General features: G+C 35.8%; 1 pseudogene; it reads right to left on the bottom strand.

Moving 5' to 3' along the window:
• Positions 1–27,835: 27,835 nt before the first annotated feature.
• LOC101286636 (vacuolar protein sorting-associated protein 29-like) lies at positions 27,836–33,708 on the bottom strand (annotated as a pseudogene).
• Between the last annotated feature and the right edge of the window lie 38,381 nt (positions 33,709–72,089).

The raw sequence follows: 72,089 nt of genomic DNA, 5'->3' as shown, positions 1-72,089 counted from the left end.
TGTCATTCTATGGCCAGGTACAGTGGTCAGAATCTTACACTCTAATCCTAAAGGAAAGCCCGAAAGTTGACAAAATCTGATGACATACATATAACATATCTCTTCTCGCTTCATTCTTTTTTTCTTTTTTTTAACATCTTTATTGGAGTTTAATTGCTTTACAATGATGTGTTAGTTTCTGCTTTATAACAAAGTGAATCAGTTATACATATGTCCCCATATCTCTTCCCTCTTGCGTCTCCCTCCCTCCCACCCTCCCTATCCCACCCTTCTAGGTGGTCACAAAGCACCGAGCTGATCTCCCTGTGCTAAGCGACTGCTTCCCACTAGCTATCTATTTTACATTTGGTAGTGTATATATGTCCATAGCCACTCTCTCATATTGTCCCAGCTTACCCTTCCCCCTCACCGTATGTTCAAGTCCATTCTCTAGTAGGTCTGCATCTTTATTCCCGTCTTGCCCCTAGGTTCCTCATGACCATTTTTTTTTCTTAGATTCCATATATATGGGTTAGCATAAGGTATTTGTTTTTCTGACTTAATTCACTCTGTATGACAGACTTTAGGTCCATCCACCTCACTACAAATAACTCAATTTCATTTCTTCTTATAGCTGAGTAATATTCCATTGTATATATGTACCACATCTTCTTTATCCATTCATCTGTTGATGGACACGTAGATTACTTCCATGTCCTGGCTATTGTAAATAGAGCTGCAATGAAAACTTTGGTGCATGACTCTTTTTGAATTATGGTTTTCTCAGGGTACATGCCCAGTAGTGGGATTGCTGGGTCATATGGTAGTTCTGTTTGTAGTTTTTTAAGGAGCCTCCATACTGTTCTCCATAGTGGCTGTATCAATTTACATTCCCACCAACAGTGCAAGAGTGTTCCCTTTTCTCCACACCCTCTCCAGCATTTATTGTTTGTAAATTTTTTGATGATAGCCATTCTGACTGGTGTGAGGTGATATCTCATTGTAGTTTTGATTTGCATTTCTCTAATGATTGATGATGTTGAGCATTTATTCATGTATCAGTAGGCAATCTGTATATCTTCTTTGGAGATATGTCTGTTTAGGTCTTCTGACCATTTTTGGATAGGGTTGTTTGATTTTTGATATTGAGCTGCATGAGCTGCTTGTAAATTTTGGAGATTAATGCTTTGTCAGTTGCCTCATTTGCAAATATTTTCTCCCATTCTGAGGACTGTCTTTACATCTTCTTTATGGTTTCCTTTGCTATGCAAAAGCTTTGAAGTTTCATTAGGTCCCATTTGTTTATTTTTGTTTTTATTTCCATTTCTCTAGGAGGTGGGTCAAAAAGGATCTTGCTGTGATTTATGTCATAGAGCGTTCTGCCTATGTTTTCCTCTAAGAGTTTGATAGTATCTGGCCTTACATTGAGGTCTCTAATCCATTTTGAGTTTATTTTTGTGGATGGTATTAGGGAGTGTTCTAATTTCATTCTTTTACATGTACCTGTCCAGTTTTCCCAGCACCACTTCCTAAAGAGGCTGTCTTTTCTCCACTGTATATTCTTGCCTCCTTTATCAAAGATAAGGTGACCATATGTGCGTGGGTTTATCTCTGGCCTTTCTATCCTGTTCCATTGATCTATATTTCCTCTTTCTGTGCCAGTACCATACTGTCTTGATTACTGTAGCTTTGTAGTATAGTCTGAAGTCAGGGACCCTGATTCCTCCAGCTCCATTTTTCTTTCTCAAGATTGTTTTGGCTATTCAACATCTTTTGTGTTTCCATACAAATTGTGAAATCTTTTGTTCTAGTTCTGTGAAAAATGCCAGTGGTAGTTTGATATGGGTTGCATTGAATCTTTAGATTGCTTTGGATAGTAGAGTCATTTTCACAATGTTGATTCTTCCAATCCAAAAACGTGGTATATCTCTCCATCTATTTGTATCATCTTTAATTTTTTCATCAGTGTCTTATAATTTTCTGCATACAGATCTTTTGTCTCCTTAGGTAGGTTTATTCCTAGATATTTTATTCTTTATGTTGCAATGGTAAATGGGAGTGTTTTCTTAATTTCACTTTCAGATTTTTCCTCATTAGTGTATAGGAATGCAAGAGATTTCTGTGCATTAATTTTGTATCCTGCTACTGCATCAAATTCATTGATTAGCTCTAGTAGTGTTCTGGTATCATCTTTAAGAATCTCTATGTATAGTATCATGTCATCCACAAACAGTGACAGCTTTACCTCTTCTTTTCCAATTTGGATTCCTTTTATTTCTTTTTCTTCTCTGATTGCTGTGGCTAAACTTTCCAAAACTATGTTGAATAATAGTGGTGAGAGTGGACAACCTTGTCTTGTTCCTGATCTCAGTGGAAATGGTTTCAATTTTTCACCATTAAGGACAATGTTGGCTGTGGGTTTGTCTTATATGGTCTTTATTATGTTGAAGACATTTCCCTCTATGCTTACTTTCTGGAGAGTATTTATCATAAAGCAGTGTTGAATTTTGTCAAAAGCTTTCTCTGCATCTATTGAGATGATCATATGGTTCTTATCCTTCAATTTGTTAATATGGTGTATCACGTTGATTGATTTGCGTATATTGAACATTCCTTGCATTGCTGGGATAAGCCCCATATCCCATAGTGTATGGGATAAAAAAGCCCCATAGCGTATGATCCTTTTAATGTGCTGTTGGATTCTGTTTGCTAGTATTTTGTTGAGGATTTTTGCATCTATGTTCAACAGAGATATTGGTCTTTAATTTTCTTTTTTCGTGACATCTTTGTTTGGTTTTGGTATCATGGTGATGGTGGCCTCGTAGAATGAGTTTGGGAGTGTTCCTACCTCTGCTATACTTTGGAAGAGTTTGAGCAGGATAGGTGTTAGCTCTTCTCTAAATGTTTGATAGAATTTGCCTGTGAAGCCATCTGGTCCTGGGCTTTTGATTGTTGGAAGATTTTTAATCACAGTTTCAATTTCAGTGCTTGTGATTGGTCTGTTCATATTTTCTATTTCTTCTTGGTTTAGTCTTGGAAGGTTGTGCATTTCTAAGAATTTGTCCATTTCTTCCAGGTTGTCCATTTTACTGGCACATAGTTGCTTGTAGTAATCTCTCATGATCCTTTGTATTTCTTCAGTGTCAGTTGTTACTTCTCCTTTTTCATTTCTAATTCTATTGATTTGAGTCTTCCCCCCTTTTTTTCTTGATGAGTCTGGCTAATGGTTTATCAATTTTGTTTATCTTGTCAAAGAACCAAAGTTTTATTGATCTTTGCTATCGTTTCCTTCATTTCTTTTTCATTTATTTCTGATCTGATCTTTATGATTTCTTTCCTTCTGCTAACTTTGTGGGTTTTTTGTTCTTCTTTCTCTAATTGCTTTAGGTGTAAGTTTAGGTTGTTTATTTGAGATGTTTCTTGTTTCTCAAGGTAGGATTGTATTGGTATAAACTTCCCTCTTAGAAGGGCTTTTGCTGCATCCCATAGGTTTTGGGTCGTCGTGTTTTCATTGTCATTTGTTTCTAGGCATTTTTTGATTTCCTCTTTGATTTCTTCAGTGATCTCTTGGTTATTAAGTAGAGTGTTGTTTAGCCTCCATGTGTTTGTATTTCTTAGAGATTTTTTCCTGTAATTGATGTCTAGTCTCATAGCGTTGTTGTCGGAAAAGGTACTTGATCCGATTTCAATTTTCTTAAATTTACCAAGGTTTGATTTATGACCCAAGATATGATCTGTCCTGGAGAATGTTCCATGAGCACTTGAGAAGAAAGTGTGTTCTCTTGTTTTTGGATGAAATGTCCTATAAATATCAATTATGTCCATCTTGTTTAATATATCATTTAAAGCTTGTGTTTCCTTATTTATTTTCATTTTGTATGATCTGTCCATTGTTGAAAGTGGGGTGTTAAAGTCCCCTATCATGATTGTGTTACTGTTGATTTCTCCTTTTATGGCTGCTCGCATTTGCCTTATGTATTGAGGTGCTCCTATGTTGGGTGCATAAATATTTACACTTGTTTTATCTTCTTCTTGGATTGATCCCTTGATCATTATGTAGTGTCCTTCTTTGTCTTTTGTAATAGTCTGTTTCAAAGTCTATTTTGTCTGATATGAGAATTTGTACTCCAGCTTTTTTTTGATTTCCATTTGTGTGGAATATCTTTTTCCATCCCCTCACTTTCAGTCTGTATTTGTCCCTGGGTCTGAAGTGGGTCTCCTGTAGACAGCATATATATGGGTCTTGTTTTTGTATCCATTCAGCCAGTCTATGTCTTTTGGTTGGAGCATTTAATCCATTTACATTTAAGGTAAATATCGATATGTATGTTCCTATTACCATTTTCTTAATTGTTTTGGGTTTATTATTGTAGGTCTTTTCCTTCTCTTGTTTTTCCTGACCAGAGAATTTCCTTTAGCATTTGTTGTAAAGCTGGTTTGGTGGTGCTGAATTCTCTGAGCTTTTGCTTGTCTGTAAAGGTTTTCATTTCTCCATCCAACCTGAATGAGATCCTTCCTGGGTAGAGTAATCTTGGTTGTAGGTTTTTCTCCTTCATCACTTTAAATATGTCCTGCCACTCCTTTCTGGCTTGCAGAGTTTCTGCTGAAAGATCAGCTGTTAACCTTATGGGGATTCCCTTATGTGTTACTTGTTGTTTTTCCCTTGCTGCTTTTAATACTTTTTTCTTTGTATTTAATTTTTAATAGTTTGATTAATATGTGTCTTGGCATGTTTCTCCTTGGATTTATCCTGTACGGGACGCTCAGACATAACCACACACAGAAGCATACACATACACACTCACAAAAAGTGAAGAGGGGGAAAAAATGTATATATCGTTGCTCCCAAAATCCACCTCCTCAATTTGGGATGATTCGTTGTCTATTCAGGTATTCCACAGATGCAGGGTACATCACGTTGATTGTGGAGATTTCATCTGCTGCTCCTGAGGCTGCTGGGAGAGATTTCCCTTTCTCTTCTTTGTTCGCACAGCTCCCGGGGTTCAGCTTTGTATTTGGACCCGCCTCTGCGTGTAGGTCACCTGAGGGCATCTGTTCTTCGCTCAGACAGGACGGGGTTAAAGGAGCCACTGATTCGGGGGCTCTGGCTTACTCAGGCCGGGGGGAGGGAGGGGTACAGAGTGCGGGGCGAGCCTGCGGCGGCAGAGGCGGGCATGACTTTGCAGCAGCCTGAGGTGCCGTGCTTTCTCCCGGGGAAGTTGTCCCTGTATCCTGGGACCCTGGCAGTGGCGGGCTGCACAGGCTGCCGGGAGGGGTGGCGTGGAGAGTGACCTGTGCTCGCACACAGGCTTCTTGGTGGCGTCAGCAGCAGCCTTAGCGTCTCATGCCCGTCTCTGGGGTCCGCGCTTATCGCCAGGGCTCGCGCCTGTCTCTGGAGCTCCTTTAAGTGGCGCTCTTACTCCCCTCTCCTGCGCACCAGGAAACAAAGAGGCAAGAAAAAGTCTCTTGTCTCTTCTGCAGCTCCAGGCTTTTTTCCGGACTCCCTCCCGGCTAGCCGTGGTGCACTAACCCCCTGCAGGCTGTGATCACGCAGCCAACCGCAGTCCTCTCCCTGCGCTCCGACCGAAGCCCGAACCTCAGCTCCCAGCCCCCACCCACCCCGGCGGGTGAGCAGACGAGCGTCTCAGGCTGGTGAGTGCCAGTCGGCACCGAACTTCTGTGCGAGAATCTCTCTGCTTTGCTCTCCGCGCCCCTGTCGCTGTGCTCTCATCCGCGGCTCTGAAGCTTCCCCCCTCCGCCACCTGCAGTCTCTGCGCGCGAAGGGGCTTCTAGTGTGTGGAAACCTTTCCCCCTTCACAGCTCCCTCCCACTGGTGCAGGTCCCGTCCCTATCCTTTTGTCTCTGTTTATTCTTTTTTCTTTTGCCCTACCCAGGTACGTGGGGGGTTTCTTGCCTTTTGGGAGGTCTGAGGTTTTCTGCCAGTGTTCGTAGGTGTTCTGTACGAGCTGTTCCACATGTAGATATATTTCTGATGTATTTGTGGGGAGGAAGGTGATCTCCGTGTCTTACTCGTCCGCCATCTTGAAACTCCTCCTTTCTTCATTCTTAAAAATAGATACAATCATAAGAATCACATGAATTTGAGAAATTCTGAATTCTAAAAGAAAATCTAAGGTGAACAAAGGAGAAATGGCTTTGAAGCAATCTGCAGAAGAGTACATATTTTTAAAAATCTAGTAGTATCCTTTGAGAGATTTTAAATAACTTCCACACATAAACCAGGATATGATATTAAAATAAAGCAACAATCATAGATTTTTAAAACTTCTCTATTTAAAAAATAAATAATACAAGTAATTAGAAGGAATGGTTTATCTCTTAAAATCTTCTAAAATACAGAATGCTCCACACAAAAACGTATTTTTTCAAAGAAGGAAAATGATGTAAAGGATTAATCCAAGAGATAGGACCTATATTTAACAGATTTCCAGAAACAAACATACACACAAAAAATACAGGGGATATTACATGTTAATATGAGAACATTTTGAGTTGAAGGAAAATGTGGAGGGTCAGGCTGAAAAAAACCTGCTAAGGTTTAGATGAAGTTAAGAAACTTACAGATAGGTAAAATCCAGGTCAAATTTCGGAAATTAAGATAAATAAAAGATCCTAAAATCTAGAAAGTAAAGAGTTTACCAGCATATCAACATGAATCAGACTTACATCATAATTAAATTTTGATGCTTGATGGGGGAAAACAATAAAGGAACATCTTCAAAGGTACAAAAGAATGTGACTTATGATTATTCAGAATATTAGTAATCAAACATGGAAAAGAAAAAAGACATTTTTTTCACTTGAAGGATTCTGAAAATTTACCCTCACAGTTTTTGTAGAAAAGTACTTGTGGCTACATGTAACAAAAATAAGAGAGCAAAAAAAACAAAAAAAAGAGAGAGCAAACAAAAGAGACAACATAGTAACCAGGAACAATAAAAATAACCCAGCAGGCAAGTCAAAGAAAAGCCCAGAATAATAACTCCACTGAAGTTCTTGAATATGAGGATATGTATATTTCAGTAAACAGGTTGCCAGAAATAAATGAAGTTCTTAATATAGAGTGTTCCTGAGAGTTTGGTTCACTAGAGGCTATAGAATACTCTGCATAAAATATAGGAACAATGAATTGGCTATAGAACATAGCAACATAAAAAGTATGGTCCAATTATGAAAAACTTGGTACAAATTAGGACATGTAATAGACCTCCTGTAAAGAGGTATAATAATATTGATGTTATTCAATGTGTGGAATGAATAGGAAGCTGAAAGACATTAGAACTATGACAACTAAGAAATGTTTCTTTCCCCAAGATTAAAATAAAAATCAGGAGAAAAAACCTGCATAAGATTATACAAACTGTGTTGTTCATTATGGCTGGCCACTAGCCACATGTGGATATTTAAATTTATATAATTAACCTAAATAAAATATGATTTAAACTTCAGCTCTTCAGTTTCACTAGCCACATTTAAAAATTCTTAATAGGCACATGTGGCTAGTGGCTACTGTACTGGAGAGTGCAAATATCATACATTTTCATTATCACAAACATTTCTATTGAAATGATATAGAACACTGATATAGAGTATTAAATCAAATAAAATGATAAGTGTGCAAATCAATACTCTACATTTAGATATATGTCTTAGCTCAGGCTGGTATGCTATAACAAAGTATCATAAACTGGGTGGCTTATAAAATAGACATTTAGGGCTTCCCTGGTGGTGCAGTGGTTGAGAGTCAGCCTGCCGATGCAGGGGACACGAGTTCGTGCCCTGGTCCGGGAGGATCCCACGTGCCGCGGAGCGGCTGGGCACGTGAGCCATGGCCGCTGAGCCTGTTTGTCCGGAGCCTGTGCTCCACAACGGAAGAGGCCACAGCAGTGAGAGGCCCGCGTACCGCAAAAAATAAATAAATAAAATAAAATAGACATTTATTTCTCACTTCTCGATGCTGGGAAGTTCAAGATCACGGCATCACAGATTCTGATGAGAACTTCTTGGTAATGGATACCTTTTTACTGTATTCTCACGTGACAGAGAGAGCTCTGGTTTCTTCGTCTTCTTATAAGGACACTAGTCTCATAATGGGGGTTCAATTTCCTGATCTCATCTAAACCAAATTACCTCTCAAAGGCCCTATGTGCAAGTCTATTGCACTGGCAATTAAGTCTTCTGCAGATAAATTTTGGGGGTACACATTTAATCCATAGCATTCTACCCCTAAAATTCTACCCCCGTTTATATTCTTCTTATGTGTAAAATACAATTCATTCCATCTCAATAGCCCCCAAAGTCTTAACTTGTTCTAACATCAACTCTAAAGTGTCAATTCCAATTCGAAACTCTCATCTGAATATCATCCAAATCAGGTATGAGTGATTCATTCTGAGGCTAGCCCAGCCTTCAAGTCTTTGTTTGGAATCCATCTGGCCTTTTAACAGAAGCAATGGCCCTGATGATCTCTAAATTACCTTGGGGCTATTCTTCCCTTTTTTACTGAAATGTAGTTGACATACAAACTTATGTTTGTTTCGGGTGTACTACATAGTGATTTGACATTTGCGTACACAATGAAATGATCATCTGTCCCCATAAGAAGTTATTAAAATATTATTGACCAGGTTCCTTATGCTGTATATTACATCGCTTACTGTTTTCAGCTTGGGTGATTTCTTTCTTTTTTTTTCTTTACATGTTTATTGGAGTATAATTGCTTTACAATGTTGTGTTCATTTCTGCTGCACAACAAAGTGAATCAGCTATATGCATACATATATCCCTTTATCCCCTCCCTCTTGAGCCTCCCTCCCACACTCTCTATCCCACCCCTCTAGGTCATCACAAAGCACTGAGCTGATCTCCCTGTGCTATGCAGCAGTTTCCCACTAGCTATCTGTTTTACATTTGGTAGTGTATATATGTCAATGCTACTCTCTCACTTCATCCCAGCTTCCCCTTACCCCACTGTGTCCTCAAGTCTGTTCTCTCCATCTGTGTCTTTATTCCTGCCCTGCCACTAGGCTCATCAGTACCATTTTTTTTGATTCCATATATATGCGTTAGCATATGGTATTTGTTTCTCTCTTTCTGACTTACTTCACTATGTATGACAGACTCTAGGTCCATCCACCTCACTACAAATAACTCAATTTCATTCCTTTTTATGGCTGAGTGATATTCCCTTGTATATATATGCCACATCTTTTTTATCCATTCATCTATCGATGGACATTTAGGTTGCTTAGCTTGGGTGATTTCTACTACTCTGTCTTCCAGTTCACTTATTTGTTCCTTTGTATCATCTAATCTACTGTTTGTTTCTTCTAGTTTATTTTTTAATTTCTCTTATTGTATTCTTCAGCTCTCTTTGGTTCTTTTTTATATTTTCTAACTCTCTGTTGAAATTCCCATTGTGCTAATTCATTCTTCTTCTCAGTTTGGTGAATATCTTTATAATCATTAATCAAACTCTTAGCCAGGTAGATCACTTAGCTCTACTTTGCTTGGTTCTTTTTCTGAGATTTTGTCTTACTTCTTCATTTGGAGCATATTACTCTGTCTCCTCATTTTTCCGCATTCTCTTTTGTATTTCATTGTGTTAGATTGGTTACTTTTCCCAATCTCAGAGAAGTGACCTTGTTTAGGAGACATACTATGGGACTTAGCAGTGTGCTCTCCTCTGGTCACCAGAGCAATATGTTCTAGGGGTACTCTGTATGTGGGAACCACATAGATTGCTTAGCTCTACTTTGCTTTATTCTTTTTCTGAGATTTTCTCCTATGTGGGCTTCATCAGCCCTTGTACTGTAGCATGGTCAACTACTGTGGTGTGGGGGTAAGTGGGCCTGGTCCGTGGCCTGGCTGGTTGCTAGGCTGTTCTTCATGTGGTGGCTGTGGACCACTGGAGGGCAGGACTGCATCCCTCGTGCTAACAGGCTAAAGGGAGCATCTCAGATGTGAGGTTCAGATCCCTAGCTCCTCGGGGAGAACTCCTATGATTATGATATTCCTCATTTGTGTGGACCCCAGGGTGTGGCTCCTGAGTATACCTTGTCTCTGCCTCTTTTACCTATCCTGTAGTTCCTTCTTCATGTCTTTAGCTGTGGAAAATCTTTTCTGCTTCAGGCTGTTCTCATAGAATTATAATTTTGGTGTGTCTCTGGGCGGAGGTGAGTTCAGGGTGTTCCTACTCCACCATCTTGGCCACTTCTCCATTTTTCCCTTTTCTTGAAGAATAGTGCAAGTTGCATCAGAATAGCTCATTGTTCTTTCCTGTAGAATCTAAGAAGTCCAACAGCCTTCTTTCATTCCATCACATATCTGCCTCCTTCAGTTTAAACTGGCTGTGTTCCTGTGGCTGATTAAATTCATGATTCACACCCATACTAATCTCCTTATCAAATGATTATTAGGCCACACCCTAAGTGTTCTTTGCAGAACACTTGCTCTAATTTTTTGCAATAGGATAGGCTGAGAATTTTCTAAATCTTTAAGTTCTGAATTCTTTTTACTTAGAAGTTTCTTCTTCAATTCATTTCTGTCTTTGGGTATTTTATTATAAGCAGTCAAAAGGAAGCAAGCCATTTCTTCAAAACTCTGCTTAGAAATCTCCTCAGCAAAATATTCAGTTTCATCGCTTGCAAGTTTTGTCTTCCACGAAGTACTAGAACACAATTAAGCCAAGATCTTTGTCAGTTTATGAAGAGGAATACCTTTCATCCATTGTCAAATAATAGGTTTTTATTTCCATCTGAAATCTCATCAGAATCACTTTGTAGTCCCTATTTCTATCAACATTCTGTGTATGATTATTTATGTATTCTCTGAGAAGACGGAAGCTATCGCTATATCTCTCTTCTGCCTGAGCTCTCACCAAAATCACCTTGAACAGCCCCTTCATGGCAATATCATTTTTTTCTAGCATGCACCTCAAAACTCTTTCAACTTCTACTCACTACCCAGTCCTAAAGCTGCTTTCACATTTTTAGGTATTTGTTACAACATTACCCCACTTCTCAGTATCAACTTCTGTATTTGTCAGTTCTGGCTGCTATTTCAGAGTACCATAGACTGGGTGGCCTAAACAACAAACATTCATTTCTTACAGTTCTGGAAGCTGGAATGTTTAGGTCAAAGTAGATTCCTGGTCTGTAGATGGCTGTCTCTTGTTATGTCCTCATATGGCCTTTCCTTGGGCAGTGCATGTGGAGAGAGAGAGAGCGCTCTGGTCTCTTCCTCTTCTTATAAGGACACTAATCTCATCTTAGGGGTCCCCAATCTCATTACCTCATCTCAGCCTAATTACCTCCCAAGGGGACCACTTCCAACTACCATCACATTGGGGGTTAGGGATTCAACATTTGATTTTAGAGGGACACAGACTTTCAGTCCAGAGCACTATATCTTTATTTAAATTTATAAATTAAAGTATAAAGACTTGCATGGGGATAATATTCACAAATTCAGTGTATTAAATTAGGACATATGCTCTCATATAAATCTTTTTATGTCTAGATCCACATCCATGGCAGTTGGTTCCCCTGAGCTTTTTAAATAGATGCTTCACTCTATCCTTGCTTTCTTTATTAGGGTAAAACAAAATCCAAAGTCTTCCTTTCTTAAAGAGTACTCAGTTCTGAATTTTTAATAATTATCTTGGAGCCGTCTTCCTTTTGGTGCTGATGCATAAGATTAAGTCATTTTTTCTAAGGCCTTAACTCTGATGCCCCATTACCTGTTAATTCCTTGTTGGGGACTTTCTTCTTCCTGTGTGGCTCTATCATCCCATTTATTTCATTCTCCTCTGACTCCCTGGACTCCTAGGTGGGATATTGCTGTGATTCCAGCAGTCTGGGATGAAAAATCATCAACATTTCCTGAGACAGACTTTAGAGACAAGTCCTGTTTTTCACCAAAACTAAAAGAGTTACCCTAAATCACTCTGAATTAGGCTATTAGTCTTCCATCTCTACCACATTCAGCAAACTTTCCACATTCCTCAGGTAAACTCTTCTATAAAAATGAACTGGTTTGGATTATTTCTATAGTAAAAAAAATTTTTAGATTCATAACTACCTGGTTAAAGTTCATAACCCCCCACCTCCACACACACACACACACACACACACACACACACACACACACACATTTTGGACTCTATTTCCAATTAAGCTGGCCAAGATCTTTGTTTTAGTTCATGATCCTTCTATCTGGTACTTTTTTCTTCTTCTATTTAATACTATTTATTTATCAATATTTGACTTCAACATTATTCCCTGAGACTTTACCCAGAATATAAAATTAATTTATCTTTCCCCAGGAAATCCTTATATATAGCTTATTGTGCTATAGAACTGATCATTATAACTTACTTGTTTTCCTGGCTAGAATGTACATTTCTGTAAGGAAAGGGGTTCATACCAAGTTTCTTTGCCCAGAACATCTAGTAAAGTGCCTAAAAAGTTCTTTGGATTTTCAGTAAATATTTACTAAGAGATTGAAGAAATTCTTATGACAACAGCAAGAAGGCAAAATAACATAATTTCTCCTTTGTCCTCATATTACTGTATGTTTATTGCATAAATTTTGTGGCATAATAGTGTGGCTTTCTCTCCTATAGACTCGCTGCTCATTGGATTAGGAACTGTTTTATCATTTGTATATGTAGTTGTGGTTGACATATAGAAAGTGAATAAGAAGACAGCAGACCAAAACAGTCCAAAAACAGGAAAAAACGTTTGGAAATAAGATACATATAGAAAATTCTCCTTATATAGTTATATACAGAAAACTTTCTGATGAATATCTCATGATGTTATTTATCAGACAATTCTTTTTTACATTTGTCTTTTAATATGATCCATGTATATGGAAGCATTTTTTTCATTAGTTATCAGAAGAATATTCTTAGCCTATTCTTGCCATTTGATGGCAATGGAATATTACTAAACTCTTGAATATTTGTTGAAATATTTACACAGTTAAATAGAAAATGATGGAACAAATAATCAGTGAATGAGTATCGTATGATCAACTTACAATTAAACTATATTAAGAACCAATAGGTACTGAGCCCTCACTATGGGTTAAACACTCTGTCTGCCCTTGTTACATGCACATCACAAGGTCAAGAAAAGATCCACTTGATTTCCCCTCATTAACTCTACCCTCTCCAAAGGTTTCTCTTCGCTGCATTTGACGAAACTCCACAGACCATCTTTAATGAGTAAGATCAAATACTTTCCTCTGCTCTATCATTCATCCTTCATGCTGATCTAACTCATAAAACAAGGAAATATTAACTGGTAAGGTAGATGTGTATGTTTGTGAGTGTGAGTGTGTGTGTGTGTGTGTGTGTGTGTTAGACACATCCTTCTTTCCATGTGTCAGAGTGTTTAAATAAAACTCATTCTTTAAATTTTTAAAGAAGATAAATAATATCCTGTTTAATATACTTCAGTTGCCACCTTAAACAAATCCTGAGATTACTTATTCAATTTGTCTACAATACTATCTTGGCATAAAAGTTGGGCCTTTACTCATTCATGTGAACAACTTTAGTCTGGATAAGGTAATAATAGTGGAGAAAATGGATAAAGAAGTAACCAATTTAGTCAATAAATTTATTAAATTTAATGATGAATACTATAAACTCATAGGAAGTGGGAAATAATTAGGAGGACACAATATTAGAATTTATCCAGAAATAAAAATAGAAACAGACATCCCCTTTCCTCTTTCTTTATCCTCTCAGTTTAGCATTCATGAGCCTGTGACACAAGGAGAAAGAGAGTACACATTACAAATTTGGAGGTTTGTAGCTGAGTGAACCATTTGTTTTGGTTTTAACCAGTGGGCATTTTCATGGTAGTGAAGGGTATATCTATTTGTGTTTTTATTTTTTTTACTTTTTTATGCCAGACTCCTAACTTCTCTTCTAGTCCTGAGTATGTGTTCAGAAATGAAAAAAATACATTAATCTTAGAGTCGCTTTTTGCCTCCAGAGAAAGAGAAGGGTCAAATGTTAGAAGATTGTTAAGAGATTCTCATGGCCTTTAACTCAAAGGTACAAAATAGGAATTTATGCTTCCTTCTAGGTTAACTATCCAAATTTCAGGGTTTAAATAAGTCAGCTTAGTTGTAATAAAGCTTCTTAAAACATATCTCCTTTTCATTATTGCAATACAATTCTGTATCTGATTTCAATTTTTATAGTGATTTGTACTTTTATTAAAACTGTATTTTACTGAAACTAGCTTTATATAAACACAAAATCTAACACAGGGGAGAACTAGAAGTTTAGTGTTTAATGATGCAATTTCAAGGCATATTAATGTGAAAAAGTTTGGCCACGTTAAACACGACATACTTAATCTCTGAATAGCTCATTAGCCTACATACTGGATCTCTGAATTGCAATGGAGAGATTATCATATACTGCTATGTAAAGTCTATCTTATCAATTATCTCAGTATGGCTTGTGCTTTAGTTTAGGACAGCAAATAAACTCAGAGCAGGCAGGACTTCTGGGGCAAATGATGATGATCAGAGCTAATTTTCCATAGTTATAGGAAATACTAGAATCCAGAAAGTTCACAGCCAAGAACACAGTTAATAGTTATTGACATATATCCCATTTAGCTTAAAGTGATTAATTAAAGTCTTAAGACTGTAGAAGTTAGTGCCATCTTGATTCAGCTATTGCACATTTATCTTTCTTTCTCCTTGTTAAACATTAAAACAAAACAAAACACCAAAAGAGGATAGTGTGGCTAGGAACACTGGCTTTGGAAATTTAGACCATAGGTTGAAGCCCTGTTCTACTATTTTCTAACCCTTAAGCAAGTTATCAAACTTTCCATAAATTCTATTTCCACAACTCTTCTATATCATCGTTGTCATCATCCCTAATAGGCTGTGTAGCACACAATCCTTGGGCCCTTTACCACATGCCTTTGATCCATCACACAGTTCAGCTCCATTTGTGGTAGAGAATTCCCACAGTTTCTACTAGTGTCTCACCTCTGCGGCCTGCTGAAACTCTCATCTTTTCTGTCTCTATGCTTTTCCTTACAAAATGAAGCTGGCTCAGATATGCTACACCAAGGGAAGACCCAAGGAATGAGGGTGGGGTGGGCCCAGGAGTAGAGATTAGCCCCTGGTGCAACTCCACCTCCCCTACTTTGGAGGTACAATCCTGTGACATATTCTACATGAGTCCTTACAGGGCCCACAGTGGGATTAGGTCCCAGTTGCCCACAGTTCAGTAAAATATCTGCAATTGTCTTTCTGCTTCCTTGTCTCATCACCTCTCCTTTCACCCTATCTCCACTGCCTTAGTCTTGCTTTTTCTCAAATAATCTACCTGTATCCAACTACTTGTCCTAGGTTCTGATAGACTTGTACTAGAGAGTTATTATCATCATGGTCGTCATCACCTTCATTGCCCTGATCATCATCATCACTGTCATCATAATCATTTGGTGTTTATTGCGATGCTTCCCATATTATTATAGAAAAATATTAATTCCTCAGAATAGGTAGAGTTTTCAGTGATTGATATATTTATTAGACACTCTGGAATGCAAAATAAGAAAATAAGACAACTGTAAAAGATGTTTTGTCCCTTTGTAGTTACTTATAGTAATATTTAGTTGAATAACATTAATCAGAATTTGCATAATGCAGATTTTGTAATGACTTGGTGAACTGTTATGATATTATTTTTTCTTTCCTTAATGTAACCTTACTATAATAATAAATCACATCAAGTGGTTGCTATGAAAAGAATTTTTAAAAGTATGAAAATGGGCAAAGTACTTTTCAAAATACTAAAGCACATTGAGAATCACATTTTTATAAAACCAGTCAGTCTGATAATTTTTAATCTCCTCATCAAATATTCATAAGTAGTTGAGATCAATGAAAATATTTATATACCAGAGATAATAAAATTATATGCTATTAAGTATTATATAACTTGAAATATTTATTAACTCAGATCATTCTTGCCCAGGAATATTATATGTCTAGTCAGCATATGACTTTCATTTTTATCCTCATTGCTTTAAACACATTATCAATCCAAGTTATATTTAAATTTAATCATGTTTAATAAGGGGAATTGTTTGCAAGAAGCTGTACTGTAACTTTTTAGATCATCAAGGGTTAATATTTTCAATTGAATCATTATATATGAGATACAATATATTAGAATGAAAAAACAAAGCCATATCATAATAAAAGCTTTGAAATCAGTTTTGACATATAATAAAAAGTTTGGTATATAATAAGAATATATATTCACTACTGAAGACTAAACATAAAGATCATGAATCACTTAAAATGTTGCTGCTAACTATTCAATAATTTCTCACACTAGGTTCCTGACTGTGCCACTACTAATCAGAGTCTGTGGATCAAAGTTGAATAAGATAGAATCATTTCATTTTAGGAGGCCATAATCTGTTAGGGATATAAGTAAGTACAAGGAAATTTTGTAACTTCTCTATTATATTGATTAAAAGTAAAGTATAAAAAAGTATAACTGGTGATGATCATGAAAATTTCATGAAAAGATTGCCTTTGAACTGGATCATGAAAAATAAGAAGGCAGTTCCAATTGGAGGTTTTCGAGGAGGAAATTCCAAGTAATAATTGTAGCAGGGATAGCCAGAATAAAAGCGAATTCCATGAATAAGACATTGTTGAGTTTGGTAGAATATGGTATGAAAAACCTAGGAAGGTCAATTGGGTCTTACTGTCATTTTACACTTACATCTTTGAAATTCACTCTTTAGTTAATAAAGAAGCCATTTGAAGATTATAGGTAGGCATCTCCTCCTTTCGTGAACATCTCCCTTTGAGATTTCTCAAGGAGTTCTCAGAAGACATTTCTTTTGTTCCTTTTCTCATCTAAACTCTCCTCTGAGGTAATCTTTTCTGGGCCCACAGTGACTATGTGTGGACGACTGTGAAATTTAAATTTCCTCTGCAGTAGTCTTTCTTGAAAAGAAGACACCATACACAGCTACATAATATCTTCCCACAGAAGTCTAAGAGGAATCTAAAAAAATAAATAAGTTCAAAACTGACCCACTGATTTTTATTCCTAAAATGTTTTATCACTGATATTCCCCATTTCAAGAAACCACCACCACCAGTAAACACACACATGCACACACACACACGCACGCACACACACACATGCACAGTTTCTCAAGCTGAAACACAAAGGAACTATCTTAAATTACAATCTTTCTACAACCCCTGATACACCTTTCAATCTACCGACAGCTCCTCATTTCACCTCTAAAATCATCATGATCTCCTCTCTACTCTGTGTCCACTCTCACCACACTTGTCCCAGTGATCGCCCTGTCTTCTGAGCCAGAAGATGATCCTCTTAACTGGCCTCCCTGCTTTCACTCTTGGCTCTGTTAATCCATTCTTCACACCATAGCCAAAAGGATCTTTTAAAAATGTGTTGTAGATTTTCTTATACCACTTTTATTCAGAATGCTCAGATCACACCATCTTTCTGGCTGTTCCTTAGGCTCTAGTACCCCACCCGTGGTATTTTCCTGAATACCTCTTTCTCGTGAATAAAGTTTGTGTTTGAGGATCACTTCCTGAGTAAAGCCTTACTCAATAAAATGCCCTGCCAATGATTCTTTTCTCACAAAGTTATTCTCTATTTTATTAATCATCTACCCATTGTTTTATCTTCAACATATTATTTAAACTTAGCTTAAATTATCTTTTTTACTGTATGTTTATTTGTTAATTGTCTGCCATGACCTTCCATTAGAAAACCTGGAACGTTAACCCTATGACCGCAAAAATCACATCTGTATTATTTCAATGCAATATCTCCAGTGCCAAAGAACCACAGAAGTATAGAATGAAAACTGCATTTTTTTGGAGTAGCCCAACATCAGTACCATCTCAGGCAAACACGAGTCATGAACTTCAGAGAGAAAGATTGATTATAGCATAGTGTTCATTTATATTGGCCAAATGTCTATAACGATTACCTAGCACAAAAAAAGGCATTCCTTATTTATGGAAGAGTTGAATAGCCTATGTTAGAGAAAAAAAGATCCAGAGATAATTGATCTCCCACAGCAACTATGTGGTGCATTAAAATTCAAGATATTCCTGTGTGTTCTCAGAGAGCAAATGTAGATGGCAGCTGAATGTTGAGAGTCAGTGGGTATAACCGAATGGCTTCCAATGTAAGGGCCAAAGTCATCCTATAACATGTCATAAAGTAAACAACATGAACTATGGCTTCAGGCAAAACCATGGACATTGATGAGGAAGCCAGGGAGAACTCTAAGGACAGCACAAAGACCAAAGCTCTAATTTTAGGCTCCTTTGCCACTCTCAATGAAGAAACAATAAGGTTTCCCTTAAACATGTGTTTTAGAAAGACAGAGATAAGCATTTGTCATAATGAAAAGAATATATTAAAATATCTAACCCCAAATAGCTATGTGACTTTCTGGATAAAATGTCTTAGTGGAATAATGATGACAATTTCATGAAAATCATCATGGAAAGTAAATGCTTTATCGTATATAAAATGCCAGCAAATGTATCCCTTGTCTTTGCATCTAATAAATATTTAATATGTTCTACAGATTTTGTCAGAAAAAGAGTACAGTACAATCTTTCTGTCAAAAGTCATCCAAGAGCATATACCGTGGCATTAACTCTTCCTTGGCTTCAATTAGAAATAAAACCAGTCATTAAGCATTAAAACCATTCACTTGGCTTAATTGCTGTACTTACATGATTTCTCATTATGTTTGAATGTCTAGAGACATTTGCTGATGGAAAAGGACTTTCCTCTTTATTTCTGTTCATCACCTGCTCTGAAACTAATTTGGATTCACAGAAAAAATTGGCAGTTTTTAGAGCCTGATTTCCACCGTGTAGTTTGCAAGATTGTAATGAAATGAATTTCCAAAAAACGTATAAAATTGAACATTCCCATAACTCTAGACTAGTCTAAGGAATGAAGGGCAAGGTTGTGGTTTACTTGCCCTAAACATATTTTATAATTTTTTAGTCTCTGGCTTTAAAATTGGGCAATTATTGATTGCCTTTCTAATTTGAGAAGGTTTCAGTTACTTTATATTTCACTTATATATATATTTTTTTATTTTATTTTTTATTTTTGCGGTACGCGGGCCTCTCACTGTTGTGGCCTCTCCCGTTGCGGAGCACAGGCTCCGGACGCGCAGGCTCAGCGGCCATGGCTCATGGGCCCAGCCGCTCCGCGGCATGTGGGATCTTCCCGGACCAGGGCACGATCCCGTGTCCCCTGCATCGGCAGGCGGACTCTCAGCCACTGCGCCGCCAGGGAAGCCAATATATATATATTTTTAATAAATTTATTTTATTTATGTATTTTTGGCTGCGTCAAGTCTTCATTGCTGCACACGGGCTTTCTCGAGTTACGGTGAGCAGGGGCTACTCGTTGTTGTGGTGTGTGGGCTTCTCATTGCGGTGTCTTCTTTTGTTGCGGAGCACAGGCTCTAGGCGCGCAGGCTTCAGTAGTTGTGGAGTTTGGGCTCAGTAGTTGTGACTCGTGGGCCCTAGAGCAAAGGCTCAGTAGTTGTGGCACATGGACTTAGTTGCTCCGTGGCATGTGGGATATTCTTGAACCAGGGTTTGAACCCATGTCCCGTGTATTGGCAGGTGGATTCTTAACCACTGCACCACCAGGGGAACTCCCTTCACTTATATTTTGAAACTTTTATCTACAGTCTTATACCACACAAGTTCAGGTTTTCACATCTCATACCAAAAAGTGACATTGCAGTATAATTAGAAAATTGAGCCTCCATGGATTCTCATTTTTGTTTCTTATTATATGTATCTTTTTTTTGATATCTCAATTATATTTATACTCAAATCTAATTTGAGTATAAATCTGTTTTGCTAAGGAACAGCAAGACTTAAACTATCCTAATAGTTAATATGAAAGATGTCCAAAACCTCTTTTGTGGAATATGAACTTATGTTGAAAATACCAATAGAGAGGCTGTTCAAGGAGGGAAAGAAAAGCTAACTTTTGGATGAGTAGACAAATCAGTGAGTCTACCTTGAGCCTGAAAGTTAGTATCAAGCTTTTTGATATTATTGGAAAAGGAGTCTCTTAAGAGAAAATAACCTCTATCCCCTCCTCTCAGGGATAAGAATTGCAAGCATAGGGATGATTGTCAAGTGAGACAGTGATTGTTAAAGTGATGTTGGAAATGTGTGGCTGCTATTTTGTGGGACATAAAACTAGTCTCTGGAGAGATGACAATACTTGAAATTTCTTAAAGCATCATTCCATCTCATATCCTCTATGGAATGAATGTATTTAAGATTTTGTTTTTCTGGAAGCCTTCATAAAATCTTTACCTTTTGTACTGAGCCATCGTAGATCAACTTGCTTATCATAAAGGATTGATCCATGCAGTGAGAGCAAGGGCAACAAGTTCTCAGAGAAAGACTGGACATTGAAAATAATATAATTCAAGAACTGGACAATATAAAATGATTTTTAGGAGAAGTAGAGTAATACCAGTGAGAGGAGCATAAGAAGATGGGATAAAGAAAAGTTTATTGAGTTCCAATTAAGTACTACACTGGTTCTATGAACCCTAGACACTTTATTATTTAATCCTTGAAATAATCCATGCATATTTTTAACCAAAGATTGCAGAACTTGATTGAAATTTACTCAACTAGACATTAGTGCAGCTAGAATTTTATCCTAGATTTGTCTGACTCCAGTTTCCATTCTCTTTCTAATATATAACACTAACTCTGACAACAACAATCACACATGATCAGGAAACAAGTAATAAATTTGAAGTAAAATAATATTATTCAGCCATGCAAGAATGTGATATAAAAATAATAGGAGACTTTCTGGAATCAGTGGTTATTTAACAATACATTTTGTTCCAGGAGGGCTAAAAGATTATTGATTAAACTTAATTAGGAAATATTTTGAGTATAAATCTCTGACAGATAACGATCATTTTTTTCCCCAGAAAAGTCTTTAGAGGGTTGCTGTTAGCAATTCCTTGTGAGCCTTCAAGGAACAGTCTTTTGAATTTTTTGAGATTTTTTTTTTCAGTTCTTATATTTCTGGGGCATTAATAAGTGGCATTAATATGCTGATGTTCAAAATTCAGAACATTGGACGTTTGGCAGAAAATTTTTTATTTAAAATAAGTTGAAACCACAAACTTTATACAGCAAATTGAATAGAATCAATAGAATTACCTGAAATGATTCATACATATCTATCCATGTCTTTGTCCTTACAAGGTCTACTCTGTAGTAGAACAAGCCATTTCCTTAAATGGATTTTAATCCAAACTGACTAATGCACGCAGTTAACAAATGTAGCAGCTCTGACCTAAACACATATTAACTCCAATGTGACCAAAACAACTGGGCAGACTGATATATTAACAAACAGTTATCAAAAGAAAGAAAACTTGACTGCATGGCCTGAGGTTACATTTCAATGATGTATGTAAACTAGGTCATGAAGTTAAAAAATCATAAATTCAGCAGTTTTAGAAGTACCGAAAGAGTAACTCATTTTTAGTTGCCAAATGAATGTTATCAGCTCTGGCTGGCTCATTGTCCGTGTGAAATGTTTTGAATCATTCTATGAAGTTAGAAGCATCACAGATAGATAACATTGATTTAAATATTACCACACGACTATATAAACCTGCTTATAGGTTTGCATTTTTCATTTTAAGACAAATATTGCCATACTCCTTCATAAAAGGATATAGTACTTGTATAATAAAACTACAGGAATGAGAGTGAGCTAGCTATAGTCACTAGAGTCACCCAGTTACCATCAATGTTTCATAGGTTTCTTTCATGCAAATTATCAACACAACAAAACGAAATCACTTTGGTATGTGAACCTCATCACAGAAAGTCATTTAGAAGGAAATATCATCAACAAAGAAAGGAAATGGCATTTGAATGATGCTGCTTCATGGAATGTAACAAATATAAAATACGAGAAATGTCTTCACTTTTGGAACAAACTATAAACACAAACAGAGCATGAAAAAAAACCAACCTTGAACAATTCAGTAAATATGAAGTTAAAACACGACAATTCTTAGAGTACCTAGATTGAACTGTGTCTAAGTCGAGGAAAGAAACAACTTATCCCCAAGGCTAACAGTAATAATTTTGGTGGAAAAAGCTTTCATATGCCACAGTCAAAAACTGGAAAGTAAAGAGAATAAGGAGTAAATAGGAGGAAAACATAGATGTCGAAAGTTCTAACACTTCTTAGAGTTTCTCATTAAAAATATTTGAGGGGGGTGTTCCATTTTTAGAGGTTTCAGCACAAAGTAAAGGAAAATAATTGTTATGAAATTATAATCACTAATATTGAAGAATAAGTGAGAAATCTCCTCCTCCAAACCTTTTTTAAAAAAGGTATTAGACCACATGTCATTTGATATCCACAATCATTGACTCCCAACATCACAAAAGTAATTAAAACCTTGGCAATAAAAAATTTATGTTTAAAAGTCAAGGGTCTTTTTATTCGTCATATCTTTCTATCCCGCTAGTTTTGATGTGTATATATCCACTTTAGTCACTGCAGGAAAGAATACCTGACTTTTTATTTTTGACAAATCAATTAAATGTTCTAATCACTTTTATCTACAAACGTTATATACATTTTTATGAAATACGCAAAAACAAAGCAAAACAACCCTATGGAGTTTTTCTAGCAAACTAGCTTATTATTTTGGAGTCATGTGAAGAAACTTTTTCTATAATTTGCTTCAAATAATAAACTCATTTTCTTTAAAGTGCACAAACAATGAAAGGAACAAAGTCTTTGGAGTTGAATAGACCAGGGTGTGATTCTGACTCTGCCTATTTTCAACTATGAGACCTGGGCAGAATAAGAGCCTTAAGTTACTTTACTTTCTGTGATATCAGAATAACAATAGATACCTTTTAGTTTTTGTCATCCTGAAAAAATAATCATTTGGCTTTCTATATGTTATGATCTGTGACATGATCACAAGAAGTCGGGGAGAAATTCTGAATATCTCAGTGTTGACTTGGTAGCTGTAGTTCATAGACTGGCTTATGTGTAAATTAGTAAGAGAGTCATCACCAGAGGTGTGGAATCATTTTCACTTGTGTAGGAAGCATGTACCCATTGTTTAAATATCCTCAAAATTATTGTTTTGGTGTTTCTGCAGTGAAAGTTCTTTGACGACTTATCTTTATTTTTTCTACCACATAATAATTTGGCTTAGGTTTAGTTATTTATTTATCTGTTTTTAAGTTTATTTAAAAAAATTTGACACAGTTAATGATGTGTATGTATATATATATATGGAATAAGTAGTTATGATAGTATATAAAAACTGTTTTAAGACTTCCAATTTATAAAATGAATATATATATATATATATGTGTACACATTGGGAAATATGAAAACTGACTCTCAATCAAGAAATAATGAAAATATAATTTAAAATTCTCAGTGCAATGAAAGAATATAATAATATATATTTGTTCTCTCAATAACTGTGAAAATTGATTAAATGATAATACAGTGACTGTGAATGAATTTCTCTGTAAATGTGTGAGGTCCCTCCCTTGGGTGCACATCCCTTCTCAGCGTTCCTCTTCTGTCCCTGTAGGGTGAGCAGGAGGTCAGACTGGCTTGCAGTAATACCCTATTATTTCACATTTTTTATGGTGATTTAGTGTATATTTGTCTCTCCTGAGCTGCCTCTGTGTACAGCTGCTGGGATGCATGCTATTTCTTTCTTCTCTTCCCTTTTTTGTCCTGTCCTGGAGATCAATGCCAAGGGAATATATATGTATATAGTACAATACATTTGGGATTGTAGACAATAAAGATAGCATCTCTATGCTTTCTCCTTTTCTCTCCTGCACCTCAACTCCTTCTGCTGCTCTGTGCTCTGGAACTTGGATACTGGGAGCTGTGCTTTTACATCCCTGACCCTTTTCGATCTGATATATTAATGCATTTTGAAGATTATGAACATCATGGAGATGTAACTTCTAATTTAATTGAAGAAAGTTCACCTCCATTTTTATTTATTTATTTATATTTTTTCTCCACTTTAATATCCTCTTCAAAAAAAATCTGCAGAATTCATAAATTGAGTAACATATACAGTGATGACTGAGTGTCACAAGGAATTTGTCCTTTGATTACCTATACACCAACTTTCGTGCCATTACTGTTAGCCCAAATATTCCATCCATGGAGCTTAGTGATCCTTACCTATAAAGTTCACAGAAAAATAGACTGACAGAAGTTGCTTCACTTTCCTACATCATGTTTTAAAAGGAGGAAAATGATTCTTTCCATATATTATAAATATGCATATGACATCAGCATTTGTGAGGAATTCTAGGCATATAACACTGAAGCATTTCAAGAGAGACCCAGGGATAAATAAAAAGTAATTTAATTTATCTCATAATTATGTTATATTGCATAATTATGTTATGCCAAATTAATTTTAAAAAAGGAAAATAATATTCAGTGCTCAAAGTGTGTCAAAATCACTCTCTTCCAACTTTGTGTGCCACTACTTATTACTTACACATACTAGGTGCAAGGAATAAATATATAAATTAATAAAATATGTGAAAGTCATATTAATCTGTCACCTCATTTTGACTGGATTAGTTGTTTTGGCATGGTGCAGACATATTCTGAGTGCCGCTTTAAATACAGGTTGCTGCAAACATAGAGAAACCAGAACCACACTTCCTAAAATTTAGTTCATTAAATACTAATTTCATTTTTTCTGTGGAATAAACTTTAAGGTCTAAAAGTTTGAGAACTTCTGGGTTAAACATCTTATCCTTTGTCACTATTGCATCAGGCCTCTAAAAATGTAGCATAGAGTCCCAATAATGGATTCCATTTTTCCATCACTTAGTTGGGCTTTTTATTGGTCATTTGAAATTGTTCTTACTTGTTTGATCGACAATCATAAATTAAAAGAATTGTGGGAAATCTCTTTTTATTTTAGCATAAATTTATATTATTATTTCTAATTAGGTATTTATAGCCAGTGTCCTAAGTAATATTATTTCCATGTTGTAATGAGAGAAACTTATCATACATGAGAAAGTGTATTTAATGAAAGTGCTATCATGAATTTGAAAAATTTATTATAGAGGAGATATATCATGTTATATTCTAGTGGTTAAAGCTTATATGAAATTATAAACTAGAATAAAAGTGTAAATGGCTACTGTATCATGAAGAAAGAGAGTGTTAATCCATAGTATACCAAGAAAAATAGCTGTTACCATTTTCTATCCTGATCCAATGGACTCGTATTTTTTTACATCTAAGTCATATTATAAATACATTTTTATAAGTAAGCATAAAGGGTAATGAAAATCATTACAATTTTTCATAAGGAGATAGGGCAGACTTCTTTGTAACAAGTAAATCCTGGCATTCAAATATCACAAGAGATGAAAGAGTACTCTCTGGTGTCCCTTTAGCAACACTGAATGTTCCAGATCCTTTCACAGTATAATGTCTGATAAAGTTTTCCTGGTGAATGACTAACTGGATAAGAACACCATACTTGATTTTTTCCTTGGAAATATACAACTTAATATTTCATTTTGAGAAAATTCATCTGGGATATAAGCATATGAAGAGTCATAGTTTGAGATTTTAGTTTCATGATCTAGTTAATCATCATTAATATTTTTGAGTTCAACTGTTTACTGCAGTTGCCACTCATCATGTATAGGGATTTAAATTTTAAATAAAGTAGTTAAAATTAAGAATTTAGTTCCTCAGTCATAGAAACCACTTTTCAAAGGCTCTATAGCCATATGTGACTGGCAGATACCATATTCAACAGCACAAACATAAAATACTTCCATCTTTGCAGAGAGTACTATTGGATAGCATTTGTACATTGTTGTCGTCTCTTTACGTGCATCTTCTGACTTGTCTAATAATTATGAAGTCTCTTCCTCTGCTAATTTTTCCCCTCTGCCATTATGGTTGCAAAATAAAGAAATCTGTGTTCTCAATTTTGTTCAAGAAAAGCTAAGAGCAAATTGGAAAGATAGTCTAGTCCTTCCAGCCTTTCATAGTATTATAACCCCAATATTATGCTAAGGGTTTTTTTTAATAAAAATGCCGTTTTTGGAGTATGATGGAATTTTGGAGTGTTGACTTAGATTTGTGTCTTATTTGTTCCCACCTTATTTTTTGACTGTAGTTTTCTAATGTAATTATAATTTTATCTATAATAACTTTTTCTGACTTTTATTATATTGTACTTTTCTCCGATGTATTTGTTTTTAGCTCTCGAGAACAGTATCTTACTTAGGATGCTAAATAAGTCTTGGAAGGAAATGCATGAAGGAGAATAGGAAAGTAAAAGAGAGAAAGAAGGAAACAAGAAAGAAAGAATTTTTAAACTTAGAACTCTTTCTAACAATACTGCAAATATAGGAATTTGCATAAGAATCTCACCACTCATTTTGCAACAAAGGAAAATTGTATGAAAGATGCTAAGTATTTTGCCAAAGGTCATGTATGAGATTCCTATTACTACTACAACAAATTACCTCAATTTTAGTAGATTTAAACAACACAAATTTATTTATTTATTATTCTTTAGGTCAGAAGTTCAACATGGGTCCTAATGGGTTAAAATCAAGGTCTTGACAGTTCTTTTTTCGGTCTTATAGAAGAATATGTTTCTTTGACTTTTTAAGCCTCTAGAGGTTGTAGACTAATACTCTTTTTGTCATTTTTTATTTTTCATTTGCTGGTTCCCTTGGAGTCTGCAACATACATTTATAACAACTTTAAGTCCACTTTTTTTTTTTTTTTTTTTTTGCAGTACGCGGGCCTCTCACTGTTGTGGCCTCTCCCGTTGCGGAGCACAGGCTCCGGACACGCAGGCTCAGCGGCCATGGCTCACGGGCCCAGCTGCTCCGTGGCATGTGGGATCCTCCCGGACCGGGGCACAAACCCGTATCCCCTGCATCGGCAGGCGGACTCTCAACCACTGCGCCACCAGGGAAGCCCTAAGTCCACTTTTAAATAACACAGTACCACCTCACAGGTGGTGCATGTACCTTGTAACAGAGCATACCCAATTTCTTCTTCCAGTTTCTGATAACATTGCTGTCATTCATTTTACTCATCTATAAACTATAATTTCCAAATACATTGTTGCTATAACTATTTGAACAAATTTTTATGTTAGATCAATTAACAATAAGAAAACTAAAAGACTTTATCTTTATGGATTGGTTCTTTACCACTTTTCCTTTTTTATATAGATCCAAGTTTCTGAACTGTAGTATTTTTCTTTCACTCCTAAGAACTTTTTTAAACATTTTCTTGCAAAGTGGGTCTACTGGCAACATTTTCTCTCAATTTTTGTCAGAAAAAGTCTTTATTTCTTCTTCACTTAGGATAATTTCACTGAATCCAGAAATTTAGATTGGTGGGTTTTTTCCTTGCAATGTTTTAAATATCTTACTTGCATGGTGTCTGAACACAAGTCTAATGTAATTCTTATCCTTGCTCATTTGTAGGTAGGATGTGTGTTTTCCCCCTCTGGCTTATTTCAAGATTTTCTCCTGTCTTTGTTTTATTTGCAGTTTGAATATGACATGCCTTGGTATAGATTTGTTGTTATTTATTCTGCTCAGTTTTCTCTGAGCTTCCCTAATCTGTGGTTTTTGGTCTCTCATTAATTTTGGAAATTCCTCAGCTCAATTTTTTTTTTTAAATGAAAGGTAACTGTTTATTACTGGAGAAGAGAAGAATGTCTACAAGAAAATCTAGTTTCTTTCCCCTCATGCACTACTTTGGTAATAAAGTTCCAAATATCAACTATGAAGATATTTACAAGGATAAATTTTTCTTAACATGTGACCATTTACTGTGTGGTGGACATTTTTTCGTAGAAATCATATACTTAAACTAAATATAATCTTATAGTTTACAAGAAGCTTAGAACATTGTATTAACAGAAGACGAGATTATGTTTTACTGCAAAATATTATAAAAGTGATACAATTTTGTGGCTCTTAAACGATTAATTACTTGCGTTGAACAGGGAAATGAAAAACAAAAAAAAACCCAACAGAAAAATCATCAGGACATGCCTCGCTTTATGATTTTTTGTATTCGATTCGTTCTACTTTCAGGACGTCTCTAATTAGCTGATACACACAAGTGACGACTGTAGAAGCCTGGATATCCATCAACACAAATGAAGGAATAATGTTTGTTTCCAAGGCATTATATGCTCCTGTGGCAGAACCTGGATTAATGTAGACTTTATTTTCATGCTCAAATGCTTCAAATATTTGTGTGTGTCCTGAAATAAGAATATCCACATCAAACTGCCTCTGCAACAGGGCTAAGCTGGCCATATCTCCCCATGGAATAACTTGATGTCCATGGATCAAACCAATTTTGAACTGCCCAAGAGTTAACGACCTTCTGTTCTTGATAATTCAGATTCTCATTGAAGTCTCCTCTCACAATATGAACATCGCCAGCCAGAGTCTGGAGATAGTCATAACTCTCTTCGGTACAAAGGTTTCCAGTGCAGAGAGTGTGCTGAATCATTCCTGGCACCAGCAGTTTTTTGAATTTAGCTGGCAAACTGTTGCTCCAGTGTGGGATGTGCAGGTCTCCTAATACCAACACCAATATCCGGTCACTGGGCTCCGCTCAGTCACCAGCACCGCTGCCGCCACCCTCCCTTCCTCAGATGCCTCGGCGTCTCAAATATTTTTCCATCCCTTTCTCTCTTCTTCTGGATTACATGTATTACATTGTTTATAATTGTATCATAGTTCTTGGATGTACTTTTTGATTTTTTTCATTTTTCTCTTGCTTTTCAGTTTGCGAAGTTTCTTTTGACATGTCTTTTAGCTCACTGACTCTTTCCTCAGTAATTTCCAATCTATTGATGAGTCCAAAGGGCACCCTTCATTTCTGTTATAAAGTTTCTGACTTCCAGCATTTAAAACTTTTTTCTTAGGGTTTTCATTTCTCTTCTTACGTTACCCATCAGTTCTTCCATGTTTTCCACTTCTCTGTTAGTTCAGCATACTAAACATAACTATTTTAAATCCCCAGTCTGATAATTCTAAAATCTCTGCTATACCTCAGTCTGGGTTCTGATGCTCACTTTGTCTATTGAACTGGTTTTTTCTATTTGTTTGTTTTTGCATTCATTTGTTTAGTTGTTTGCTTTTAGCATGGCTTATAATATCTTGTTGAAAGCACACATGATGTATTGGGTAAAAAGGTATTGAAGTAAACAGGCCTTTAGTGGGCGGTTTTAAGTTTATGTGGCAAGAGGTTAAACTGTGTTAATGTTTGCTATAGCTGTATGCATTAGAGGCTAATGTTTACTCTAGTGTCTTTCATTTTGTCTCCTACTTGTCTTCTTAAAAAGGGTCTGAGCTTTGCAGTCCTTTTAGCTGTAGTCCCTTATTATACAGGAGCCTGGTCTCTGTGGGGTAAGATGTGGGGTTGGGGGAGCATCCTGTAATCCTATGATTAGGTCTCAGTTTTTTAGTGAGCATGAGCTCTGAGGCTGTGACTTCAACAGTGCTTCTCAGCACTTTTTTTCCCTCTGTAGGTGAGAAGGCTAGCAAGGGTGTAACTTCCCTTTCCCAAAGTTGGTAAGCTCTGGTAAAATAGTTCCTTTTTTTTTTTTTTTTTTTTTGCGGTACGCGGGCCTCTCACTGTTGTGGCCTCTCCCGTTGCAGAGCGCAGGCTCCGGACGCGCAGGCTCAGCGGCCATGGCTCACGGACCCAGCCGCTCCGCGGCACGTGGGATCCTCCCAGACCGGGGCACGAACCCGCGTACCCTGCATTGGCAGACGGACTCCCAACCACTACGGCCCCCGGGAAGCCCATTTCTTTTGAGTGTAGTTCTTTATAAAGGGAACAGAATGTTCGGGAGTATTTCAAAATGGTTACTTTTCCTCTCCCAACTACAAGAAGCCTAAGGGGATCTTTCTCTGATCTTCAATGTGAGAAGCTGGTAAGGATCCTGGAGGTAAAACTCATAAATATGAGCTGTGTTCCCCCAAACTTGGCCCCTGGTGTTTTGATTTCAAGCTAGTTTACATTGCACCTTTGGCAATTTGTCAGTAACATTTGAAGTGTTCCCATAGGTTCTGGCTCCAACTTGGGTTTTTGCTCTTGACTGTGGTGTTGGAAAGCTGTGATTTTTGGTATCCATCTCTCCAGCCTTCAGGGCAGTGATTTATCCTTGACCTTACTTTTCTTATAGATCTAAGAAAAGTTGATATTCAGTTTCTTCAGCTTTTTCTTTATTTTGAGGAGGGAGTGAGAACTTCCACGCTCTTTACATGTCAGGCCAGAAACTGGAAGTACAGACCCCTTTCCACTTCAAAGCCAGCAATGGTCTATCAAGTCTTTCTCTGGGATTAGCATCTGAACCTCTTGAGGGAGGCATTATTCTGTCTACTACAGGCCCCAAGTTCACAGGTCAAAGAAGTAGGATTAGAACATAGGTTCCCTTCACCCTGGGCCATCTCTTTAAGTACCTTTTAAATTTGTTTAAAATCCTCTCTCTCTGTCTCTCTCTCTTCTTCTCAAAACACCAGCTTTACAATTATTTTCTCATTTGGATAACATTTTCTTTTGCCTATGACAGTTTCTACTAAAACTCTACAAATGTGGTTTCAGTTTAGACTTTAGTCTCTCTGCCTAAGATGATCCTTGATAAAAAGTACCCTGAAATTATATCTAGCAATTAGCATCAAAATCCATAGCCCTTACCAGAAGGCTATACATTACAAATTGATTTAGCCCATGAAGCCACATCCCTCTGTGAAATTAGAAGCAGTCATATAATATTGGAGACCTACAGACTATTATTGTGAACATTATAGAGATGAGAAGATAACTGAAATAAACAACTGGTACTAAAAAAAATAAACAGGGTCAGTACTTCTATGCTTCCAGGTATATAAACTCATATAAGTTCAGATATACTCTTCTGTTAAATTTCACTGGATGTAGCATCAATATTTCAAGTGCCTATTAGTTAGTTTCAATGATCCTTACATAGAAACAAAGTTTCAATAAACAATCTAATATCATTTATAAAAGGAAAGATAAGTTTTCAAACCAAATTCCTTCAACATAACATTAATATAACCTGGAATTATATGGCATGATAAAAAAAAATCTTAAAAAGGACTAAATTTGTCTATATTGCTCATAAATTTTGAAAAATTTTGAATCTTGGGCATGAGGCCCAAGTCCAGGTCAAATGGATATTCAATTCAAATTGCCATCTGCTAGATATTTTGAAACTGATGTAGTATAAATTTGTATTTAAATGTGTTTTAGTCCTCAAAATGTTCATACCACAAAATCACCATTTTGACTGGCATTAATTAGAATATTTGTCTGGCAGTATTGGCAGAAAGACCAAGAATTGAATATAGTAACAATGTACCGAATTAATTGCCTACCGTGATGGACATCTAGGGCCAAATATTCAAAGGGCATCTACAACTTCTTCTATGAGGGCAGGTTTGAGCTGTTTCAAATAATGCATACATTGCCAATCCTGTTTCAACAGAACAAAAGGATGTCAGTGGAATGCTTTCAGGGGTAAGAAGGTTGAAGAAAGTTATTTCTGACTATGACTAAATTGTAAGGCACCAGCCACACAGATTAAGAGACTGCCGCAAGTGGTTCTAGTATGCAAATTTATTTTCTGCAATTATATTCTTGAGTGTGGTAGAACTATAGACAGACAGGTTACAAAATCTATTATTTTAAAGAAATTTCATTGCATATAGCCTATATTCTTTAGTAAGATGCCATAAAAATAAAAAGCATAAGAATGCTTTATTCTATGCTATTTCATAATTTTTCATATAAAACAAAACTTAACTATGATTTATAATTACATAAAATCTATATATTTTGAACTAATATATTTCTACTATATGAAGAGCAGATATTATATTGCTATTAAACTCTTAAAATTAAACTCTTAAACTCTTACTAAACTCTTAAAATAATGTGATAAATCATGTTCTTTTGGGGCAAATATTAGATATAAAAAATGGAAGACAATAAGGAGTAATCATTACACTTTCAGGAGTTGGACAATTATTTAAAATGTCTTAGACCTATTATAATATGCTTTTCTTTGAATTTTATTTTATTTAATTTTTATACAGCAGGTTCTTATTAGTTATCTATTTTATACATATTAGTGTATATATGTCAATACCAATCTCACAATTCATCCCACAACCACCATATAATATTCTTGTAATCTAAGAATTAAAATATAGAATTAGTATAGATTATTCAGTGCATTCTCAATTATGAAGGGAAACATTACCAACAATTTGTTGTGGTTTCTTTTGGACATATGGATTTTTAAAATTTTAATTATTATAGTTTTTATAATACATATATAGTATATATATATCCTGTTAAGAGCTAATTAAATAAAAATGTTACCTACTTATTTTGTACAAATCTTTATTGTGTATATAACTCCTCAATGCAAACACTGGTACTAATTTTTGAAATTGTGTTTCTGTGGTAGATATAGGACTCATTATATCAACATATTAAAGGATCCCTGTGAATGCTTGTTGTAAGTGGTAATAAATACTTATAGCCAATCTAATATAAAGGAAATAATTTACCATAAGGTATTAATGTAAACAACTAAATTCTTTATCATCTATTTCATTATTTCTAAATATCTTCTAATTATTTAATCAAAAAATTATGAAGCTATTATGAAGGTGTTCTCAAATGAGAACACATAAATGAAAAAATCTTGAATACTAGCAGCGATATGGATTTTGAGATTTTTTTTATAGTCTGACCTCAACCTGTCTACCCCTGCAGCTACAGCTCCCACTCTCTTCCAGGTAATTTGTTTTAAATTGTGCTGTTGTTAGCATTGTCAGACAAAATACAGGGAATCCAGCTAAATTTTCATTTCAAATAAACAACAGATACTTCTTTTAGTATAGTTTGTGTCAAATACTGCATGGTTCAATAATACTAAATAAAATACTTAATACTAAAAATACTAGTCAGAGTAGCAGTGTGGAGTAGAATAGAGTATGGTATCAGTCCCGTGCAATAGTTATACTAAAAAAAAAAGAATTGTTTATTAAGAATTCAAATTTAACAAAGTTTCCTGTACTTTTATTTACTAAATCCAGAACCCCTAACCATTGCTAATTTGGTGAAGCTGGGAAGTATGTTTCCCAGAGTCTCTGTCACTGTATATAGAGTTAGCCCAAAGAGGACCTTGCATATAATTTAAATGATGGAAATGAAGTGGCCACTATTACTCCGTAAGTCTTTGAGGTCAGATATGGTAATGAACAGAGAATTGCCAATTGGGCTTCAGCTGAATCTCACTCACCACTGCTTAGCCCAGGACTCTGCATCTTGAGTGCTGATCTTTCGTGAGTGATAGTGGCCCCAGAAATTTGGTTGTAGCAAGAGCCTCCGTAGACTTCTCCAGGAGCTGGCAGGGACATGCTTGGGTTCTCAGCTTCCCCCACAAAAGCTCCAATTTGCTCATCTGTGTTATGCTTCATGAAGTGTTGTTAGTCTATCTTTGTGTCTACTCATTCAACCGATCTTTACTTCTCAGCCCCTCACTCCTGTAATATCCATGACTTTCATAATTCTCATCATGGTTCTTTATCTCTGACTAAATTCAGGTAATTATGGACAATGGAGGTCTCAATCATCTTATCTAGTTATTTTCTTTCACTGTAAATTGTCAAATGTGGCAATTTGCTTAGTGGGTATATCGCCTCCTTATGGATCATATTGTGTTAAGTAAGCGAACCTTCTTACTATTACCCCTATCAATCCATCAGCAAAAGGTTTGTTTCCTATCTTGCAATGTTGGCTGCTGTTTTATAGATGTTATTTCCCAATGGAGGTAGGATTAATGGAAGAATAATGTTTTCCTTAAACTGGTTAGTTGAAGGTGCCACTTGGACATATTGGGATCCTCAGACCAGTTGACCAACAAGCAAAGAAGCAGGTTAGCATACTGGTTGAAGTGGCTTATTCTGACTTTATAGAGGAACATAGGTTTACAATGGAAGAAGTGCATAAAATGCCTGGAATTCAGGAGAAACTTTGAGTTGCTTCTAATCGATAGAATATGGTGAAGTCAATGTGGTTATCACTCCTTTGGTTATGTTACATTATTTAGGGCTCTGTCTTAGCTGATTGCAGAGAGATCCTCTCCCGCTTGTCTTGAGGAGACAAGATGTTATGACAAGACTGTCTAAGGAGGGAGTAACTTGGAAGCAAACCGTGGACAGCCTCTAGGAGCTGAGGGCCTCATTTTTACAGTTGCAAGGGATTGAATTCTGCCAACAACCACAGGGGTTTGGAAGAAAACACAAGCTCCAGAAAGAAAGACAGCCTGGCTGACACCTTGACTAGAGCTTTGTGACACCCTGAACAGAAAAACTAGCTAAGCTATATCTAGATTCTTAACTCACAGAAACTGTGTGATAAGGAATCTGTGTTGTTATAAGCTGATAATTCTATGGTAATTTGTTACACAGCAATAGAAAATTAACATATCCCAGAACACTCATAATGATTCTGCTTTCCTGACAAACCTGATTGATTCCCACTTCATGGTACATACTACAGTTGGATTTTTTAGAGTTTTTCCCCAGTTCTTTTGAGATATAATGGACATACAACATTATATATGTATAAGGTGTATAACATAATGATTTCATATGTGACTATATTGCAAAATGATTACCACAATAAGATTAGTTAACATCCATCACCTCACAGTTACAATTTGGTGTGTGTGTGTGTGTGATGAGAACTTTAAAGATCTACTCTCTTAGCAACTTTCAAATATACAATAATACAGTATCACTAACTATAATCATAATGTTGAACATTACGACCCCAGAGCTAATTTATCTTTTAAGTTTGTACTTTTTGACCAGCGTCACCTAATTCTACCATCTACTATCCCCCACCTCTGGCAACCACAGATATGATCTCTGCTTCAGTGAGTTTGTTTTTTTGAAAAAGTCCACAGATAGGTGACCTCATCCAGTATTTGTCTTTCTCTGTCTTACTGACTTATGTCATTACTGTTTCTCCTCACTAAACTGCAAACTTCATGAAGGAGTTTCTTCTTTGTATCTCCAGTCTCAATATACGAGGTACCAAACGAATAGCTGCAGAGTGACAATGACTGACTGATCAAATCAGTGAAGTAACGAACAAATTATGATTCCATATCAGATTTTGTTTGGAAAGCGAGAATGAACCATGAGAGCTAAAATTGTCCTTATTCTCTGTAAGGATAGTGAATTGCTAACATTTCTAATTACTAGCATAAAGTTGCTTCAGGAGAAGTTTAAAAAATCATTTTAGTTCTCTGATTATGAGTCATCATGATATACAGAGTTTGACATTAGAATCACTTGAGGTACTCATTAAAAAATGCAGACTTACGGCCCTTAACTCAGGTACAATGGTTTAGGATTTTTCAGAGTGGGTCTCAGGACATGCTTTTTACACAGACTCCTCAAGTGATGTTTATTCACACAAACATTTGACAACTATTTCTGGAGAAACATGACTTTCCTTTTACAAAATTTTTAAAAAATATCTGTTTTTACATGAAGTAGGTTCTTCACTGTGCAAACTAGAAAATCAAAATCTCCTATACTTATAATTAGGTAATAACAATGAGTTCATATACTGTTGCTTAAAGTCAGAAGACAGTTGAATTGAAGAAATGAACGAATTAGACTAAGGGATATATGCCAACAATTGAAAAGGATCATCTAATGACCATGTAGAACTACAATTTCAGAATTTTATTTTATGTATTATGTGTTAAAAATTACACTCTTGATTCACTTACTTTTTGAAATGTTAAAATTCAGAAAACAATATTTTTTTTAACTTAACTGTGAACATAATGTCAGATTGTTAGTGTTTTTCCATAATTTTAAAAAGAAACCCCAATTCCATTTCTGTTAATTAGATCTCAGGTTTATAAAAAGAATTTTAATATTTATGTCTTGGTCCTTGTTGAAAGGAGGATATTCTGTTAGCATTTCACTAGTATAATGATATATTATCTTTAAATCTACTCGTCAAAAAACCCCATGAGTCATTCACTGAAAAATGAGTAATCAAGAAATTCTTTAGCGTGCATTGTTACACCAAAATCAATAATATGTTTTATAGAAAATATTCTGATCAACTTTTAATGGTAAATGTATTTATATTATACTTACTAACATAAAGCAATTACAGTTTTCTAGAAACTTGAGAGAGTGTGAGAAAGCTGTACACTAGTACAAAAGTAGAAATGGTTTATAGTAGTTTGTAGGAATTAATGTTTAATAAAAGGGTAATAAATTTATTTCAATATTATAATACCAAACACTAATTTGCCTTTAAAACATATAAAGTAATTAAAGTACATGATGTTATTTCTTACTCGCTCACCTATCCACATCTCAATGTGTTTTGCAAAGTGACATGAAATGAGTTAATTCTTAAGAAAAATAAGACTTAATTACTAAAATTGCAATATAATAAATGGCTTCAAAATTGCATTTTTTGTACTGTATGTTAATTAACTTTTTAAAAATTGATTTTTAAACGTACTTATAGAAGTATTCATTTATGACCTTTCCAGTACCAACATTTTCTGATTAAAAGAGAAAAACAAAAAAGCCAAAAAACAGCTCTCCTAAATTTTGAAATTGGGAAGCTTAGTAGATATTGTGAAAAAATGGAAGACTGGAAAAAAGCCTGGCAATTCAATCAGGTGACATTGTTCAAATATAGAAATATCTCTTATCAGTATATTACTAAAATGCAGTGGTTTATCGGAGTTTTAAAAGCTTAAATAAATAAATATGCAGGCAAGATAACATTTTAAGAACACGATAAGTTAAGATTTAGACAGCCACCCATAATGTATGTGTTAGTGGCAATCATTTTATTTCAGAATTGATCTATCGTAAGTATACTTTGACAAATATATGTATTGTTTATAATGTTATATATTTTAAAATGTTAATAAGTTTAGATTTTTTAAGAAAGATATTAAGAAAACAATTATATTGCAGTGATGACAAATATATTTAAGATATACTGTGAAGTACAGTAAAAATAGTACTGGGCAAAGAATCAGAAACCATACCATCTGCACATTCTCACCAAATTATTAGCAATTTGATCTTGGATAAGTTAAATATAAAATGGAGTTAAAAATTAAATATGATGATAATTAAGTTGGTTCTTAAACTGGTCAATATTATTAATGAATATTAAATGCTTAACACTCATTTGTAAAGGATGTCTTTTAATTATTTGTGCATTAATTCACAAAATACTGCAATGTAAGTTAAAATTTGAGACCAAATACTATCAGATATGTTTTTAAACTGATTTAATTCTATCAAATAATTATAAACGCAACATTGCCAACTGATTAAATTTAGGCTGTACATATAAATTTAACCTGTACATACATGATAGAAAGACATTCACAATTTGGTATTAATTTTGCCAATTGAGTCCAATTATTTCATTAAGTTTACAATTATAGATTTTCAGTGTCCTTGACTTTTAGAATTTTAAAGTAGGAATGACTTATCATTTCTAAAATCCAGCTAATGAAACTTAACTTTCAGTGGCCCTCAGGGACATAAGACCCTTCTAGGGTCTTGTTATTAAAAGTGTATTCCTTTCTTAAATTGGGCCCTCGATATTGCATAAGCTTCAGGCTTCAGGTACTCATATACATTTCCAACTACTAAAGAGGGACTCCTTTATTTCTCTTTTTTCCAGTGTATGTATGTCTATATGTGTATATAGGTATGTATATAGTTATTTATATATGTATGTGTGTGTCTGTGTATATCTGCTGTTGTTGTCTTTTAATATTTAAATATACATATTCCTCCAAGGGAAGAATTTTAATAGACCTAGTTTGAATAGCTTGCCTATCCCAAAAGTTAGGGGGAAGAGCAAATCAAACTGTTTTGAAGCTGAATTATAATCAGTCTTGGAATAGGAAGACAGAACTTCTAGAGGAAAAAGTTGCTCTTCCAAACAATGGTTGGACAGACCAAACATCAGAGGACAAACATCATATATATGATTAGAAAACAGGGCATGAGTTGGTAGCAGGCAAAAGATAAGCCTAGGGAGAAAGCAAATGCCAAATCACAGGAGCCTGTACATGTGGTGGCAGTTATGTTTTATGGAATTCAGCTGCAGAACCATGTACCTTGTTATGGATTTTGTCAAATGAGGCAATGCAGCTAGAGTTTAAGGAGAGGGATAAGCCTTGATCTGTCTTAGAAAACTGAATGTGTTACGTGACTTTCATAGAAAATGAGACAGAGAAAGAAACCCAGATTTAAAGGATGAGAAGACAAAAGAAAGTCTAATTATAACCATTTATTTTGCATACAGAATAATATCTGTAGTGTTCTGATGACTGATACATGTATTTTACTAAATAGTAAATCAATGGTAAGTTATTTAACGTATTTTAGTAATGGACCAATCTTTTATTATTTTGAAATTATTTACAGGACTTTTTTAGAGATGTATATTTTGTAAAAGAAGTTCAGCACAAACAACATAATTATCTCATTCCAGCTTTGAAAACTAATTTCATCTTGTAAGAATAACAACATTAGACATGTAAATGAAGAAAACACTTAAATGATGCTATCAAAGGAAAACAATTTCCTGCTGTTAATTGAGTGCTTTGACAAAATTCAAGATATATAAAACTGTGAAATATTGATCTTCAATGATGATAACTGCAGTTCTATTATTAAAAAACTAAAATACTGATTTAAGAAATTCAATTTGATGAATGTTTGTGAAATAGAGGTGCAGTTGTTTTCTCTACAAATATTGACCTCTACAGAAAAAAAGGTGGAAAAAATTCTTGTTTTTCCTGCTTTAAGCAAATCACTCTATGGTTTTGTGTATGTGTGTGTGGGATACTTGCATTAATATCTTTATAAAAGAAAAGCAAGTTTTTTTAAATCTTTGTTGACCTGAAACAAATAGACTGCCACATATTTCTCCAGCAAAGATGAGTTTGCTGGGGATCAACAGAGAATTTCAATTCAGGGTCTGCAACCATGGCGAGTCACATGCAAATTCCCTGCATGGCAAAAGGAGAACACTTACAGAAAGGAAAGGGAAGTTGGGAGGGCCATAGTAAAGAGTCCATGGTTTTTCATTGGCTGAGTCCTTGCCAAGAAGTAAGAGTCTTCCTTCTTCCTCTTGGGCTCTGCTATTGCCTCAGGGCATGAGAGCTCCCCTTCTGGTCTCCCAACTATTTAATTGAAGTTTCTGTTTATTAATTTTCTACACATTCAACCCTAATATTTATCTTAATAATTTTCAGTCATTTTAATCTTTCTAAAAATCTGACAAGTGTATTTGTAGCATTCAGTGCTGACCAAATTTCATATAACTTTTTCACTCATAAACTTATTCATTTCACACATATATGTTGCTCTATTCTATAAGATTTATAGATTACAGGGATACAATGAGAAAAAAAGTTTTTACTTTTTCATGCAATGATTTGATTTTATCTCCTCTCTTAGGATATCAATTATATTTCTTTTTAATATTTTTAGTGATTGCCATACAGCTCCCAATATATATGTTTAACTAATCTAAGCCTCCCTTTAAATAACACTAATGTGCTTCAAGTGTAGTGTAGCTACCTTATCATAGAATATTCTGAATTCCTCTCTCTCAGCTCTTATGACATTGTTATTCTTTTCACTTATTCATATGACATATCACTCAGTATATTGTTACTATTTTAAACAAAAGTTATATTTTAGATCACTTAAAAATGAAACAGATATTTTATTTTACCTTCATTTATTCCTTTTCCAACGGTCTACCTTTCTTTATATAAATCTGAGTTTTTCATCTTTATTATTTTTCTTCTGCTGAAGAATTCCTTTTAACATTTCTTGCAGGTCAAGTCTGTAAGTAATAAATTCTCTGTTTTTGTTTCTCTAGAGAGTTATTTTATCTCCTTCTCTTTAGAAGAATAATTTTGCTACATATAGAATTCCAGTTTTGTTTGTTTGGTTTTTTTTCCCCAACACTTTAAGTATTTCACTCCACTCTCTTCTTATTTGTGTGGCTTCTCATGAGAAGTCCACTGCAATTCTTGTTCTTGGGCCTTTATGGTAAGACATTTTATTTTGTTATTCAAGGTTTTCTCTGCCGTTGATTTTCTGCAGTTCGAATGTGATATGTCTACGTGTTTTTGTTTGTTGTTTTATTAATCCTCTGGGTTTCCTCCGAGCTTTCTTAGTCCGTAGTCTGGTGAATATCGTTAATGTGGGGAAGCTTTTGGCCATTATTTTTTCAAATATTTTTTCTGATTTCTTTTGTGCTCTTTTATTCTCCTTCTGGAACACCAATTACATACACGTAACAGGGCTTGAAATTTACCTACAGTCCTTGGAGACAACAAGGCCCTGAGTGAAATTGTGTAGTGTTTTTTAGTTTTGGGTTTCTCTTTTTTTTTGTTTTCCAGTCTCTACTTGTGTCCCATCTACCTATAAACAGAGGTCAAAATAATTTCATGGCTGCCCCTAGAGTCACATCCTGGGTGGGATAGCTCTCCCATGGAGGAGGGGTATAGCAACGTTAAAATGCAAAGAATTTGAACACAGGAAGGGGTAAAGAATGGATGTCAGGATTGCAGTCTATCACTGATCTACCCCATTCTTCTTGATAACACTGTCTTTGGAATCCACTAACATTTCAGTAATTTGGACTCATCGCTTTGTATGGGTGCTGTCATGAATGAACTCATGGCCTGATCTCAGTACGTCCTGTATCTCGCCCATCCATCTCTTGCTTTTCACTGTCAGTTTTTAGATGAAACCCAGAGTAGCCTTTAAAACTCTGAAAACAGCTTTATTTTATTTTCATCCTGATTTGATGATTTAGATGCATATATGATTTTACTTTGTAAATAATTTTCTCTTAGAATTCCAAGTGATTTTTCCATCTTCTTTCCATTTCTGAGTTCCTGATGAGAAGTATAATGACATTATTCTTTTCTCTGTGGAGATGAACTGGTTTTTTTTTCTTAAATTTCTTAGGCCATTTTCTGAAACTTGGAATTTTCAAATATCACTAAGATGCATTAAATGCAGGTTTCACTTTCTTGTCTTTTTTAAAAAATCTGTCCATTCATTTGTTTTAGCACCTACATTGAAAGACTTGATACTTTTCTTTTCAAAAACAATTGTGTTATTCTACAATTCCTCCCTTCATCCAATATTTCACCTCCTCAATTTTGGCCTCTATATCATTTTTCTCTCAATATTTTTATTTACTTGTCTTTTTATCCTATCCTAGTGCAGTATCACTGATATTTTTTCTTCTAACTAACTGCTCTACTGCTGTATTTTTTCTAATTATTAAGAGCTCTTTCTGTTATTCCATTTTTCCAATTGTTTCTTTTTTCTAGCATCCTTTTCTGCTTTGTAGGTAAAATATTATTGAATTTGAGGACACTATAATCTATTTTAAGAACATTATTATGATGTACTTTTTGAATTATCCTCTTAAATATTTCTTGATATTTTACACTAAATTATCTATTTTCTTTCCCCAATGTACTGTGATCTTAAATTGCCCATGCATTTTTAAAATGGGAGACTTCCTTAAATTTTCCTAAGTAGATGATTTTTTTTTTGCTCTTTTATATGTATATTTATTTTCCCAATAGTTGTCACTCTCAAGTAGGGAAATAAAATAATTAGAAACTCATTGTTGGATATTGATACTGCCATTTAACACATTTAGCACATTGCACTATAGGGTTCGTGGCAGGAGAAACTTATGGATGGAGTTTACCTAGGGCTACCGTAATCCATATCTCATTCTGGTGAGAATAATGCTTAGGTATTTTTTCCAGTTATAAAATCAAGCTCCTCTACATATGTGTTTAGGGATAGAGTTGGAGTAATTTTCGCATAGATAGGATTTAGCAATGCATTTCTAGCCTCCCTTTTACTTCCAGTCCTCACTACTTAATCACATTATGCTCACCTTTTCCCTATAGTTCTAATTGGCAAATCAGTTTCCTCCTCTTGGTCTAATTTATTCTGGACTCTGAACTCATTTATTCTGCCTTCGTGGTCAGCATCTTTTACCCTCAACTTATCTTTCAGACATGTGTTATTATCTTTTGTCTACCCTCATAATCTTTCATCCTTGTCCTATTAATCCTTTTAATATTTTAAAATTTAAATAAAATCTCAGAAGGAAGAGAAAATAAAAACATTCTGGATGTTGGCTGTGTAGAATTGGAATTCAATGTGATCCCACAGTTTTCAACGATTTATAGAGCTTGTTACTGCTTAAGGGTTTAATTGTTTAGTACAACTGCCATATTGGCATTGCCATCCATTTAACATGGCATTACATTTCTTTGCTTCACTCATCAGTGATTTTGAGCCACTGCCTAATTAGATACAAAGAATGTAACAGTAGGGTGCTGGGTTTTGTTTTCCCTGTTCAATAGGTGTTTATTAAATAACTACTCTGTTTGTAGCACAGTGTTCTAGCCAATGACATGCAAAAGCAATAGATAATATTAATTCATCATATATTTGTCCTAGGCACTAGGTAAAGCACTTTGCAACCAGCACTTCATTTTATATTCAAGCAACTCTTTTGAACTAGATAATATTATTATTTCTCTTTTTCACAAGAGGACTCTAACATTTACCCAGTTTGATTCACCTACAAATAACAAAGAAGAGTAAGGACCCTAGTTTGTCTGTCACCCAAGAATGTGTTGTTAGTTTAAAAATGTTTGAACTATGCTCTCAAATAGTATCTAGGCTAAAGAAAGAAACAGAAAAATGAACAACTAATCATTTAACATGAGTGATGTTTATTCTTCTCCCTTCCCAAATTTCTGCCCCTTTACTGATGGCCTTTTATTTCCTAAAGGAATAAAGATTAGTGTCAAGGCTCCCAAAAACAAATAGCGCTCGTGTTCGTTTGTTTTTTTATTTTAGTAAAGTTGCTCAGTTAGGACAGGCAGAGCCAGAGAGAAAGTCATCATGCATTATTTTATTGAAGATAGGTTTGCACATGAGTTTCAGCTCAGGAATTAGCAATTTTTCAAAAGAGAACACCATATTGCCACCAAAATGGGCTTCAATTTTTTGTGAAGTTAAGTTAAATATATAAAAATAGGAATTAATAGGGCAGATGGAGCATAACTCCCTCATTCACCCAAATTTCATTACATATGAATATTTCCAATCATTTCAGTACATGATAGTGAGATGAAGGTGTATTATCATACCAGGTATTTTGATGCATGCTGGGAAGAGGAAGAGTTGAAGTGATTGATATTTGAAGTAGAGCCAGTCAAAGAAGCCACAGTCCAGAACATTTGCAGGAGGTGTTTTTAAGACATACAGAAATAGAAGAAGAAAATATTTGAGCTGAGGTGCCAGCCTTTTTGGCCTGTCCCTATATCACAAATAAAACTTGCTAATCACTGCACCATGCTTGCCAACATAGAAACCTTTGTCACACTCCCAGGCTGGGCAGAGACCTGCTGCATAAGTGTGTCAACACAACTGCTGAAGAAATTTACATAGTTCCCCATGTTAAACTTTTTAAGTTTTGACTAATAAATATGAATGGACAAGGGAGAATTACCAGATATTTAAGGGACATAGAAGTACAAATTTAAAAATAAAACAACTCAAATGACACATGCAGAATAGCTTTCACAATGCAGAGAAAAATCAGGAAATATAAAATAATTTAAAAGAATTCAAATTAGTAGCTTCAGAAAGATTCATGAAGATATTGGATATATAAAAATGGAATAAGCTGTTATGAAAAGGAGAAAGGAGAAACTATGAACAAGTTCTTAGATATTGAAAATACGATTGCTTAAATAAAATATTTAATAGAAGGGCTAGAAGAAAAAAATCGAGGAAATCTCCCAACTGTAGAACAAAAAAAGAAATAGAGTTTAGTAATAAGAAGGAAACATTGAGAAACCTGAATCATTAATTTAGGAGGTTTAACATTTATATAAAAGGAATTTCAGAAAGGGAGAACAGAGGAAATGGAAAGGAGAAATTTATCAACGAAATGATAAAAGCAAATTTCCCAGAGGTAAGACACAAGCCTGGACTTGAAATTGTAAGAGCTCACCTAATGCCTACCAGAACAGATCAGACAAAAGATTTACAAAGGAAAATAAAATACTGTAACTTGAAAAAGCCTAGAAAATTACAGAATTATAGAAAATGTTCAAAACTTTTATGTATTTCATGTATTCATTTGTTCATCTATCATTAATGAATGACATACCTTGGCTATAAAATGATGAATAAAAGAGGAAAATCCTCTCTATATTGAATATTATGCTTTATTTTAAAAGCAAGAAATGCCTGTAAACAAAAATATAGTATACTTGCCTTAGAAGGCTAGGACTGCCATAAGAGAATCCCAAAGAGTTTAAACAACAGAAATTAATTATCTCACAGTTCTGGAGGTTGGAGTATCAAGATCAAGGTGTTGGCACCATTGCCTTCTGGTGAGGGCTCTCTTCCTGACTCCTGGATGGCTGCCTTCTCATTGTGTCCTCACATGGCCTTTTCGCTGTGTGCAAAATCCTAGCGTCTCCTTCTCTTCTTATATCAGGTCCCATTGGATCAGGGACCCACCCTTACAACCATATTTAAACGTAATTACCTTCTTAAAGGCTCTCTTTCCAAATTTAGTCCCATTGGGGGTTAGGCCTTCAACTTAAGACTTTGGGGGGAACACAATTCAGTCCATAACAGTAATATCAGTTTTGATGAAGCAAAATGGGATGGGGGAGAATGTGTTGGCAAACACTTTATGTAGAGTCAGTATTAAAACGCTCTACAGTGAGGGGAGATTTGAGTGGAAGTTTGGAGGAGGTGGGACAGATGAAGATATGAGGGCAAGAGTATTCTACACAGAAGAAGCAATAAGTGCAAAAGCCAGGGGAAGAATGAGCTTAATTGTTGGAAAAAGAGAAAGGGAGCAAGAAGGTTTAAAATGGTGGAGACGGAGAGTGGTAGTGATGTTGGTGGTTCTCCGGCCAGCAGTAACAAAGAAGGGACTTGTAGGCCAAGGTGAAGGATTTGTATTTTAGTTGACATATAATGGAGGAAACATTACACGACTTGGACTAGAAAGCATCATCATCTATGTTGTATTCTTTCAAAGTTCACTTTAGTTGCTTTATGAACAACAGACTATAGGGATGGAGTGAAAGTAAAGAGACTTGCAAGAAAATAATTTTAATAATTCATATGAGAGGACAAATATAGGATGCAAAGATAATTCAAGAAATAGAAGAGACTTAATTCTAATTAGTAGCTGCAGAGGGATTTGGGACCATATTGTATCCATCGAAGAAAATTTTAAAAACCCCACAATTAAAAGCAGCAATGAGAGGCTGAAAAATAATTCTTGGAAATTGAAAATACGGCTAACTAAATACATCCTCCACTGTTGCAACAGAAAGAGAAAAGACACTGGGGAAGGCATATGGACTTTACCATGATGCAGAAATGACTATCACATTTCTCCTTTGGAAGGGAAGGGTAAGCATCATGTACTAGTCTCTGTTCCAGAAATATACCATGTCCTTCTGGTTAGATGTAGAAAAGTTCATTGTAAGACCAAGGAACTTTACCCACCTCTATTTATTCATTTTGTTTCATTGCAGATAAATCCTTTTGTTCTTGTTTTGTTTGGTTTAGTTTGGTCAATCTGTCTGGCCCAGGTTTATTTACTAGATTGAGCAAGCATAGATTCCTTTTTACCTAGATTCATTTTGACAAGGTTTTGGGATTTTAAAAATTTTGTTGAATGGTGATTCATGTCCTTGAAAATCTTAGCTTATTGCCTGTTGATTTTGCTTTTGGAAAATCTGTTTGTTAACAGACAAATTCAGAAATATTACTAGGTCATTCTAGTCAAATACCCAGGTCTGCTTAAGAGGAGTGTGAAGACTAGGCTACTTTTTCATGACATCATCTCTTAACAATTCTTGAGTATTCTGTCAGCTCATTTTACTACTTCTCAGTTTATTCCTAAAGTACTAAGTAGTAATTTGGAAAACGTGTTTTTTTACACAGGGAGCTTTCAGACTCAGTGAAGTGTGTTACAATTATAAATAGATAACCAGGGCTATATATGGGTCTGAGGCTACATCAAAAATTGTTTTACAACTTTAGAGTTTCCCAAACTTTTGAAATTTTAAGGTGAAGATTCTAAGTCATTCTTTAGATTAGAGACCAGCATACTGAGACCAGAATAATGTGGAAGGGTGGAATCAAAGCATCATAAGAGTTTGGATTTTCTTTAGAAGAACTTCTCTAAACCTAAGCAAGTTATTCTCCATAAAATTTCTGTCCTTTATGATAATGGCCCTCCATTTCTACCATGACACAATAGATTCTCTCTTTCTCTCTAATAGAAAAACCTTCCTACACATACATAAACTAATTATTATGATAATAATGACATTGAAAGAGAGTCTGCCTTCCTTGAACATGAACATACTCAAAGCAGAGAGAAAAAGTAAGTTTTTTCCCTTGGAATACTTCTTTCCACTTGGACAAAGAAGAGCTTAAGCTGGCTGTCTCTGAAGCTTCAAATGTTAACACACACATTTCAGCCTGCTGATCACCCATCATTTTTAGCATTAGCAATAGCAATAGAGTATTTGATGTTAAGGACAGCTAATATGGCTTAATTTCTTAAATTATAATTGCAGTCAGCTTCTCTCAGATTGTATACAATTATATAGAACCTTCCAGAAATCTTTGGGTTAACACGCTTTACGATTTGTTTACAGACAGGAAACAGTTTTGCCTGATCGTCTTAATTAGACCAGTTACATTTCACTTTTGGGCTGTATCGTGTTATTTGTATCAGAGCAACTTCATACCCCTATATCCCAGTCTGTTGATATTCCTTCTAATATCCCATGTTATCACTTTGGGGAAGTCTAAATAGAAGACTCCAGAGTCCCCTCCCCATGGCAAAAGAGAGAAGACTGTCCCTGACTAGATGTAGACAATATAGAAAAGTCCAAAGCATAATAAGACTTGATACATAATGTAAAGTAATGAGATAGAATTCAAAGATTAAGAATGTCCAGAGGCTAATTTTGTTCAGAGGGGCACACTTACTGGATGTCTGAGATAAGAATCGGAAAAAAAAAAAAATCTCAGAAAGGTGAAACAAAATTGGAGGAGGAATATCACATAGTTAATTCCAACTTCAAAATTCTGGAAACAAGTGTCATTTAGAGGGAAAAAAAGTTCCCAGTGATTTAAGAAGTGGTTGGTTGTGGCAAGATGGCTTTAAAATTTGAAAATGATTTCTTTTCCTTTTCTCAAAGTATATTCATTATCAAGACATGACATTTATATTAGGAAATGCACAAAACGCTGCCAACATATTTACAACATGGCAGTACCAATATTTACTACCAGCAGGAGTTTATGAGAGTTCAGATTTCTCATTTGTTAGTTGTTTTTTTTTTTTTCAATTTTCGTCATTCTAGTAGTTGTGCAGTCATATTTCATTTGAGGATGAGTTTGCATTTTCCTAATACCTAATGATTCTGAGCACCTTTTGTATTTTCATTGGCCATTTGGATTTTTTATTTGGTGAAGGTCATGTTCAATTTTTTGGCTTATTTCTTATTGTATCATGTCTTTTTCTTACATATTTGTAGGAGGTCTCTATACATTCTGTATGTAAGAAAGTATAATTTATTAATACGTTCCTTTATCTTTTATTTATGTTTTGTGCTCTTTTTAAATGAATCTTACCCCACCCCAGTTTACAAGGATAATGTATGTCTTGTTCTAGAAGATTTATTGCTTTAGCTTTTGCATTTAGGTCTAAAATCTGCTTGGATTTTTTGTTTGGTTTAAGTATAGATCAAAATTAATTAATTAATTTATTATTCATTTGGTTGTTTTCCCATCAGAATGTATAATCAAACTTACATCATTTATTTCAAAGTCTATTTAGTTTTTCCACCTGGGCCCCTTCTCTTTGGTAGAATTGGACCATATGTTTACTTCCCCAGCACCACAGAACTGTGAAAAATACTGCTTAAGTTTCTGCTTTCTGCTTAGCCTCTGGGTTTCCTGCTCATGACCTTAACTCTCATGATGCTCTTTAGTTTAAACTATTAAGTCTTCTTTGGGTAAAACAACCAGTCTCAGCAGCATACATTTCCCAAGTACAATTGAACCTTGATTAAGAGTGCTGGGATATTTGATGCCCACTGAAATCTGGGGGAAAATGTCAATGAGCTTAATATGTGAATATTATATATAAAATGAAGCTACATTTATTTGCAATTTAACCTTTTTCTTAATTAAACTCATTCAATTTGATAGCTCTCAAATTAAAAAAAAAAGTCTAAAAATATGTCATTAATGGTAACCTTAATGCCAGTAATTACTCAGTTTTAACAAATCCAGAAAAGCAATAAGTAGTACAAAAATTATGAGTCCAAAACTATGTTTAAAAGTTACTTTTTGGTATGGTCTGAATTTTTTTGTCCTCCTTAAATTATTATGTTGAAACCCTAACCCTCAAAGTAGATGTATTAGGAGATGGGGGCCTTTGGGATATATTTAGTTTGTAAGAGCAAAGACTTCATGAATGGAATTAGTGCCTTTGTAAAAGAAGCTCAAGAGAGGTCCCTTCCCCCTTCCACCATGTTAGGACACAACAAGACGGTGACCGCTATGAACTAGGAAGTGGGCCTTCACCAGAACACAGCCATGTTGATAGATCATTCCCTAATCTTTGGACTGTACAGCTAGGGCTGTGGACTTCAGACATTCTCCAGATTGTGCTTTCTCTGAGTCACATTAGCTCTTATACACATAAGTATACAGAGATCCAAGGCTAGAGATGGTGAAATAAGACTAAAGTTTTAAAAATAGTAAATATGTTTTTTGTCTCTAATCTTCTGTCTTCTGGATTCTGATTTTTGATTGCTGTGTTTTCTCTCATTAATCCTGCTTGAGGTTCATAATGTGTCTGTTATCTGTAGCATGATGTCTTTTATCAATTTTAGAAATTTCTCAGATATTGATTCTTCCTCATTATCTCTCTCTTATCATTAAGTTTCAATAACATATCTTAAATTTCTTCATCTCATATCCCCTATGTTTTTTGTCCTTTCCTATATGTTTCCCATCCATTATTTCCTTCTGACCCCTCTCCAATTTGCCAACTTTCTTATATCTACTTATCCCACTGAGATTTTAATTTCAGGTTTTATATATTTAGTTCTAGAATGTTTTGTGTTTAAAATTTATTTTTCAATGGATTGTCATTACAATTATTGATGTTACATAATTAGTCAAAACCATTTGAACATATTATAAGTATTGGTAGTTACTAAAAATGAAAAAATAATTATAACAGCAATTCTTTTTTTTTTTACACTTTTCTTTCTTCTTTTTTTCTTTTTACTTCTTTATTGGAGTATAACTGCTTTACAATGTTGAGTTAATTTCTGCTGTATAACAAAGTGAATCAGCAATAAGTATGCATATATCCCCATATCCCCTCCCTCTTGCATCTCCCTCAAACCCTCCTTATCCCACCCCTGTACGTGGTCACAAAGCACCAAGCTGATCTCCCTGTGCTATGTGGCTGCTTTCCACTAGCTATCTATTTTATATTTGGTAATGTGTATATGTCAATGCAACTCTCTCACTTCATCCATTCTTACCCTTCCCCATCCCCGTGTACTCAAGTGCAATATCATTCTCTACGTCTGTGTCTTTATTTCTGTCCTGCCCCTAGGTTCTTCAGAACCATTTTTTCCTTTTTTTTTTTTTTACATTCCATATACATGTGTTAGCATACAGTATCCGTTTTTCTCTTTCTGACTTACTTCACTCTGTATGACAGACTCTAGGTCTATTCACCTCACTACAAATAACTCAATTACATTTCTCTTTATGGCTGAGTAATATTGCACTGTATATATGTGCCATATTTCCATTCATCTGTCGATGGATGCTTAGGTTGCTTCCATATCTTGGCTATTGTAAATAGTGCCACAGTAAACATGGTGGTACATGTCTCTTTTAGAATTATGGTTGTTTCAGGGTATATGTCCAGTAGGGGGATTGCTGGGTCATATGGTAGTTCTATTTTCAGTTTTTTAAGGAACCTCCATACTGTTCTCCATAGTGGCTGCATCAATTTACATTCCCACCAACAGTGCAAGAGGGTTCCCTTTTCTCCGTACCCTCTCCAGCATTTTTTGTTTGTAGATTTTTTGATGATGGCCATTCTAACCTGTGTGAGGTGATATCTCATTGTAGTTTTGATTTGCATTTCTCTAATGATTAATGATGTTGAGCATCCTTTTATGTGTTTGTTGGCCATCTGTATATCGTCTTTAGAGAAATGTCTATTTAGGTCTTCTGCCCATTCTTGGGTTGGGTTGCTTCTTTTATTGATATTGAGCTGCATGAGCTGCTCGTAAATTTTGGAGATTAATCCTTTGTCAGTTGCTTCATTTGCAAATATTTTCTCCCATTCCGAGGGTTGTCTTTTGGTCTTGTTTATGGTTTCCTTTGCTGTGCAAAAGCTTTTAAGTTTCATTAGGTCCCATTTGTATATTTTTGTTTTTAATTCCATTTCTCTAGGAGGTGGGTCAAAAAGGATCTTGCTGTGATTTACGTCATAGAGTGTCCTGCCTATTTTTTCCTCTAAGAGTTTTATGGTTTCTGGCCTTACATTTAGGTCTTTAGTCCATTTTGAGTTTATTTTTGTGTATGGCGTTAGAAATGTTCTAATTTCATTCTTTTACATGTAGCTGTCCAGTTTTCCCAGCACCACTTATTGAAGAGGCTGTCTTTTCTCCATTGTACATTCTTGCCTCCTTTGTCATAAATTAGGTGACCATATGTGCATGGGTTTATCTCTGGGCTTTCTATCCTGTACTACTGATCTATATTTCTGTTTTTGTGCGAGTACCATACTGTCTTGATTACTATAGCTTTGTAGTATAGTTTGAAGACTGGGAGCCTGATTCCTCCAGCTCCGTTTTTCTTTCTCAAGATTGCTTTGGCTATTCGGGGTCTTTTGTGTTTCCATACAAATTGTGAAGTTTTTTGTTCTAGTTCTGTGAAAAATGCCAGTGGTAGTTTGATAGGGATTGCATTGAAGCTGTAGATTGTTTTGGGTAGTACAGTCATTTTCACAAAGTTGATTCTTCCAATCCAAGAACATGGTATATCTCTCCATCTGTTTGTATCATCTTTAATTTCTTTCATCAGTGTCTTACAGTTTTCTGCATACAGGTCTTTTGTCTCGTTAAGTAGGTTTATTCCTGGATATTTTATTCTTTTTGTGACAATGGTAAATGGGAGTGTTTCCTTAATTTCTCTTTCAGATTTTTCATCATTAGTGTATAGGAAGGCAAGAGATTTCTGTGCATTAACTTTGTATCCCGCTACTTTACCAAATTCATTGATTGGCTCTAGTAGTTTTCTGGTAGCATCTTTAGGATTCTCTATGTATAGTATCATGTCATCTGCAAACAGTGACAGCTTTACTTCTTCTTTTCTGATTTGGATTCCTTTTATTTCTTTTTCTTCTCTGATTGCTGTGGCTAAAACTTCCAAAACTATGTTGAATAATAGTGGTGAGAGTGGGCAACCTTGTCTTGTTCCTGATCTTAGAGGAAATGATTTCAGTTTTTCACCATTGAGAATGATTCTGGGTGGTGGGTTTGTCATATATGGTCTTTATTATGTTGAGGTAAGTTCCCTCTATGCCTACTTTCTGGAGAGTTTTTATCATAAATGGGTGTTGTAGTTTCTCAAAAGCTTTTTCTGCATCTATTGAGATGATCATATGGTTCTTATCCTTCAATTTGTTAATATGGTGTATTACATTGATTGATTTGCATATATTGAATAATCCTTGCTTTCCTGGGATAAACCCCACTTGATCATGATATATGTTACTTTTAATGTGCTGTTGGATTCTATTTGCTAGGGTTCCATTAAGATTTTTGCATCTATGTTCATCAGTGATATTGGCCTGTGGTTTTCTTTTTTTGTGACCTCTTTGTCTGTTTTTACTATCAGGGTAATCGTGGCCTCGTAGAATGAGTTTGGGAGTGTTCCTCCCTCTGCTATATTTGGAAGAGTTTGAGAAAGATAGGTGTTATCTCTTCTCTAAATGTTTGATAGAATTTGCCTGTGAAGCCCTCTATTCCTGGGCTTTTATTTGTGGGAAGATTTTTAATCATATTTTCAATTTCAGTGCTTGTGATTGGTCTGTTCATATTTTCTATTTCTTCCTGGTTCAGTCTCGGGGGGTTTTACTTTTCTAAGAATTTGTCCATTTCTTCCAGGTTGCCCATTTTATTGGCATATAGTTGCTTGTAGTAATCTCTCATGATCCTTTGTATTTCTGTAACGTCAGTTGTTACTTCTCCTTTTTCATTTCGAAGTCTGTTGATTTGAGCCTTCTCCCTTTTGTTCTTGATGAGTCTGGCTAGTGGTTTATCAATTTTGTTTATCTTCTCAAAGAACCACCTTTTAGTTTTATTGATCTTTGCTATTGTTTGCTTCTTTTTCATTTATTTCTGATCTCATCTGTATGATTTCTTTCCTTTTGCTAACTTTGTGGGTGTTTTGTTTTTCTTTCTCTAACTGCTTTAGGTGTAAGTTTAGGTTGTTTATTTGAGATTTTTCTTATTTCTTTAGGTAGAATTGTATTGCTATAAGCTTTCCTCTTAGAACTGCTTTTGCTGCATCCCATGGGTTTTAGGTTGTCGTGTTTTCATTGTCATTTGTGTCTAGCTATCTTTTGATTTCCTCTTTGATTTCTTCAGTGATCTCTTGGTTATTCAGTAGCATATTTTTTGGCCTCCATGTGTTTGTATTTTTAACAGTTTTTTTTTCTGTAATTGATATCTAGTCTCATAGCATTGTGGTCGGAAAAGATACTTGATACAATTTCAGTTTTCTTAAATTTACCGAGGTTTCATATGTGACCCAAGATATGATCTATCCTCGAGAATGCTCCATTAGCACTTGAGAAGAAAGCGTATTCTGCTGTTTTGGGATGGAATGTCCTATAAATATCAATTAAGTTCATCTTGTTTAGTGTATCATTTAAAGCTTGTGTTTCCTTATTTGTTTTCATTGTGGATGATCTGTCCATTGGTGAAAGTGAGGTGTCAAAATCCCCTACTATGATTGTGTTACTGTCGATTTCCCCCTTTATGGCTGTTAGCATTTGCCTTATGTATTGAGGTGCTCCTATGTTCGCTGCATAAAAGTTTACAATTTTTATATCTTCTTCTTGGATTGATCCCTTGATCATTATGTAGTGTCCTTCTTTGTCTCTTGTAATAGTGTTTGTTTTAAAGTCTATTTTGTCTGATATGAGAATTGCTAGTTCAGCTTTCTTTTGATTTCCATTTGTATGGAATATCTTTTTCCATCCCCTCACTTCCAGTCTGTATATGTCCCTAGGTCTGAAGTGGGTCTCTTGTAGTCAGCATATATACAAGTCTTATTTTTGTTTCCATTCAGTCAGGCTTTGGTTGGAGCATTTAATCCATTTACATTTAAGGTAATTATTGATATGTATGTGCCTATTACCATTTTCTTAATTGTATTGAGTTTGTTGTTGTAGGTCTTTTCCTTCTCTGGGTTTCCTGCCTAGAGAAGTTCTTTTAGCATTTGTTGTAAGGCTGGTTTTGTGGTGCAGAATTCTCTTAGCTTTTGCTTGTCTGTAAAGGTTTTAATTTTTCCATCGACTCTGAATGAGATCCTTGCTGGGTAGAGTAATCTTGGTTGTAGGTTTTTCCCTTTCATCACTTTAAATATGTCCTGCCACTCCCTTCTGGCTTGCAGAGTTTCTGCTGAAAGATCAGCTGTTAACTTTATAGGGATTCCTTTTTATGTTATTTGCTGCTTTTCCCTTGCTGCTTTTAATATTTATTCTTTGTATTTAATTTTTTTTTTTTTTTTTTGGTACGCGGGCCTCTCACTGTTGTGGTGTCTCCCGTTGTGGAGCACAGGCTCCGGACGCACAGGCTCAGCAGCTGTGGCTCATGGGCACAGCTGCTCCATGGCATGTGGGATCTTCCTGGTCCAGGGCATGAACCCGTGTCCCCTGCATTGGCAGGCGGACTCTCAACCACTGTGCCACCAGGGAAGCCCCTGTATTTAATTTTTGATAGTTTGTGTCTTGGCGTGTTTCTCCTGGTATTTATCCTGTGTGGGGCTCTCTGTGCCTCCTGGACTTGACTATTTCCTTTCCCATGTTAGGGAAATTTTCAACTATAATCTCTTCAAATATTTTCTCAGACCCTTTATTTTTCTGTTCTTCTTCTGGGACCCCTATAATTTGAATGTCCGTATGCTTAACGTTGTGCCAGAGGTCTCTGAGACTGTCCTCAATTCTTTTCATCCTTTCTTCTTTATTCTGCTCTGCGGTAGTTATTTCCACTATTTGTCTTCCAGGTAACTTATCCATTCTTCTGCCTCAGTTATTCTGCTATTGATCCCTTCTAGAGAATTTTTAATTTCATTTATTGTGTTGTTCATCATTGTTTGTTTGCTCTTTAGTTCTTCTTGGTCCTTGTTAAACTTTTCTTGTATTTTCTCCATTCTATTTCCAAGACTTTGGATCGTGTTTACTCTCATTACTCTGAATTCTTTTTCAGGTAGACTGCCTTTTTCTTCTTCATTTGTTTTGTCTGGTGGGTTTTTACTTTGCTGGTTCATCTGCTGCATATTACTCTGTCTTCCCATTTTGCTTAACTTACTATGTTTGGGGTTTGTTTTTCACAGGCTGCAGGTTCGTAGTTCCCGTTGTTTTTGGTGTCTGCCCCCGGTGGGCAAGGTTAGTTCAGGGGCTAGTGTAGGCTTCCTGGTGGAGGGTACTGGTGCCTGTATTCTGTTGGATTAGTCTGGATCTTGTCTTTGTGGTGGACAGGGCCACATCCAGTGGTGTGTTTTGGGGTGTCTGTGACCTTATTATGATTTCAGGCAGCCTCTCTGCTAATGGGTTGTGTTGTGTTCCTGTCTTGCTAGTTTTTTGGCTTAGGGTGTCCAGCACTGGAGCTTTGCTGGCTGTTGAGTGGAGCTGGGTCTGAGCATTGAGATGGCAATCTCCGCAAGAGCTCTTGCCAGTTGATATTACATGGGGTAGAGTTCTCTGGTGGTCCAATGTGTTGAACTCAGCTTTCCCACCTCAGAGGCTCAAGCCTGATACCAGGCCTGTCAGCCAGATGGCTCAGAAGAAGAGGGAGAAAAAAGTAAAGATAAATATATAAATAAATAAAATTTTAAAAAATAATTAAAATTTAAAAAATAAGTATTAAAATAAAAAAAAATTTTTTTAAGTAATAAAACATAGAAGAGAGCAACCAAACCAATAAACAAATCCACCAATGATATCAAGCGCTGAAAACTATACTAAGATAAACATAAAAATCAGAAACAAGTCACTCGCAGACAGCAAACCCCAAGTCTACAGTTGCTTCCAAATTCCACCGCCTCAATTTTGGGATGATTCATCGTCTATTAAGGTATTCCAGAGTTGCAGGGTACGTCAAATTCATTGTGGGGATTTAATCCGCTGCTCCTGAAGCTGTACGAAGAAATTTCTCTTTCTCTTCTTTGTTCACACAGCTCCTGGGGTTCAGCTTTGGTTTTGGCCCCACCTGTGCATATAGGTCCTCTGAGGGTGTCTTTTCTCCAACCAGACAGGAGGGGGTTAAAGGAGCGGCTGATTAGGAGGCTCTGGCTCACTCAAGCCAGGGGGATGGAGGGGTACGGAATGCGGGCCGAGCCTGCTGCGGCAGAGGCCAGCGTGACATTGCAACAGCCTGGGGTGCGCCATGTGTTCTCCTGGGGAATTTGTCCCTGGATCACAGGACCCTGGCAGTGGCAGGCTGCACAGGCTCCCAGCGGGGGAGGGGCAAGTTGTGGATAGTGACCTGTGCTTGCACGCAGGCTTCTTGGTGGCTGCAGCAGCAGACTTAGCGTTTCATGCCTGTCTGTTGTGTCTGCGCTGATAGCCGTGGTCAAGTCCATCTCTGGAGCTCGTTTAGGCAGTGCTCTGCCTTCTGTGGGCAGAAAGGGAAGGAATCCCCTCTCCTCGTACACCCTGAAACAATGGTCTCTTGACTCTTAGGCAGTTCCAGACCTTTTCCCGGACTCCCTCCTGGCTAGCTATGGTGCACTAGCCCCCTTCAGGCTGTGTTCACGCAGCCAACCCCAGTCCTCTCCCTGGGATCTGACCTCTGAAGCTGGAGCCTCAGCTCCCAGCCCCCGCCCGCCCTGGCGGGTGAGCAGACAAGCCTCTCATGCTGGTGAGTGCGGGTCGGCACCGATCCTCTGTGCGGGAATCTCTCCGCTTTGCCTTCTGCATCCCTGTTGCTGTGCTCTCCTCCGCGGCTCCGAAGTTTACCCCCTGCCCACCCCCTGTCCCCGCCCACGAAAGGGGCTTCCTAGTGTGTGGAAACTTTCCCTCCTTCACAGCTCCCTTCCAGAGGTGCAGGTCCCGTCCCTATTCTTTTGTCTCTGTTTTTTCTTTTGCCCTATCCAGGTACATGGGGAGTTTTTTGCCTTTTGGGAGGTCTGAGGTCTTCTGCCAGCGTTCAGTAGGTGTTCTGTAGGAGTTGTTCCACTGTAGATGTATTTCTGATGTATTTGTGGGGAGGAAGGTGATCTCCACGTCTCACTCGTTTACCATCTTGAAGCACCCCGATAGCAGCAACTCTTAATAAGATGTGAGAGCTTTGTATCTTTGTTAAAAGAAATTTTACTGACATCAGTTTTTTGAATTGTTCCATGTTTTGGTGCCTTGGATATTTTTACATCTGGGTGCAGAGCACCATGGTAATATACCTGTTTTCTTCTGGGAGAAACAGTGTTACACACAAATTGACATTATAAGAGTCTATGTGGATGACAAGGTCTGAATATTGATTTGTTTAAAAGTATGTGTGTTTACACTAATATCAGGATATTTTCCTACCCAGTTTTAAGACCAATGATATATACAATACAACCTTCCACATCGGACCTGCCGATTCAGGAAAAGCCTATGGTTTTCCAGCTATGCCTGTGACAGAGTGGAACGATCCGTTTAAATTAATAGTGAAGAATGACTAAATCCTCCAGATATAAAATGTGTTTGACAGTGAGCTTTTATCATAATAAAAAGTGATAATTTGGTCTTGATTTTTAAAACAGTGTCTAAATCTTAAAAGGTTTTGAACTGGGTGAAGAAGACTGTCAGATTGTTCCTCTGAAATTTCAACACTTGGGCAACTTGAGATACAGAAAATGAATCAAATGAGGGACTAAATAGTGTTTAAAAGAACTGAGACTTCAGACAAGGCAGTACATTTCCTGATTTGATAATGCTCTGAATACAGTACAGCTTCACATCCTAGGAGCCTATTGATAATCAATACTTCTGCTCTTTGCTTCTTCCACAAACTTTATCTCTGCATTGCTTATGAAAGCATTAGGCTTAAGTAATGTTCCCATCTGCTTTATCTTTACTTTGTCATTTTTCTTTCCTGTTCTCCTGTCATTTTCAGGAAAGGTCAATCTTTTTTTCTACCATTTTAGCTTAAAATCAATTACCCTTTTTTAGCATTTTAAGAAAAGAACTCATGGCTGAACTTTTCTTTCAATTTATCTTTGTTGTCTGGCCCAGAACCTTACATTTTTAACAAAAATCTGTATTTTGTCTTGTAAGTTCCCCCATGGAGAAAGGGCATCCGTAACTTATGGCTTTTTCAGAAGCATCTTAATGCTCAAACAAATCCTGTACACCTTCATACCTTAGTTGAATAATCCCATCAGTGGAATATTATTTCATCTTAACAACATGCAAAGTACATACAACCCAAAATTTATATTCATCTGATATTATTGATTCAAATTACATAAATCAAACATTGATAAAACTTCAAGATAATAATGATATCGATTCTATTTGTTAGAATCCTTAAAATCCTTGGTTGCATATTTTCTTTTTCAACAATTGTGTGCATGTTGCTTTTGTTGGGGTCTAGGGAGTATAATTGTCAATCATTTATAACAAATAACTTAGCTTTAGGAGTTTTGTTGTAGTTACTCTTGCTGTCCCTCTTCTCTCTCTCTCTCTCTCAATCTCTGTCTCAAAGACACTAGAGAAGTGAGATGAATCCAGTTCTTCAATCTACATGTACCCAAACTTGAGGTATAAATATTTAAAGGACCATTTCCCCCTCCATCCTGAATGGGGTTGAGTCAGCTTTCCTGCTTCCTCTCTGTTTCCTAAGGGTTATTTCCCCCTCTTCTGCTTCACAGTTTCATAGCCCCGTGGGAACAGAGGTTAGGGTGAGGCTTCCTGTCGGCTTCCTCCCCTTTTGCAGGCACCAGACCCTGGTTGTTGGCTCCACAAAGCTGTTCAGAAGGATTCTCTAAGTTAACAGAAGTCTTCCTCCTCCCTCGGGCAGTCTTGGTTGAGGTTAGTTTATATCTCTAGAGACATGCTTCATGTTGGCCTCTGAGAATGATTTGCCTTCATTCCTTTCATTTGCTCAACAGTGCCTTTAAATGTGTTTTATGCACTTTAGTAAGCATTTTTCTACATTTCCGAAAAAGAGCATTTTCTAGGATATGGGCACTGCCTTATTGTCAGAATTGGATGTCTCAACTCACATATTTACACAAATCTATAGAAGAAGATCAGCATGGTGCTTACATTGGGAAAACAATCACTTTAGAATATCTGCAGTTCTGTGTTCTCATCTCACCCAAAATTTTAGATATCTGAGAAGGTTATCTCAAATTGTTTAATAAGACGAAACTATCTTACAAAGATAACCCCAAATTGCTTAGTACAATATAATTTTTTACTTATTTGATAGGTGTTATTAACATTTAACAAGTTAATATGTATAGACATTATGAGGTTCATCAAATACACAGTAGCATTATTTCTGTAGTAAGTCAAAGGGCAATTTATATTTATATATATGGTTATATATATGGTTCTTTAATATGTGCAATGTTTAAGATAATTTATCATACTAGGTAAAAATCTAATAGATTAGTTCTGTGCTTCCAACTTAGAGGATATAGACTTGTGGTTTTAATTTATAAAAATTGTTAGTAGGTTTTTAGATGATATTTGATGATGCCATTAAACATAGTATTCAAAAAGAGAGTACTTTATCAGATTAATATGAGTTAGTAAATACTTGGTAAGATTTAACTTTCAAGATGTTGGTAAGATTTGCCTTTTAAAAAAAAATTATTTACTTTTGGCTGCCTTGGGTCTTTGTTGCTGCACGCGGGCTTTCTCTAGTTGCAGTGATCGGGAGCTACTCTTCGTTGCGGTGTGTGGGCTTCTCATTGCAGTGGTGTCTCTTGTTGTGGAGCATGGGCTCTAGGCGTGTGGGCTTCAGTAGTTGTGGCACGCAGGCTCAGTAGCTGTGGTTTGCAGGATGTAGAGCACAGGCTCAGTAGCTGTGGTGCATGGGCTTAGTTGCTCTGAGGCACGTGGGCTCTTCCTGAACCAGGGCTCAAACCCATGACCCCTGCATTGGCAGGCGGATTCTTAACCACTGTGCCACCAGGGAAGTCCAGATTTGCCTTTTAAGATAGGTTTTAAAATAAGATTCGTAAGATTTTCTGCTCTTAGAAAAAGGAAGCATGCAAACGAGGCCCAAACATATTAAACAAGTTTAATTAATTAGTTTTTCATGAAGGCAAGTTCATAAAAATGAGGGAAAGCAGAAGACATTACAATGAAAATCACAGAATTGATTTCTGATGCTGACAATAACATGTGCTTTTTCTCTCTGGATCTGTAGTTATTGCCCTGTTTTTGCAATCCTGGACCACATATTATGAGTAGAAACTCTGATGATTTTCAGGAAACAGAAGTACGAAACAGCATTTAGATTCCTCTTGTATGTATATATTAAAAACTAAAGATGTCGACTGAAAAAAAAAAAGCACAACGTGAGAGTTGTGAGTTAAATTTGGGGCAAAATGAGGACTATAGCCTGGGAGATAGCATTTCAGATAGCTCTGAAGAACTGCTCTGAAGAGGCAGGGAGGAAGGCCAGTATATATGTGATTTTGGTGAAGGCGGAGTACATTCAATCAAGCACATATTTTTTTGCAGAAAACTTCTGCTGGTGTCGTGAAGGTTACGGCTAGTCATGAGGAGCAGATGTCACCATGAAGGATTTTAGCTTATCTAGATATGAGGAGATGCAAGAATTGGGCTCATAAAATTGTCTCCTGAAAATATCTAACTATCTGAAGACCTGTTCTGCCAGTTTTTCCCAGAGCACATAGTGCCTCATTCCTGATCTCCACCCTGAACTCCTTTCAGGGGGTGTTGAAGGTCAGCAGCTGCAGCGGCTCATGATTTAATCCTTGTAGATGGCAGATGGCAAGTGCCAATCTGTAGGTGACAGATCAGAAAGAGATTTGGTGCAGATTCCATCATTACTCGTTTAATTAATTTATTATCATATTTTAAACCAGTATCTTAAACTCTGATATCATTTCTGATATTATTTCACAGTCTTCACTCAAGCTAAAGCCATATATATACTTAGCAGCATGCATTTGGTTATTTTATTTTTTAAATGTATTTCTTCGAAATGCTTTAAATAAAAATTTAATAGTAAGAATATACATCATGATGTGTATTTGTATTTTACTGACCTTAAACCCTAACTGGGATTCTGATTTGGCAATAAAAGTTTTACCTCTTGCATTTCAAGCTAGTCCAAAACATTGAGTTGTGTTAAATGATATACTGCACTATCTCACATACTCATTGTTGCCCTGTATGAATTTTGCTGAGATGAACAAACTCACTTGCAGAAGCTCTTTATGTTAGATTCATGTATTGAGGCAAAACTTGAGGTTATTTCTTTGAAGTGTGGGAGATGTCTTAAAAATGAAAAATAACATTTTCTCCAAAATATTTAATGTATGAAAATCTAAATGCTCTAGACCACAGCTGTCATTTTTTTCCAAAGCCATGGATTGAAGCAATCTGTGTTAAAATTATATATCTTAATGGGCACCATGGAACATAATGCTAGAATTTGCTTTAAACTTGTATTCCATCTACATCAGATTTATAAATTCCACTGTTTTTACATCATTTCTTCACTATACTATCTAGCTATTGGGATCCTTCACAGAAACAAGATCAACAGAACATACACACACACACACACACACACACACACATTTGTGCAATAGAAATGCAACAGCACTTCTAGAATTGGAATTATATTGTTTATGCACTACGAAAAACTGCCATGTATTTTGTCCAGAATGAATATAATATGAAAACCCTCATATTTGAGGATAGTTTACTGTATGCCTGAGTACTACATAGGTTATATTCTCAGAATATAAAAATATGTGTATAATTATGAAACGTGTTAATAAACAAGCTGAAACTTTGTCAGAGCTGGTGTTTTACTTCAGTGGTGCTATGGAGAGGCACTTGTAGAATGCCCCAGACTTGATAATTGCACAGTATGTGGTCCAAGAAGAAAAGCCTGAAATGTTAATGTAGACACAGTAATTATGCTTCTGAAATATAAGCAGGAAAAATTAAATCTCAACAACATCCAACATTGAAAAACCTACCTTAAAAGCCCTCTAAGTCTTTTTCTTAGGTGAAGAAAGTTCAAAAAGACTTAATTTTGTTATTTAATTCCTGTAAGCAACCACAGACTGTCATAGATTCCATGTTTTTCTTCAAGGCCTGAATGAATATTCTTTTTTTAAAAATAGGGTTTAGGGGCTTACCTGGTGGCGCAGTGGTTGAGAGTCCACCTGCCGATGCAGGGGACACGGGTTCGTGCCCTGGTCCGGGAAGATCCCACATGCTGCGGAGCGGCTGGGCCCGTGAGCCATGGCCGCTGAGCCTGCGCGTCCAGAGCCTGTGCTCCGCAACGGGAGAGGCCACAAAGTGAGAGGCCCGCGTACCGCAAAAAAAAAAAAAAAAAAAAAAAAAATAGGGTTTAACTTGTGAAACTTAAGAACCAAGTAGTCACCAGCTAACTCTTCAAAGTACATTTAAATGATTATTTAAAAAATAAAAGTTCATTAGTCATGGCTGAATTCACAGAAGATCCACTAGGTTACATAGGAATGAGTATTTTAGGAAACAAGAACTCTCCAACGCTGATCCAGATCATCAGAATACTAGCTATGAGATACCTAAAGAAAGGAAACACTACAACTACAGCAAAAAACAATTGCACGTTACTCTGAATGTTTCCCCAACCTACCTATGTAACTTCGAGTTCTTAATACTAGTGTTAAGAATTTTAACATTCATTTAATTGAATTGAAATATCCTATTTATTAAAAATGCAAGTGGAATACCTCATGTAATGTATTAAAACTTACTGCAGTGAAGCCCTTTGTGCTCACATAACTTAAGAATCACACAATAAAAACAAAGCTGTGTTCTAGGACTAATTTTATATCTGGGCTATAGCCGTATACTTAAATAACATTTCCATCTGTTCCAGGCTGTAAAAGTTGCTTGAGTTTAGCAAAGACAATCCAGCAACATTAGCACATTCTTAAATCTCCCTTAGATGGGTCTCAATCCAGCGATGGCCCCCTTATCTCTGTCTATAATAGATTAATATTTAATCCATATGTTGTATTGTTTCAGTTGAAATGTCCCTATTTTTGTGAAAGCTAGTATATGTATGAAGACTTTTAATGCAGAATATCTTCTGTTAATTTAAATAATGTAAGAGTAATAAAACCACTCAGACACATGGAGAATAATGAAATATAATGTTGGGTTGTGTTGAACCACTACAGAATAAAATGAAAGTTAAGTCAATACAGTAAACACTGGATTTCATTGGATGCCTAAGATGTTTTTCTTTCCTCCTGGGGGTGAGTTTGCACTTTTCTCCTCACTCCCCAGCTCCGTGTTGCCGGGAGCAGAGAGAGGACAGGAAGTGACAAACTGTTTTTACCGTTTGACTTCTCTACTCTCAGGCAAACTGTCTCCCACATAATAAATATGTAGATGGACTAATCAGATCATAAACTGATGGCAAAGTTCCCCTTTTACTATGCAGAGAGGCAGGATCTCATATCTGACCTCCACTTGAAAACTGTGAATAGAAAATGAGAAATGTACACCAAGTGTTTTTTAATACTAATATTAATTCAAATTTCAAAATATTAATGCACTCATTCTGATTTTGTGGGCATTCATTTAATGTAGTCAGGTTCACAAATTCAGTTGGGTACTTAATGAAGATCATTGCATTGTTTTTTTCACATTGCTGTGGACAACCCTAATTATAAATGATAACAGGAAAAAGTCCTGTAGTGTGGAAAAAATAAAACCACACACATTTAGCAGTTGTGGAGGGAGAATGTCATTAAATCAAAACGGGTATTAAAATTATCATGAATATTACTAAAATGTATAGCAGTGCAAATTTGAACCAATATTACCGAATATAATAAAATAACTGATTTATATTAGCATTTTTTTGCATGGTTTTAAATTATAATAAGTGCTTGGAATCTGAATTCATTTTTCTGCATTGATAGAAAGATAGAGATAAATATTCTAATAAAAGAGGTTTTTGTTTTTTCGGTACGCGGGCCTCTCACTGTTGTGGCCTCTCCCGTTGCGGAGCACAGGCTCCGGACGCGCAGGCTCAGCGGCCATGGCTCACGGGCCCAGCCGCTCCGCGGCATGCGAGATCTCCCCGGACCGGGGCACGAACCCGCGGCCCCTACACCGGCAGGCGGACTCTCAACCACTGCGCCACCAGGGAAGCCCTATATTAGCATTTTGATGACAGGATACAACTTGTTTTGTCAGGTACAAGTGATTATTTAAGTTGTTCAAATAGATTAGAAGTAAAATAATTACATCTGGTAGTTGAGGTTTTATTTTCTACTTATTTAATCACAGTAATTTTAAAGTATAATGTTTAATCAAAGAATAATATTAAATAGGAAAGTTCAAAGAAGTAAGGAAAGAAATTTAAATAAATAAAAGATGGTTAAAGAGATTGTGAAAGATTATTGGACTTCATTATAGGCAAAGATTTTAAATTGCATAGTATGGTTTACATGTAGGCCCTTTTTAAAAAAAAATCATCTCATTATTCCTCATTTTCTGTATAATTTTGTGCACATTTTAGTGCACAGAATAAACATTATTTTATTTGATTTATTCCAAAATATGTATTTATTTCAATGAGACTGAATCATTGATATTTTTGAACATATAACCTGTAATAACATATTTAAATCATAAATCACCAAATTCTTTGATTATTTTCGGTTTATTTACTAAGATAGAGTATAGGTATATATGTAATCATTATTATTTGCTGTCAGTACAATTTAAAGTACATCATTTTTAGAATAGGTTAAGAGCCTTCAGGCTAGCGTAACCCAGTTGCAAAGAAGATTTTATTTTAACTATGTAAAACATTGAAATAATTAAGAGTAGTTGAAATAAAAAATACCCTTGTACATGAACTTAGCCATATATATGTCTCCCAAACTACATTTCAGAACGTTTTAATCTTATTTGTGTTGACTTATTTCCTGCTGGATTAAAACCACCCTGGTCCCTTTTGAGAAATAAACAAGGATGGATAGGCCTTTTTCTTGCAGTAGAAGATGCTGATGTGATGAGCAGGCTGTTCTGATTTTCCTTAAAAAGGCAGTTTTCCTGGATTCCAAAGTTATCTGTTCTTTATGTATTATTGTTCCTATTTCGCTCTTCTTTTGATTATTTGCTAAAGATCAAATCATTTGAACAAATTAAGATGCCATCATACCTAATAAATATCTTTGATTTACTTGAAAGAAAAATACACAGAAACAAAAGCCATGCAAGCAAGTTAATCATTCATAGCCTACCTTGGAGTGTGAACAGATGTTTTAATTAAAATTGTGAGATAAATTATCCCTTGGCATAATTTAATAGCCATTGGTATAATAAATTACAGTACAAATATTCACTACCATTATTGCTTTCCTTGTTTATTGCAATGAAGACTGCATTTGCTTCAATGACATTCTTTATAATCCTTTGGTAAGAATAGAGGTTATTTTTTTTCTTCTCTTAAAAATGAGCTTTTCTATTTATCAGCTTCTAAGAGGCTCTGTGCTTATCTGCTTTGTCATCCATTTCTTTTCATAGTCAGTAAATGCTCAGTTATTTTTGTGAGGAGAACAGAAAAACAAAAGAGACCACTAATGCTAATCATTTTTCTAGAAATATGATAAAATAAATAGTCCTTCCTAACTCTTTATTTCAACTTAGATTTTTATTGCACTGAAATGAGAAGCCACGCTATCACTTGCAGAAGACATTAATTCTTTTGTTAGAGCTTGGCCGGGGGGGGGGGGTTGGGTTGGGGGGGGTGAGGTTGGTGCCGGTGGGAGGATGGTCTGTTTGTCAAAGTTGTCTTTTTTTTTTTTTTTTTAAATTTATTTATTTTATTTTTGGCTGTGTTGGGTCTTCGTTTCTGTGTGAGCGCTTTTTCCAGTTGCGGAGAGCGGGGGCCACTCTTCATCGCGGTGCGCAGGCCTCTCACTGTCACGGCCTCTCCCATTGCGGAGCACAGGCTCCAGACGCGCAGGCTCAGTAGTTGTGGCTCACGGGCTTAGTTGCTCCGCGGCATGTGGGATCTTCCCAGACCAGGGCTCGAACCCGTGTCCCCTGCATTGGCAGGCAGATTCTCAACCACTGAGCCACCAGGGAAGCCCCGTCTCTTTTTTTTTTTTTTTTTTTTTTAAGAGATACGTAACAAGTGATTCTGATAGTATTAATAGAACAATTTGTTGTTGAGGGTTCAGTTTTTCTATGTCAAAAAATCATAGAATCTATTTGAATTCTGTAATTACATAGTTAATAAGAATAATATCCAGAATTAGCGTTTGTCTATAAAATACAGAATGACTTTATATTAGAAGGGAATTTTGCTTACTTTGGAAAAAAGATTAGAAGCACTGTACATGTTTCTAATTTACTTCCTAGCCCTCTTTAATATGACTACATCAATACACATTTTATGCCAATGTTCTGATAGTTTTTGTTTTCTAATTTCATTTACCTCCATTAATTATTTATATGTAGCTTGTCTTGTAAAATATATTTCTTATAAGGTTTAGAGACTGCTTTAATTTTTATATTACGAAAAAAAAAAAAAAACAGAATACTCCAAACGTAGTTTTCAGGAACTTGGGAGTGTCTGTGAGAATTTTTACATGATATATAACAACTTAAAGAAGACTTAATTCATTATACTAAAATGTTCATAAAACAGTAGAAATATTAATATCACTTTAAAATTTTTTTGAATTGTCAAAATTATTTTACATGTATTACTCTTTGCATTATATAATTCATTTTCAAAACATGACAATACATCCTATGAGTTATAATCTTTAAATAATTGAAATTAAATCTAATACTTTTAAGAACATTAATCAAAATGTTTATGCACAGCAATGACCTTTGCTATAGGTTAAAAAAATTACCCTATGAGTACTTATTTGTTTAGTTAGAAAGATGAAAGCATAACAAATGCTTATTAAATGCATGTTTTGCTTTCACGATCATAATCCTATTTGTAAACCCTAAGTAGTTCCAGACTTTGAGACTTGCAGGGATTTGCAGGCAGAAAACTTATTTCAGAATGCTCTCATGATCAACACTTGGAGGTGGTACAAAGGGAAAAGGACTGGAAAGAAGTTAAAATTATACTATGTTTCAGTTGCATCCAAGGTTTCAGTCCATTCTATGGGAGCAGTAGAGCTAGGAGGGCACATCAATATTCTTTCAACCTGCGGTAAGAGGATGGGGCTTTAAACCAGGTCTCCACATGATCTGGTTGTTGGATCCCAGCTGCTCTGAAAAGTTTGCCTTGGACAATGCAGCACACTTCAGCTGAAGGAATATCTAGGGGTGGGATTCAGCTGAGAGTTATCCATGCCGTTGCTTCCAGCAGCTGGGGGAGGAAGCACCTCAGTTATTTGGGGTGAAGTAGAACTGGGTGGCATTTATTTATATGCATTACACTGCAAATGACTCATTAGTATCCCACAATATTTTTTAACTCCCTATTACATCAGTCTTGGCTTGGGCTTTTGTCCTTTTAAGCTCATGAGAACGGTTCCACTTCTATGCATTGTGTCAGCAATTCAGATGGAATGTGGAGGTAGGCAAATGTCATAGACTTGCATTTTCACCTTTTTTGAACAATTGAGTTTCATGCCATTATCCCCTCTACTGTAAGTGAGTTTGAAAATGCAATTACTAATAAATAGGACTATAGCCAACACAAATTATATTTCTCTTTATAAGGAGGATGAAGACAATGGATATTGGCTAGGCAGTTAGGATAATTTAATTCTTCCTATCACCTTTTCAGATGTTTCTCTTATAAATAACAGTGATCATTCATAAAGTGTTCAGTTTGAGGAAATGACAATAATTTTACCTTTCCTAGGGAAACTTGAATGCTTATATCATACAGATATTTAATTTTCATACAGCATATGTTAGCTCTCTCTCTATATATTTCATAAAATTATATGACTCTCCAATGTTAAATCTACCATTCCCACTAGATTCTTGCTAAAGATGAATGTCTTCAATGTCTTTGATACTATCACAGTGTGCTATTTTTATAAATTGTGCCAGATAATTAAGAGGGTTGGGGGATTTCCAAGGGATCTGGCTCTCTTTTACGAATATACAGAGAACTCACACAGTTCCTCAAAATGATCTAGCAATTAAAGTTGTTTTTCAGCCAAGATGCAAACAAATGGTGATAATTTGTGGCTGAAGTTTTCTGAAGTTTTCATATCACATTTTATACAACACACTTGGAGAAAGAAATTAGGAACCTTTGTCCAGCCTGATGATATGTGCGTCCATGATGAAATGTGATCATTTTGCTTTTTATTTCTTTATTTTTTAATTTATTTTTACTTTTTGGCTGTGTTGGGTCTTCGTTTCTGTGCAAGGGCTTTCTCTAGTTGCTGCGAGCGGGGGCCACTTTTCATCGCGGTGCGCGGGCCTCTCACTGTCGCGGCCTCTCTTGTTGCGGAGCACAGGCTCCAGACTCGCAGGCTCAGTAGTTGTGGCTCACGCGCCCAGTTGCTCCGCAGCATGTGGGATCTTCCCAGACCAGGGCTCGAACCCGTGTCCCCTGCATTGGCAGACAGATTATCAACCACTGCGCCACCAGGGAAGCCCTTGCTTTTTATTTCTTAAGCAATTTGTAATTAATGGTCTGTCTATAGCATAGATCTAATTTTGGGATCACAGCTACTATTTCCTTAAGTCTTCTTGGTCTAATAAATACAATCTGATTTAATTTATTTTCCCATATTTCTGGCAAGTTTCTCAAAGAGAAATTTCATTGGTAAACGTTGTGAATTAGTTGAGCATAAAATCTATTGAAAGTTAGGGGCGTTTTTTTTGTTTTGTTTTGTTTTTTGCGGTATGCGGGCCTCTTACCGTTGTGGCCTCTCCTGTTGCGGAGCACAGGCCCCGGACGCGCAGGCTCAGCGGCCATGGCTCACGGGCCCAGCCGCTCTGCGGCATGTGGGATCTTCCCGGACCGGGGCACGAACACGTGTCCCCTGCATCGACAGGCGGATTCTCAACCACTGTCCCACCAGGGAAGCCCTAGGGGCTTTTATGAATATTTTTTCTTTAGATAGTTGTAATAATTTTACTTTTACAGCTGTGCCAACCACTTTGTAAATGTCATGACAAAATAATGTCACCCTTTTTGGAATTCTTTAATGTTACTTAACCACCTGACAATACCCTTATGAATTTTATTTTTCAGAGGTTGAAATACAGAGTTAAACTATAGCAAGCTTACATATTCATATGAGTCTACAACAATTTTAATAAATCAGAATACAAACAGAAAGTGAATACGTGAATCAAAATTTAAGACTTTCATAGGTACATTATATATAATTATATAAAACTTTGGTAGAAAAGAGCTACATAAGTTTGTAACTTCACAAATAATTTTCTGAAAAGGTGTGGTTTTTGCTCAGAGTGTTTAACAATTTTCCATAGCTTTCTATTTATACAAGTTTATTACCAAAGTCCACTGCAACTGTCGGCCTACTTTACTGCATCACCCACCAGAAGTGAGTGATTGTCACGGATGAGCTCCAAAACTGTTAATTAGTTTAAATATCTATTGATAGCCTATCTTTAATAATGCTGCAATGAATATATTACTTATAGTTTTGAAGCTCAAGGACATTTCATAAGTTTCTTTACCAAGTGCCTGATGCTGACTCTTTCAAGGGCCTGATCCTACATATTTCACCAGGCATCCAAAATTCTGGATTAAATTCTTATACCATTAACACTAATTCATCCATGTCCTATAGATTAGATTAAATGAGTAAATTGGAAGTCACAAGTCACTCAAGAGATATAATACATTAGTCACATTTTTTGTGTGGATGTCAGAAAACTGGCTCTAAATTCAGACTCTTTATGGATTTTTATAAAGAGACACTATATGGATTCTGCCCCAAGGAAAAAGTCCTTTCAGATTAATTAGTATATCCACATTGGTTAAGTTTGATCTTAAAATTTGACTCTGCGTATGTGCGTGTGTGTGTGTGTGTGTGTAAAAGGTTTCAAACATACACTGCACAGAATCCTACACCTTGGGGTTTTGAAACATTAATATTTTCATGTAGTATCTGGAGGAAAAAATGTACTGGTCGAAAAGATAGAATACATTTCCCAAATTATATAAAGGACATTTTTTTTTCACCGAATCAAGAAAGAAAGAAAAATGCATGTGCTAATGAAATACCAGGAGTTATCTTTCAAGAGTTTGCAATATAACAGTTACCAAGCCCACATTTCAATCTTGGTTTGCTTATGTAACCCATCCCACATGGCAAAACTTTATTTTACTATTTTCAAATAAGTATATTTTTGTTAAGATCTCTGAATGCCCAAAGGATTTTTAAAGTTTTATCACAATGAAAACAGCATATTTCTGTAGTTGAAATATTTTGATCTTGGTTTGTTTCATTATAAAGACTAGAATCTAATTTTAAATTATAATAAGTGCTTGGAATCTGAATTCATTTTTCTGCATTGATGGAAAGATAGAGATAAATATTCTAATAAAAGCGTTTTTTTGTTTTGTTTTGTTTTTGTTTTTTCGGTATGCGGGCCTCTCACTGTTGTGTCCTCTCCCGTTGCAGAGCACAGGCTCCAGATGCGCAGGCTCAGCGGCCATGGCTCACGGGCCCAGCCGCTCCGTGGCATGTGGGATCTTCCTGGACCGGGGCACGAACCCGTGTCTCCTGCATCGGCAGGCGGACTCTCAACCACTGCGCCACCAGGGAAGTCCTAAAAGAGGTTTTTAATTGAATGACATGCTAATTGTTTTGATATCAGAACATAAAGATAAGCTTAAGTTCCTTAGAAGCAGACACCGTTCTGTCTTACTTGTTGGTCTTTCTTGATTACATAGTAAAGTGCTTGACATACCATAGACAATAATTACATGTTAGGCTGAGTAATAGTATTTTTGAATTAGATTACTCTCTCCCTTCAGAGTCTTTACATATGTCAGGAGAAGATGATGTAAAAATAAGTAAGGCACATATAAACACAAAATACTTTAGGAATCATTCCTCATATCGGCTACTTAACATAGGAATTTGTACAGATTATTTCCATTAATTTGTAATTTGGCCATTTTAGTCAGAATGATGGTAAATATGGTCTGTCTCTTCACACAAAATGTCATCCTCAAAGGAAAGAGACAGAGTTCTTAAAAAATTCTTTGAATCTGTTATAACATTCTACTTGTTCTGTCAATAAATGAGTTGAGTAAAACCTTAGGTGTTCGTTTTTATAGCTGTATTAGATTCATTTACATATTTACTTTTTAAATTTTACTTAGTCACTTTACCAAGTCATACATTTCTACATCTTAGATGTAAGGTTGGAAGTGCCAGAAAGAAAATACATAAGGTTGATTCATAGGAAAGTAAACTGTTGGGTTGGCCAAAAAGTTCGTTCGGTTTAAAGACACATTTTTCATTTTCACCAAGGACTTTATTGAACAATGTATTCCTTAACTGAACGAAATTTTTGGCCAACACAGTATGTTTGGATGACATCAAATTTATGAAACGCAGGAAAAGCAAATACTCAAAGCAGTGTGAAGTAAAGAACTTAATGTTAATACATGCACAGCATTGCTACAAACTATGAATGTCTGAAGCAATGAAAAATACAGGGAAGAGAGTTTGGACATTTACAAGTTAGAAAGGCACATTTTCAAATTGCAGTTAATAAACTTAATTTAGACCAAGGCATTCAGCCCATAATGGAGAGACCAGAGATAAGATATTGAAAATGCCTCTAGTAATGATAATATTCTTTTGCAGTTACCAAAGTTATCCAGGAGTACAAGGATAAATTTTGTACATTTTGACAAGTTCCTTGTTACTTTGAATCACATCTCTGTAATGGCACCTTTACATAAAACACACTGTATTCCTGAACATATTTTTAGCACATGATTACACTAGATTACCATATTAAAAAAAATCAGAAGCTGAAATACACTTATTCATAAAATACTAAAATGTGTGTTGAAAAAGGACCTAATTAAATAACCTAAGAGAACTAGAAATAAAATAAAAACTCTTTTGTTTTCACTCCCATCACATGTTTAGTCACTGTTGCATGACCAGTACAG

Source organism: Orcinus orca, chromosome 3 (assembly GCF_937001465.1).
Source record: "Orcinus orca chromosome 3, mOrcOrc1.1, whole genome shotgun sequence".
NCBI classification, from domain to species: domain Eukaryota; kingdom Metazoa; phylum Chordata; class Mammalia; order Artiodactyla; family Delphinidae; genus Orcinus; species Orcinus orca.
The sequence above is the reverse complement of the archived record's forward strand: the minus strand, read 5'-3'. Positions and strand labels throughout refer to the sequence as shown.